This window comes from Salvelinus fontinalis, chromosome 39 (assembly GCF_029448725.1).
Source record: "Salvelinus fontinalis isolate EN_2023a chromosome 39, ASM2944872v1, whole genome shotgun sequence".
Classification (NCBI taxonomy): Eukaryota; Metazoa; Chordata; class Actinopteri; order Salmoniformes; family Salmonidae; genus Salvelinus; species Salvelinus fontinalis.
In genome coordinates this window covers 25,208,692-25,280,780 of record NC_074703.1, presented here as the reverse complement: position 1 = coordinate 25,280,780, position 72,089 = coordinate 25,208,692, and the positions used below count along the sequence as shown (strand labels likewise).

General features: G+C 45.3%; 1 protein-coding gene across 1 annotated transcript; it reads right to left on the bottom strand.

The window, feature by feature from the left end:
* Positions 1–37,665: 37,665 nt before the first annotated feature.
* On the bottom strand, positions 37,666–47,913 carry LOC129838335 (prosaposin receptor GPR37-like). Its single transcript, XM_055905265.1, has 2 exons — positions 46,004–47,913; positions 37,666–40,170 (listed from the first exon to the last, which is right to left on the bottom strand). The coding sequence occupies exons 1-2, from the start codon at positions 47,114–47,116 to the stop codon at positions 39,355–39,357; spliced, it is 1,929 nt and encodes a 642-aa protein (XP_055761240.1). The 5' UTR covers positions 47,117–47,913; the 3' UTR covers positions 37,666–39,354.
* Between the last annotated feature and the right edge of the window lie 24,176 nt (positions 47,914–72,089).

The following is a 72,089-nucleotide window of genomic DNA, read 5'->3' as shown; positions in this document are numbered from 1 at the left end:
CACACACACACACACACACACACACACACACACACACACACACACACACACACACACACACACACACACACACACACACACACACACACACACACACACACACACACACACACACACACACACACACCCAAACCTTATTAGTGAGCTCTGCTCTTGGCGCTGAGGCTTTATGGCTCACTCTATGGCTGCTAGCTCTGCTGTACTTTAGTTATTGTCTTTGTGTTGAGTTACTGTGATGTGAAACAAACGACCACCCAGTATTCAGTCAGTGTCAGTGTAGAAATGCAGCAGTCTGATGATAGAGAATAGAGATGTCTCGCAGAGATGCTGTTTCTTATAATAAAGAGGTAGATAGAGATGTGTCTCTGCTCTCAACAGATAAGAAAATAAAACACACACTCCTTCTAATGAGCTCCTTGGGCATTCTGACTACAAAAGCAGAGTGACTGCTCGTGTGTGTGTGTGTATGCGTGCGTGTATGTGTATTTCTCCTGTGTGTGTTTGTTGTAAAAAACAGCGTGTGGGTAGGTAAGAGGTTCCGCAAAGGCTACACTCTGATTCAGCCTGTTGTTTCCTATCTCTGTGATCAGCTCTGAAGATGAACTTTCCCCCTGTGAAAAGTAGAATACATTAGCTACACCGTACAACTCCCTTATGGAGCTACAGTACAGTGCATCTTGTTTGTGGAGCTGCCAGACATTTCCCTAGCAGGGCCACTGTGCACGTCTCTGTTCATGTTTAAATGTCTCTGTTCATGTTTAAATGTCTCTGTTCATGTTTAAAGCATGTACATTATGAGTACAAAACATTAGGAACACCGGCTATTTCCATCACATAGACTGACCAGGTGAATCCAGGTGAAAGCTATGATCCCTTATTGATGTCACTTGTTAAATCCACTTCAATCAGTGTAGATGAAGGGTAGGAGACCGGTTAAAGAAAGACTTTTAGGCCTTGAGACAATTGAGCCATGTGTTGTGTGTGTATACCATTCAGAGGGTGAATGGGCAAGACAAAATATTTACTTGCCTTGGAACAGGGTATGGCAGTAGGTGCCAGGCGCACCGGGTGTGTGTCAAGAACTGCTACGTTGCTGGGTTTTTCACGCTCAACAGTTTCCTGTGTGTATCAAGAATGGTCCACCACCCAAAGGACATCCAGCCAACTTGACACAACTGTTGGAAGCATTGGAGTCAACATGGGCCAGCATCCCTGTGGAATGCTTTCGAACACCTTGTAACGTCCATGCGCCGATGAATTGAGGCTGTTCTGAGGGCAAAAGGGGGTGCAACTCAATATTAGGAAGGTGTTCCTAATGTTTTGTACACTCAGTGTATATTGCATATGTATTGCCTTTGTATTCCAAGCAGCCCTGACTAAGCCAGAGGATATCTCTATTATTCTCTATCATCAGGTATAGTCTTCCTGTCAGAGGCTATAGAGGATAACAGGGAGGTCAGTCACTGTGTTAAAGGATAACTCCACCCACTGTTTTGATATTTGTTTCATTCGTCCATTGTTGTCATAGTCCCAAAATGTTTTGCATGTCAGCAATCAAGTTTTCAAGATATGCAACTTTCAAAATACAGAAATCATCCCCGTATGATGCATTTTGCATGATATGATGCTGCGCTTTGCATCGTACGCTGCAAAATGGATCATAAGGGGGATGAATTTAAGTTCTCAGGATAAGTTCTGTCGTTCTGCCCCTGAACAAGGCAGATAACCCACTGTTCCTAGGCCGTCATTGTAAAGAAGAATTTGTTCTTAACTGACTTGCCTAGTTAAATAAAGTTTTTTTTTTTTTTTAAAGACCCAGATGCAGACAGCTAGAGTCACAGATGTTAATTTACCAATCAGGGGGCAGGTAAAAGACAGGTCAAAGGCAGGCAGAGGTCTGTAATTCAGAGCAGAGTCAATAAGGTACAGAACAGCAGTCAGGCTCGGGGCCAGGACAGGCAGAGGTTTATACACTGGTCAGAGTCAGGCAGGTACAGAACGGCAGGCAGGGTCGGAGTCAGGACAGGCAGAATGGTCAGAACCGGGGTTACTAGGAAACAGAATTTGAGAAAGCAGGGAGATGGGAAAACATGCTGGTAAGACCTGATAAGACAAGATGAACTGGCAACAGACAAACAGAAAACACAGGTATAAATACACAGGGGATAATTGGGAAGATGGGCGACACCTGGAGGGGGGTGGAGACAAGCACAAAGACAGGTGAAACAGATCAGGGTGTGACACATTTCTGTATTTTGAAAGTTATATATCTTGAAAACCTGATTGCTGACAAGCAAAACATTTTGGGACTGTGTCAACTGTGGACTCATTTTAGCAATGCTTTTGTGTGGAACTTTCCTTTAAGGACATCATGACCAACTGGCTAACTGATGGTTGGGGGTGGGTAGGAGGATTATTAGTGTACTAGGTATTGAGTTACACCTTCACTGGGAATGGGATGTGATCTCCCATTAGTCATCAAACGATCCATCGGCTGTAGAGGCACTTAGAGAGAAAGACAGACAAACTGAGCAGCTGGCGAGATAAATAGTGTATTCATTTGCCAGGCACTATGTACAACTAATATTGCACCAGATTGAGCTACACAGACAATTTCCATATTCAGTCAACATGTTATTTACTTTGAGTAATGATACGATTATATGGCATCAAGGGTTCATAAATTGCACCTTCGAAAGTGAACTACATATGATCTGCTTTGAATCATAGCTTACATGCTATTGAATGTTATTGAATGAATGTACTGCAGGATTGCATCAAGAGCTGTCGAGCACACAGAAGTAGTAGGATGGAGCTCATTACTATGGAGAACACATCATAAAACTGACATCTCAGCACACTAGAGACTGGAGCATAGAGAGAAAGAGAGATAGAGAAAGAGAGGGAGAGAGAGAGGGAGAGGGAGAGAGAGAGAGAGAAAGAGAGGGAGAGAGAGAGAGGGAGAGGGAGAGAGAGAGAGAAAGGGAGGGAGAGAGAGAGGGGGAGAGGGGGAGAGAGAGAGAGAGAAAGGGAGAGAGAGAGAGAGAGAGAGAGAGAGAGAGAGAGAGAGAGAGAGAGAGAGAGAGAGAGAGAGAGAGAGAGAGAGAGAGACAAGAGCAGGGAGAGTTTCATTACATCTATGAAAATGGAACAGTCGGGCTGAGCTGACAGCCCAGAGGTGCTCCTTCCCGTCACTGTTCTCCGGTCAGGTGGAAGAGATGATACAGTAACCAGGGTTGTATTCATTAGGCGTCAAACAGACTGAAACAGTGAGTAACTACCAGGACTTGTCCAATAAGAAATCCTTGTATTTGATATGTTTGCTGTGTGCGCCTTAATGAATACAGCAGGTAATAACACGTTAACAACAGCAGTAATAGAGTAACCAGCCATAAGAGGCTGAGGTTTTCTTCATCTGATATTGAAGGTGGTAGCGTGCCAGCCTGTTACAGGGGGAAGTAGGTAGAGCTGCAGAGAGTTGCAGCCTCGGTGTGTAACCATCTATTCTATAAACCCCCACATGTCTGTTTATGCAAACTGAACTCCTGCCTCTGAAGGCTTTCTCCTTGAGACCCCGCATCACACACACAAACACATGGACGCATCACGCACGCACGAATGCACAGACACACACACACGCACGCACGCGCGCATGCACGACACACACACACACACCCTGCTGTGTTTTAAGCTCTTTCCAGCGAGGTACCAGGGGAGTGTAAGGCCAAGTGTCAGCCATTAGATCCAATCCACCATCAGACAAGCATCAGATGTCTGTCTGTCAAAGAGGAGAAAAGGACCAGTGAAGGACATCAGCTGGTATGCAGGGATGAAATGGTAAAACAGAAGATAAAACAGAATGTCTCTCCTCTGACACTGTCCTGCTTTCTCTCCTCTCTCTGAATGCAGCAAATGACCACAGCAATGTTCAAGATAAAAATAATCAAAATTGGATGAAAGCCATTAATAAACAATAAATGAGATGAATATAATGCATGCATATGTTGTGTGTGTGCCTGCGTTCGTATGTGTGTGTGTGTGTGTGTATAATCTGTGTATCAGCAGCGCTGTGAGTCTGCAGTGTTCAGTGTTCTGAGGAGAGAGTGTGAGAGATGTTTCTTTAATCCAGTGCTGCAGCCTCTGGCCTACTCTTTCTCCTCTCCTCGGTCTCATCCATAACCATCTATCAGGCCTGGTTCAAACAGCCCCAGCCTTTAAGACACGAAAAGACACAAAGCTCTCACACCCTTTCTCAACCACAACCACTAAATTATTCAGAAGTGTATTCCAATATTAGGCACTTACTCAATGATTCTTTGTCAACATCCATTCTAACAAAGAGAGTAAACTGTAGATGTGGCATAGCTGTAGAATCTACTGGCCTTGCCCCAGCCCTGCAGCCCCAGTCCCATCCTGCAGGCTGTCTGGGAGTGTGTGTTTGTCTATAATCAGTGGTGCCGTTCTAATGACTGGATTGCCATGCAGCTCAGACCCGAGCACACAGAACAGGCTGGGAGGGACACACAGACATGCAACACACACACACACACACACGCACACACGCACACACGCACACACGCACACACGCACACACGCACACACGCACACACGCACACACGCACACACGCACACACGCACACACGCACACACTCAGAGAGCAGGCACAGGATACCGTGACAGCTTTGAGGTTGATATGGTGAGCAGGGGGTGCTGGGTAATTTCACCCTGTGTGTTTGTGTGTTTGTATGGGTAGGTGTTTATGAATATGTGTGTGCGTGGGTGCGTGTGCTGGCTTGTGTGTGTGGGTGTGTGATGGGGTTACTGGGCCGAGGTGTCCACACACTGTTCTATTTTGATTAGCATAATCCTGGCTTTGATTTCCACAGGGTGCTTGGTCTCCACAGGTGACTAGAGTTAGGAAAATATTCCTTCATGTTAAAGACAGTACATCTACACTATAACGCGATTAAACAGAGCAGAACTAACAAAACATAGCCACAATAACAGAAACAGGATGAAAAGAAGAAACAATATTCATATTTTATGGCTAAAACGTCCAGAGGTGCAGCACTTGGCAAAGAACACATCTGAATACATTAAGTCATCCAAGTCATCCATTTCCCTGTGCAGTCTGGGTTAGAGAAGGTGACAGTGGTGTCTCTCTAAAATGGCTGCCGAGGTTTGACCCAGTGACACACTTCTCCCTCCATCTGTCTCTGAGACCCAGAGGAGGACTGAACCAGAGCTGCAGTCTCCCCCCAAACACACCACAAGCAGAGGCCCGTACATAACAGTGTGTGTGTGTGTGCGCGTGCGTGTGGATACATCTCTCTGCCGGTTTAATGTTTGCCCACTCCGCCAGAGCTCATTTGCTTTTCTTTAAAAACTGCTGGGTTATTGATGCTGGGTGCTAGGTTATTGGTGCTTGAGCTATGACCCAGCAGGTCAGATCAGAAGGTGTGTTTAGTAGGGGCGTGGCTTTAGGTGTAGTTTAGTAGGGGCGTGGCTTTAAGAGAGTTATTTTTAGCCATCCGTGAGAGTAAATGTAATCCAGGTCATCTGTTGTTTTTCAAAGTTACTTCAAATTAAGCTTGAAAATAAAAAAATGTGTAGGTTAATTAATAACACTTAGAGAGCTGTCTGAGTTTCCTACAAGCCTATGTAAATCCCCCTGTTGGGATACAAGAAGGTGGTATAACTTAGTATTAAAGTAATTAATCATCTTAATATTAAAGAATGTGTTAAAACAATTATTATTGAACATTGATTTTACAGTATGTCAACTTAACATGACGAACAGGAGTGACATTTACTCTCACGGATGGCTAATAAGCTTTAGCGGAAAGCCACACCTCTAATAAGCCACGCCTCCTGAGCATGACCTAAGAATTACTTAAAAAAACAAACAGATGCTAGGTCAACCCAGCACGAGAGTTAAATGTAACCATATTTGGGTATTCACGCAATTATAACCAGCTGTTTTCTGTCCCCTATTTAAAGGTGTAATATGCAGGAATAGTTCCACCATTTCCTGGTTGCTAAAATTGTGATAGTTTGCCTAATTTCAGTTTATGTGACAAAAAAGCATATGTATAGTGTAGAGAATCATTGTACCGTCTTAAACCCCTGTGGAATACGTTTTCAATAACCAAAAATATAGTATTTTCAGCTATTTGAAACTGGTGTAAAATGCAGCATCAACAGCTCACCTTAAAGAAAACAATACGTGTTTTGTGACCCAGCATTTCATAGAGTGTGATAAGGAAAGACATAAACAAATCATATAATATTAATAAAAAAACAACTTAACTTTATTGAAAGAATGAGGTTAGGGAAATACATTGTGTCATTCAAACCTGTAAAAAAAAGGGCAGGTTATCACCATCATAGCCATAACATTATATACAATATTCAGCTGAGGGATAATGTCATCAAAATGTATCTGGAACTACATAATATGATCAGAATAAGGCATATAATAACAACAATTGTCTTATAAAACTTACATTTTATCTGTACATCCATTACACTAGGCCTATAGCCTATCACGTGAAGAGTCAGAACGGGAACAATTTTAAAGGCCATCATTATTTTACAGTCTTCAGAAGGAGGGGTTGGATAGCCATTTGATTAGATGTTCAGGAGTCTTATGTCTGGGGGGGCTGGTGTCCTTGACAATTTTTAGGGCCTTCCTCTGACACCGCCTTGTAAAGAGGTCCTGGATGGCAGGCAGCTATGCCCCAGTGATGTACTGGGCCATACGCACTACCCTCTGTAGCTCCTTGCGGTCGGAGGCTGAGCAGTTGCCAGGCAATGATGCAACCAGTCGATGTTGCAGCTGTTGAACATTTTGAGGATCTGAGGACCCATGCCAAATCTTTTTAGTTTCCTGAGGGGGAATGGGCTTTGTCGTGCCCTCTTCACGACTGTCTTGGTGTGTTTGGACCATTCTAGTTTGTTGTTGATGTGGACACCAAGGAACTTGAAGCTCTCAACCTGCTCCACTACAGCCCAGTCGATAAGAATGGGGGCGTGCTCTGTCCTCCTTTTTCCTGTTGTCCACAATCATCTCCTTAGTCTTGATTACGTTGAGGGATAGGTTGTTATTCTGGCACCACACTGCCAGGTCTCTGACCTCCTCCCTATACACTGTCTCGTCGTTGTCAGTGATCAGGCCTACCACTGTTGTGTCGTCTGCATACTTAATGATGGTGCTGGAGTCATGTTTGAGTCCAAAGATCCTTAGCTTAGTGATGTGCTTTGAGGGCACTATGGTGTTGAATGCTGAGCTGTAGTCAATGAGTAGCATTCTCACATAGGTGTTCCTTTTGTCCAGGTGGGAAAGGGCAGTGTGGAGTGGAATAGAGATTGCATCATCTGTGGATCTGTTTGAGCGGTATGCAAATTGGAGTGGGTCTAGGGTTTCTGGGATAATGGTGTTAATGTGAGCCATTACCAACCTTTCAAAGCACTTCATGGCTACGGACGTGAGTGCTACGGGTCTGTAGTCATTTATGCAGGTTACCTTAGTGTTCTTGGGCACAGGGACTATGGTGGTCTGCTTGAAACATGTTGGTATTACAGACTCAATTAGGGACATGGTGAAAATGTCAGTGAAGACACCTGCCAGTTGGTCAGTACATACAGACAGTACATACGTACGTACAGTCACTGTGGGGATGACATCATTGAATCGCTTATTGATGAAGCCAGTGACTGATGTGGTGTACTCCTTAATGCCATCGGAGGAATCATGGAACATATTCCAGTCTGTGCTCGTAAAACAGTCCTGTAGCTTAGCAACTGCGTCATCTGACCACTTCTTTATTGACCGAGTCACTGGTGCTTCCTGCTTTAGTTTTAGCTTGTAAGCAGGAATCAGGAGGATGGAATTATGGTCAGATTTGCCAAATGGGGGGCGAGGGAGAGCTTTTTATGTGTCTCTGTGTGTGGAGTAAAAGTGGTATTTTTTCCCCTCTGGTTGCACATTTACCATGCTGATAGAAATGAGGTAAGACTGATTTCAGTTTTCCTTCATTAAAGTCCCCGGCCGCTAGGAGTGCCGCCTCTGGGTGGGCATTTTCCTGTTTGCTTATTTCCTTCTCCCACTGACTGAATGCGGTCTTAGTGCCAGCATCCGTCTGTGGTGGCAAATAAAGAGCCACGAAAAGTATAGATGAAAACTGATTCTCTGTCAGTATATGTCTTGTGTGTGTGTTAGTGTGTGTCCTGTAACCCTGGCTTATCATATTGTGCTCACCTGGGCTGTGAGGTTGTGTCCTGTGAGTGTGTGATTGTTCTTCAGTCTTTGCAGTCCCTGCGTGTCCTTCTACAGTGTCCTCCTCACAAAGGTCTGAGAGCCGATAGTCCACCACACTGTCCTACAGAGAGAGAAAGAAAGAGGGAGAGCGAGAGCAAGAGCTAGAGTATTTAATAAGCATATAACTAATATATATATACAGGCCTGATAGTACATAATAATAAAAGCTATTGGAAAATCTGCCAAGGCCTTCGTGGCTCCTCTTCCTCAACATCCTCATCTGCTATGAGCCTGACCTCAACAGAGCTGTCAGCAGCTTCCTCCTCTGTAGGGACTAGCGTGCCCACCTTCGTCTCCATCCATCTTTACCTATACAAAATATATAACTTCATACTGTAATTAGTTGCCTTCTTTCATAAATTCACAAGACATACTATAAAAAAAATGTAGTAACTAAAGGACTTTAAACGAACTGGAATGACATTATCTGACTTACAGCATACACTTTGACACCTTGCTTGTGTCTAGATAGGCTCATCCATCACATGGATGTGTGGTGGATGACCATGGTGCATGAGCCATCAGCTGATCAGTGACAGTAATAGTGGACCAAACACAAAGTATGCCATCCTATCTAGCTAAATTAGGATTTAGTCATTTTTGTAATCTAGCTGGCTAAATACCTTAGTACAGTAACAGTACAATATTAGAAATATACAGTACCAGTCAAACGTTTGGACACACCTACTCATTCAAGGGTTTTTCTTTATTTGTACTATTTTCTACATTGTAGAATAATCGTGAAGACATCAAAACTATGAAATAACACATATGGAATCATGTAGCAACCAAAAAAGTGTTTAACAAATCAAAATATATTTTATATTTGAGATTCTTCAAACAGCCACCCTTTGCCTTGAGGACAGCTTTGCACACTCTTGGCATTCTCTCAACCAGCTTCATGAGGAACTCTTTCCAACAGTCTTGAAGGATTTGTTGGCTACTTTTCCTTCACTCTGTGGTCCAACTCATTCCAAACCATCTCAATAGTGTTGAGGTTGGGTGATTGTGGAGGCCAGGTCATCTGATGCAGCATTACATCACTCTCCTTCTTGGTCAAATAGCCCTTACACAGCCTGGAGGTGTGTTTGGGGTCATTGTCCTGTTGAAAACAAATGATAGTCCCACTAATTGCAAACCAGATGGGATGGCCTATTGCTGCAGAATGCTGTGGTAGTCATGCTGGTTATGTGTGCCTTGAATTCTAAATAAATCACAGACAGTGTCACCAGCAAAGCGTCCCCACACCATCACACCTCCTCCTCCTCCATGCTTCACGGTGGGAACCCCACATGCGGAGATCATCCGTTCACCTACTCTGCTTCTCACGAAGACACGGCGGTTGGAACCAAAAATCTCAAATTTGTACTCATCAGACCAAAGGACAGATTTCTACTGGTCCATTGCTCGTGTTTCTTGCCTAAGCATGCCTCTTCTTCTTATTGGTGTCCTTTAGTAGTGGTTTCTTTGTAGAAATTCGAGAATGAAGGCCTGATTCACGCAGTCTCCTTTGAACAGTTGATGTTGAGATGTGTCTGTTACTTGAAGTCAGTTTCATCATAGTGCTTGATGGTTTTTGCGACAGCACTTGAAGAAACTTTCAAAGTTCTTGAAATGTTCTGCATTGACTTACCTTTATGTCTTAAAGTAATGATGAACTGTCGTTTCTCTTTGCTTATTTGAGCTGTTCTTGCCATAATATGGACTTAGTCTTTTACCAAATAGGACTGTCGTCTGTATACCACCCCTACCTTGTCACAACACAACTGATTGGCTCAAACACATTAAAAAGGAAAGAAATTCCACAAATTAACTTTTAACAAGGCACCCCAGCTATTTGAAATACATTCCAGGTGACTACCTCATGAAGCTGGTTGAGAGAATGCCAAGAGTGTGCAAAGCTGTCATCAAGGCAAAGGGTGGCTACGTCGAATAAAATATATTTAGATTTGTTTAACATTTGGTTACTAAATGAATCCATGTGTGTTATTTCATATATCTGAATATATGTATATCTGCCAGCAGTATTATTCAGAGATTAGAACACTCCGACTGGAAAGGGTTAACCAGTGCTGGGTTACCAAATAGGGTTGTTTTTAGCCCATCATTTTTGAGTGCATGCATGTGTATATACACACTCACATGCACACACACGCAAGCGCTCAAACACACACTCACACTTGTGCCTGTCCCGGCAGCACCCAGGCTGGTCTAACTCTCACTGTCAGCCTGCATTAGAAACTAACAGCTACATTACTAAAAAAAACATCCTCTCTCTCTCTCTCTCTCTCTCTCTCTCTCTCTCTCTCTCTCTCTCTCTCTCTATACATTTAAAAATGGGTATCTAGTGCAGCAGGACTATGCATAGGTAAATAATGAAGACGATAGTAAAAGTGTAAAGAGCTGCATGCCTCTGGAGGCTGAGACCAATCAAGTCTGATGGATTCACAATTCATTGGTACACGGTGAAAACACAGACACATGAAATCTTTCTCTCTCTCTCTCTCTCTCTCTCTCTCTCTCTCTCTCTCTCTCTCTCTCTCTCTCTCTCTCTCTCTCTCTCTCTCTCTCTCTCTCTCTCTCTCTCCCTCATACATTAGTAAATAAGAAGGTAGAAATCGTCTCTGCAATAACGATACATTTCTGAGCAGACCCAGAAGTGAGAAATTTAGTTATAAAGTTTAAGCTACAATACCAACACCCGCAAGTATTTTGGAAAACGACGCCTAATACACACAGGTCAATTGTAGCCTACTGCACATTGTAGAGTTGAGTACTGCAAGGAAGGGAAGGATGAAGGAGGGAAGGAAGGAATCAAGGAAGGAAGCAGGGAAGCAAGGATGGAATGAAGGAAGGAAGGATGAAAGGAAGGAAGGACACGGTGATGTGTGGTGACCTTGGGGTGCAGCCGCCAGGTGAAATGTATTCTGTCAGGGCTTAATAACAGTCATCCCCACATCACACTGCCTCTAACCTCTAACCTCTACTATACCATGTCATCAAACCAACCAAAGCCCAGTCATGTCTCCATATCCTCCTGTCATCCATTATCCACAGGACACAGTGTCACATTGGCGTTATTATAGTTCAACCCTATACTCCTCTCTCATCTCCTCTCCTGCCTTCCAACAGAACAGAATAACATTTCTCCACTTCAGATTCATTTGTACCGATACTACACCCTGAATCCAGATTCACTCGTGTATAATATAACATAGAAAAACGTTTATTTAGACAGGGTTCACCATTAAGACCAGGGTCTCATTCTCAAGGGAGCTCTGTGAACATGAACATGCAATTCAATACAACATAAAGCAACAGAACAACATCAACGCGATACAATGCATACAATAGGATCAATCAAAACAAACAGGTAATCCCCTGGCATACCACAAAGACACACAGTACAGCGGTGGACTGTAATAGTAATTGATTATTCAGCTATGCAAATCAGGTGTAATGCGATGCTGTTCAGTGGGCTTTGGCCAGAGGAATGTAGTTAATGACTGGCCTGGACACAATGTGTCTCTGGCCTATTAGACACTGACCCACTTCATTCTCTCTCGGTCTCCCCGTCTCCCCGTCTGTCTGTCTCCCCGTCTCCCCGTCTGTCTGTCTCCCCGTCTCCCCGTCTGTCTGTCTCCCCGTCTGTCTGTCTCCCCGTCTCCCCGTCGGTCTGTCTCCCCGTCTCCCCGTCTGTCTGTCTCCCCGTCTCCCCGTCTGTCTGTCTCCCCGTCTCCCCGTCTGTCTGTCTCCCCGTCTGTCTGTCTCCCCGTCTCCCCGTCTGTCTGTCTCCCCGTCTCCCCGTCTGTCTGTCTCCCCGTCTCCCCGTCTGTCTGTCTCCCCGTCTGTCTGTCTCCCCGTCTCCCCGTCTGTCTGTCTCCCCGTCTCCCCGTCTGTCTGTCTCCCCGTCTCCCCATCTGTCTGTCTCCCCGTCTCCCCGTCTGTCTGTCTCCCCGTCTCCCCGTCTGTCTGTCTCCCCGTCTCCCCGTCTGTCTGTCTCCCCGTCTGTCTGTCTCCCCGTCTCCCCGTCTGTCTGTCTCCCCGTCTCCCCGTCTGTCTGTCTCCCCGTCTCCCTGTCTGTCTGTCTCCCCGTCTGTCTGTCTCCCCGTCTGTCTGTCTCCCCGTCTCCCCGTCTGTCTGTCTCCCCGTCTCCCCGTCTTTCTGTCTGTCTCTCTCTCTCTCTCTCTCTCTCTCTCTCTCTCTCTCTCTCTCTCTCTCTCTCTCTCTCTCTCTCTCTCTCTCTCTATATATATATATATATATATATATATATATATATATATATATATATATATATATATAATATATATATATATATATATATCCATCTCTCTCTCAGACTCATTCTCTCATAGTAATAGCTGCACTCTATCATAATTTCCAATCTCTCTGTCAGGAAATAAGCTAGTCTGACTCAGCTGGGGTGACTGAGGCTGTGCAATCAGGACATGGAGTCGTGTTTGGAATGAGAAATGCAAATATAGTGAAGGTCTTGTACTGTGTGTTTGTTTGTGTGTTCTGTGTGTGTGTGTACTGTGTGTGTGTACTGTGTGTGTATGCAAACAAACACATACTGTGCACACACGTATGCAGGGGTGTAGGCTATCATTACATCTTTAGGTGGATGCAGTTTACAGTACAGGAGTCAGAGGAAAACACCCCAGTAACCATCTCTTCTACATCTCATATCTGGTATTGTTTGTTATCTGTTCTCACACCTGTGTCAGACGGAGACGACTTCCCGCTGCCCTGATCACCCTGTTGCCATGGTGAACTCCCTCTGTGTGTGTGTGTGTGTGTGTGTGTGTGTGTGAGTGTGTAGCTCCCCCAGGAACAGAGAGAGTAGGGCTCTGATGACTCACACAGTAGGAGGCTCCAGGCCTTGGTCTCCTTTAGCTGGCCCTTTGTCGTCCCGATGCTCTTTATTTCTCATCATTAACAGTCTCTTCAGTCTGAGTGGGTTTCTCCAGTCTGTGTGGGTTCGTTTACTTCTCCAGACTGACTGGGGGTGTTAGAGTGGGTGTTGGCAAGCTACAGTCTTACACAATGTATAAGAGTTACAGTACCTCTCTGTTCTGCTTCAGCCTCCACCTAGCAACAGCCAACTCCCCAGGTGAGGATTCTTTCTCTCCTACGTAGCCGGTCATCAGCCCCCCCCCCCCCAAACCATCCTTCAGTTAGCAGTCTCTCAGCATATCTGATGACGGTAGATAAGACTTTTTTCAATTTTGTTCTGAAAGATACTCAGCACAGACCCTTCGGTAACTATGGCGACGGCAGAAAAATGAATGGAGCAGGTCTTCGTAAGTGCAGCGAGATTGAAGACATTACCATGTAATTACTGAGGTGGAGGTCATTCCTAAACTACCACCCGTCGCACACTCCATCCCTAACCTCACCAGCATTCCAGAAAGCAGCGAACCCTCAATATAGACGTGTACGTTATCAACAACGTGTATTTTAGCAACATCTAATTTCATAGAAACGTCAACGCAATGAAGGATATGTCACTCCATAAAAGTAATTACAGGATTTTGCTGCTTGTGAGGTCATTACAGAGTGTTCCTGCTTGTGAGGTCATTGTTCCTGGTCTGCAAGCTCCTCTTCACCTCCAGCATCTTGTAAACACAGATTGAGGATCAGCTTAGCCTTCCGCACTACCAACATCAACCAATAGAAAGAGAACACAGAACTGACCTGAGATCTACATTTAGGGGCAGCTTCATCCCACTCAGTCCCAGGGAGACTGCCCCACAGGGATCCCTGATCACTCAGCTGTAAAATGCAATGCCAAACACATCCAACTGTAACTTCCCTGGAACAATCAGATGAATCATTATCTAACTAAGGTATAATAATAATCCGATAGTCATCTGTAATAAATAGCCTTTATAAGAGCTCATGGCTGATTCTCTCTTTCACCTAAAACAGGCCACTCACTCAGCTGAGCATAGCAATAGTCTCCAACACATGCTGTTTCACAAGCATCTTGCCTGAACAATGATTAGGAGGCATATGCTCTTAAACCTGACCCTCCCAGATACATTAACACCTAATAAACACAGCCAGTGATACAAGTCAGTATTCAACATTCATCCATATCTGAGGATGTAGGGAGATGGCGTAGAAACCGGCCACCAGGGGCAACAGTGAGCTCTGTTACCTCGGTTTCGGTTTTGCTAAGGCGTTGCGGCCGGGGATGGTGGATGGGCGTAAGCATCTGCCTCTGGTTGCATGTTCGATTCCAGCGTTTTAAGCCTATCCCAGCGTATCCCAAACCTTATCCCTTTTACCTTAAACATTTGGAGTTAATGGGGCGGCAGGTAGCCTAGCGGTTAGTGAGTTAGGCCAGTAACTGAAAGGTTGCTGGATCAAATCCCCAAGCTGACAAGGTAAAAATTTGCCGGTCTACCCCTGAGTAAGGAAGTTAACCCACTGTTCCCCGGGCGACGAAGACGTGGATGTCGATTAAGGCAGGCCCCCGCACCTCTCTGATTCAGAGGGGTTGGGTTAAATGTGGAAGAGAACATTTCAGTTGAATGCATTCCGTTGTACAACTGTCTAGGTATCCCCTTAATGCTTAAGATTTAGGAGTTAATGCCTAAACTTAACCGTTAAAAACACTTAGAAATTTGACGTTTAAGAAACATGGATGAAGGTCTAATTCTGACTTGAGTCTATGAGAGCTTGTTGAATAAACACGTAGGGCCCATATGAAGACAAGTCAACATTTGCATCATGATCTAAATACTGTAGAGAAACATTTACACATCCCAAGGATAACTACAGTCACTGACTGGAGCAGATGTGAATATCTACCATATGCCACACAGAGTAAACCCATGTATAATAAATGCCACCAAATATCCTGTCACTATCTTCAGCCAAAGCAATCTTAAAACACGTGCAACGGATCATGAGGCCAATATGTTCTTATGAATCCCTCCAAGTGCCACTGCGTTATGAGGTTCATAATGACTGTGTGGAATCTGTCCTGATGTCGTGTACAGATACAAGATCGCCATTTGATCACTCTTTCGTTACTGAGATTTTTCCTGCACCGCAGAAAATGCAGAGGAGCTTCATTATTGACATACATTCACTGAAAACCCGCACTGGCACGCGGTTATATTAACAGTATTGCACTTTTCATGTATGCCACTTTCTGCCAGCTAGTAGGCTAACCACTGGTCAAGCAACATAAACATTACAATCCTGTTGCTGCAGGATTATTTTGCTGGTGACTATACTGGTCAAATTAAGATCCGACATCTGTAACTACTGTACGATGCTGCATCACGTCTATATCCTTCAGCAGCGAGAGGGAACATATGGGGGAACATACTGTCTGTCAGCAGAGTTACATGATTCCATTGAGCATAATGCAGCTAAATGAGTATCATCAGTGAGCTAGTGGTAATCACTGTTAAAGGATGGAGAAAGGAGGGAAGCACTTCTGTGGTCTATTAGGAAATATATAACCTTGCACATGTCATATACACTGCACATAGCTCTGGCCTCTGGAGCTCCCCACAGTACCCTCATCATTATGTACTGTACTGCCAGGACAACAACCTGTCCCTCAACGTAATCAAGACTAAGGAGATGATTGTGGACTACAGGAAAAGGAGGACCGAGCACGCCCCCATTCTCATCGACTGGGCTTTAGTGGAGCAGGTTGAGAGCTTCAGGTTCCTTGGTGTCCACATCACCAACAAACTAGAATGGTCCAGACACACCAAGACAGTCGTGAAGAGGGCACGACAAAGCCCATTCCCTCTCAGGAAACTAAAAAGATTTGGCATTTGTCCTGAGATCCTCAAAATATTCAACAGCTGCAACATCGAGAGCATCCTGACTGTTTGCATCACTGCCTGGTATGGCAACTGCTTGGCAACTGCCTCCGACCGCAAGGCACTACAGAGGGTAGTGCATATGGCCCAGTACATCACTGGGGCTAAGCTGCCTGCCATCCAGGACCTCTTTACAAGGCGGTGTCAGAGGAACGCCCTAAAAATTGTCAAGGACCCCAGCCACGCCAGTCATAGACTGTCCTCTCTGCTACCGCATGGCAAGCTGTACTGGAGCACCAAGTCTAGGACCAAGAGGCTTCTAAACAGCTTTTACTCCCAAGCCGTAAAACTCCTGAACAGGTCATCAAATGGCATCACTATTTGCATTTTGTCCCGCCCCTCCCCCAGGGGTTAAATTGGAATTGTTTTAATAAATGAATGAGTCCTCTCATTAAGTTGTGTCTCTGAAAGAGCACACATTCCCACTGTAGACTAGAGTGTGCTGCCTCCCGTCTTCAGGTGGGTGAAATCAGTTTCCCTTCCCGTTCCTTCCTGATTTGATCCAACGTCGACCTTTCATTCATCACCACACGTCCATTAGACAATGGCTGTCAGGGCTGTGGGTTGAATGGAGAGAGAGAGCTGAAAGGGTTTTAAGAGAAGGTCGGGTCTGCAGTGATTGAGACAGCCTGTGCCAGTACTACCAACGTCCTTCTTGTGTGTGTGTGTGTATATGTGTGTATTTGAATGTGTGTGTGTGCCCATCACTATGCCCGCCTCTGTGCATTTGCTTGCTAGGACACAGGTCCAGCCGGCTGGTTCACTTGGACCTGTTTCCCACTCTTGTCGCCCCACTCAGGAAACACACTGCAGCTACATTGTCACACAGAAGCCATTGTTCCTTCAGGGCATGTGACTCAGAATGACGCATGTCACCGCCTTTGTCTTTCAGATCATCCAAGGTTAGATACTCTAGTGTAGTGTAGGGGCACACACTGTGACTACTGCAGAGAGCACTATGTTGTCTTTGAAACGCTGCTTGAAAACGCTGCTAATTTGCTACTAAAAGCATACAGTACGTACCGCTCAAAAGTGCATGACCTGTCGCTAAAATTGGATAGTTATGACAGTATCAGAATCATACGAAGCAGTTCAGTTATGCCTATAATCAACATGTGAATCAGATAATATTGTATCATGGTCTGAGATGTCTAAGAGTACGTTCTAAAGCTGTCCCTTCAGCTTTCTCTCTTGCCACTCGGCACTCTGTCTGTGACATAGGCCCTCCCGCAGTTCTTAGTTTGTCCCTTCAGTGCAAATGCTTCCACACACACAATGCAGGGTCTGTGTGAGGGCCTATACGGTGCGCATTGTGCTCCAGTACAGTCTCCGTCATCCATAGGGAACTATTTCCCCTGCCCTTCACTGGGTTGGAGTGGGTTTGTCTGCTCTGCTCTCAGCTGTTATCTACGGCCACATCAACCGCCTGACCAGCAACACAACATGTGACTCTGACACAGTGCACTCCTCTCATAAGAACCGCATGCGTCAAGGGCCACTTGATTTTTGTTGCCGATTCATGATCTTTCATCATTGGTTCCTTTCCTGAGCTTAATAACATTGGTAAGTATGAGGAGGTATCCATGTTTTTTTTGACTAACACAAATGGTTGATTCTTACGTCTGTGGTTCTTAGACATGGAGGGCCAATGTGCTAAGGAGGACATCTGATCCCAGTGTCACATATGGTCTGTTTCTCATCCCCACGTCGTGTCATTGGAGTCTCGATGGCATCGACCCATGCAGTCTCGATGGCATCGTCTGCTCTGATGCTCCAAATACAGTATTAGACTACATACAACATGAGCTGTTCTGATGAACTCATCTCGTGGTTCACCACACTTTCCCTTTTCATCCCTTCCTCTTCATTTCCAGTCCCTCCCATCCCTCCATTTCTTACCTGACAACAGTGACTCACATCTCCCTACTGCCTATAGGGAGGGACTGAGCCCAGTCAGGCTCGCTAGCCCAGAAGGCTTGGGGAATAAACATGTTGTTTTTTTGCTCAGGCGACAGAGTAAACACAGCTGACCTTGCTCTCTGCACGCAGGTAGTTCTAATCTACTGACCATCTACTGAACAGCGTGGGGGATTTATGTGAGGGGGGGGGGGGGTGGTGGTGGTATTGATGTGTGTGTAATTGAGAAGGGAAGATGGGATACAGAGGTCCAGGCCCATGTCATCACTCCCCCTCCGTAGACATGTATCAGTGTATCTGCCCTACAACTGAGCGAAAGAGGCTAGCCAGCGACGCCCCAGATGAGTTTATATGGTGGAGATGATGCCCCATGGAAAGGGTAATAGAAAGGGTAGCGCGAGACAGTGTGTGTGGGTGTGTGTGTGACACACCCATAGAGAGAGAGAGAGTGAGAGCAAGAGAGAGAGAGAGGAGAGAGAGAGAGAGGAAAGGGAGAGAGAGGGACCAAGAAAGAATGTGGAAGAGAAAATATTTGAGTGTGTAGGTTTGTAGGAAAGCAGGTGTGTGAGGGTGTGTGAGTTTGTGTATGCGTGTGTGTGTGTGTGCAAGGGAGCGTGCACGAATGACCCATGAATGACTCAACTTAACGGGTGTTTTGAGACCATAATCCATTTTGAATAGCCTTGTTCCTCACAACTCCTCTACAGCAATACTAGGTCAAACGGTCTGTGATAAATCCTCATTAAATATGGATAAGCAGCATTTCATTAGCTGGTGTGTGTCTGCTCTACTAGCAGCTAGACTCAGAGGGAGGCTTTCTTTCCACCTAACAGCTTGTCAAGGAGAAAACATGTCACACAGCCCCAAAATGTAATTCCTGCTGATGCAATACATAGCCAGTGAAATATTAGAATAATCCCTCCAAAGAAGGGGAGAGAGAGGGTGTGTGTATGGGGGAGTGTGTGGGTGTGTACCTGTGTGTGCGTGTGTCTGTGTGTGAGCGAGAGAGAGCTTACGGAGACAGATAATTTAAAGTGGAGGGAGGGAGGAGAAGGTGGTCTTGTTTAGTTGACAGCAGAATCCACCTGAGACACCCAGATGAGCTATCACCTAAGCAGTGAACAGAGACAGACATTAGTTCATGGAGCATGAGATTTAAACAGGTGATAGAATGGACAGCCAGCTAGCTCCCCTTCCAGCCCTGGCTATCTTAGTCTGCAGATTCACACACAGACAGACAGGGTCAGGCAGCTCTGCAGTTTGCTAAATATAAAACCAACCCAAGTTATTTAAGTGGAACGAAGCTGCTGTCTGAATGTGAGGATATGTATTAATCTCAAAGCTCAGTAAAGAGATGGTAGTGGAGTAGTTAAAGCATTTGCGCCAGTAGACTCTCAGCGTGCTTCCTAAATGGCACCATATTCCCTATATAGTGCACTACATTTGACCAGAGCCCTATGAGCCCTACGGACCCTGGTCAAAAAGTAGTGCACTACATAAAGAATATGGTGTCATTTAGACACATCCTCAGACACCTTTTGAAGATCCAGCTTCATGCATTCTCTCTCTCTCTCTGACCCTGTGAAATGTCAGACATTTACAGCTCCTCAGCTCTGCAGGCTGTCTGCTTGGTCCAAGGTGCTGACATTTTTGGATGAGAATGTGAGACATTCGCTGACATTTCCATTGGGGGAGATAGCTCCAAGAGCTGCAGTCGTTTCTGTCTGACTCAGAAACCACCAACGCTGTCAGTGGAGGAGCCGAGGGAGGATAGACAGAAAGTGACAGAGGCCAGAGGAGAGGTGGAGGAGAGATGGAGCTTTCATCAGCTACCTTTACCAAGGCGACAAGGTCAACATCCCCCATTAACAAAATGGACTGCTGATATTAAGAGACACTTTAAAGGGTTGGCCCAGGTACAGGGGAATGACCCTGAATAATTCTACTAAAAGGGTTAAAGTTGATGAAAGATCACTCATCCAAATTAAAGTGGAATATTAGCAGTATTGTGGTGTACAGTGCCTTCGGGAAAGTATTCAGACCCCTTGACTTTTTCCACATTTTGTTACATTACCAACTTATTCTAAAACACACAATACCCCATAATGACAAAGCAAAAACATTTGTTTGACATTTTTGCAAATGTATATACTTTTTTTTTAAAAATACCTTATTTACATAAGTATTCAGACCCTTTGTTACAGTATGAGACTCAAAATTTAGCTCAGGAGCATCCTGTTTCCATTGACCGTCCAAGAGATGCTTCTACAACTTGAATGGAGTCCACACGTGGTAAATTAAATTGATTGGACATGATTTGGAAAGGCACACACCTGTATATATAAGGTCCCACAGTTGACAGTGCGTGTCAGAGCAAAAACCAAGCCATGAGATCGAAGGAATGGTCCGTAGAGCTCAGAGACAGGATTGTGTCGAGGCACAGATGTGGGGAAGGGTACCAAAGCATTTCTGCAGCATTGAAGATCCCAAAGAACACAGTGGCCTCTATCATTCTTAAATGGAAGAAGTTTGGAACCACCAAGACTCTTCCTAGAGCTGGCCGTCCAGCCAAACTGAGTAATCGGTATGGGAGAGTGACCAGACGGAAGCCACTCCTCAGTAAGAGGCACATGACGGCCCTCTTGGAGTTTGCCAAAAGACTCTCAGACCATGAGAAACAATATTCTCTGGTCTGATGTAACCAAGATTGAACTATTTGGCCTGAATGCCAAGCGGAGGACACCTGGCACCATCCCTATGGTGAAGTCACTGCAGACGTACAGGACCCCCCTTCAGCAGTGAGGTAATGGGAGCAGCCACCTGACCAAAACCCCGGATAAATCTCCGGTAGTAATTGGCAAACCCTAAAAATTGCTGCACCGCCTTTACCGTGGTGGGAGCCGGCCAATTACGCACGGCTGAAATGCGGTCACTCTCCATCTCCACCCCTGACGTGGAAATGCGATACCCTAGAAAGGAGACGGCTTGCTGAAAGAACAGGCATTTCTCAGCCTTGACGTACAGGTCATGCTCCAACAGTCTTCCATGTACCTTGCGCACCAAAGACACATGCTTGGCGCGTGTAGCGGAGTATCCCAGAATATCATCGATATACACCACTACACCCTGCCCGTGCAGGTCCCTGAAAATCTCGTCAACAAAGGATTGGATAACTGATGGAGCATTCATCAACCCGTACGGCATGACAAGGTACTCATAATGCCCTTAGGTGGTACTAAACACCGTCTTCCACTCGTCTCCCTCCCGGATACGCACCAGGTGGTACGCGCTCCTGAGATCCAGTTTTGTGAAGAAGCGCGCCCCGTGCATTGACTCAATCGCCGTGGCGATAAGAGGTAGCGGGTAACTGTATCTCACAGTGATTTGATTTAGACCTCGATAATCAATGCACGGGCGCAGACCTCCATCCTTCTTCTTCACAAAAAAGAAACTTGAGGAGGCGGGTGAAGTGGATGACCAAATGTACCCCTGACGCAGGGATTTGGAGACATATGTCTCCATAGCCACCGTCTCCGCTTGCGACAGGGGATACACGTGACTCCTGGGAAGTGCAGCGTCTACCAGGAGATTTATCGCACAATCCCCCCGTCGATGGGGTGGTAATTGAGTCGCCTTCCTCTTACAGAAGAGCTAAATCGGCATATTCTGGAGGGATGAGCACTGTAGAGACGTGGTCTGGACTTTCCACTGTGGTAGCACGAACAGAAACCCCTACACACCTCCCCGGGCACTCTCGCGACCACCACATGAGAGCCCTCTGTTGCCATGAAATAGAGGGGTTATGATGAGCTAACCAGGGAAGGCCCGGTACCACGGGAAACGCAGGAGAGTTAATGAGAAAGAGGCTGATTCTCTTCTTGTGACTCCCCTGCGTCACCGTGGCCAGGGAGATAGTGGCTTCCCTGATTAGCTCGGCCCCAATGGTCGACTATCCAGAGCGTGAACTGGGAAAGGTCTAGCCACAGGGCTAATGGGGATCATAAGACTACGAGCGAGCGTTCTGTCAATAAAATTCCCAGCTGCGCCTGAATCGACTAGCGACTTATCCTGGGAATGATGGGTAAAATCAGGAAAACAAACAGGTACAAACAGTTGGACAACAGACGACTCTGGATGAGAGTGGTGCAGACTCACCTGGGGTGACGTCAGAGTGCCCTGCCTGTTGCCTCGATTCCCAGAGGGACCAATCCGGCACCGACTGGCAGTGTGTCCTCTGCGACCACAGATGGTGCACGAACTGGAACCCCCTCCGGTCTTCCTACGCACCGCCCCTCCCAGCTCCATAGGTTCAGGAGAGGGGGTGTGAGGGGATGGAACCACCAGACCCCGATCAGAACGTCCGCAGGTAGCCAGCAGGTTGTCCAGCCGGATGGACAGGTCCACCAGCTGATCCAACGTGCGGGTGGTGTCTCTGCAGGCCAACTCCCGAAGGACGTCCTCGCGCAGACTGCAACGGTAGTCCTCGCGCAGACTGCAACCCGCCGCTCTACCCTCAGTCGGGTGGTCGATGACCGCCCGGAAACGGCGGTTGAACTCGGTGAAGTCCTCCAACACCGCTTCTCCTTCTCCGCACACGGCGTTGGCCCACTCCAGAGCTCTCTCTGTGAGGCACGAGATGAGGGCGGACACCCTCTCCCTTCCAGAGGGAGCTGGGTAAACGGTGCCTAGGTATAGGTCCAGCTGTAGTAGGAAACCCTGGCACCGTGCCGCTGTCCCATCATACTCCACGGGAAGGGTGAGATGCATCCCACTGGGACCGGTTGCAGAAGGAGTGCGTACTGGAGGTTCGGCTTGCGTTGTTGAACGGGCTGGTGGACCTCCCTGTCTCTCCCATAGGTCCAGGGTCTGAATAACTTGATCCATGATGGCGCCGAGATGGTGGATTATGTTCGCTTGCTCCTGGATGCGCTCCTCGATCCCTATACCAGGGGCACCTGCTAATGCTGACTCCATCAAAAGGTTGGGAATTCTGTCAAGGGGTGCGTAACTGGTGGCATGAAGTCAAATGCAGGAGAGCAGACCTTGGTAAATAGCTGGAGCCGTTTAATGTACATAACTACCGGTATACAAAAATAACAACACACATGGGCACAAAACCCGTATCGCACCAGTCACATAAAGCACACGTACTTACAATAAACAATTCCCGACAAGGACATGGGGGAAACAGAAGGAACATATACAACATGTAATTAGGGACTGGTCAGACTGTAATTAGGGACTGGTCAGACTGTAATTAGGGACTGGTCAGACTGTAATTAGGGACTGGTCAGACTGTAATTAGGGACTGGTCAGACTGTAATTAGGGACTGGTCAGACTGTAATTAGGGACTGGTCAGACTGTAATTAGGGACTGGTCAGACTGTAATTAGGGACTGGTCAGACTGTAATTAGGGACTGGTCAGACTGTAATTAGGGACTGGTCAGACTGTAATTAGGGACTGGTCAGACTGTAATTAGGGACTGGTCAGACTGTAATTAGGGACTGGTCAGACTGTAATTAGGGACTGGTCAGACTGTAATTAGGGACTGGTCAGACACTGGTCAGACACTGGTCTGATCAAAAGTAACGCACTGTATAAGGAATACAATAGTGTCATTTGAGAGCTGTCCACACAAACAGACGGCAGTGACTAGAATATACTGTAGTGTTTGGGTCTTGTCGGTCAGTGTTACTGATACCATCCCTGCTGGCTCTGAGTCATCCATCCACCCAGCCTTACTGCCCAGGGGAAATGAATGGCAGGTGATAGTCAAAGCTCCCAGCTCTCTATATCTACAGCAGCGTGACAGTTGTGTTCTGTTAGAGCAGAGCTCCATGCCATCATCATTCAGCTCCAGAGGAGGACTCTGTTCCGCTCCACTGCGACAATCACAAAACAGCTTCTGGAAGAGAGGAATATCTCTCTCATACAAACACACACACACGCGCACGCGCACACGCACACGCACACGCACACGCACACGCACACGCACACGCACACGCACACGCACACACACACACACACACACACACACACACACACACACACACACACACACACACACACACACACACCTCAGGACCACACTGGTGAGAATGAGCGTGAGAGAACAATGCATTCTGTCATTCAGCCCGTGTGAAATCAAATCAATGTTAGCTTATCAGCCAGTGATCCTCAGTTACAGCTCTGTAAAGCTAAAATCCTCTCCAGTAGATACAGTGTGTTATGTGGCTAGGTTGGACACAACAGGAGGAGGAAGGACAGGCAGTGTGCCAGGCAGCTAATAATACACCTCAGCCCACAGAGAAAGGGGACCGGGGATCCTAACTGCCTCCTCCAAATGCAGGCTTTGTGACTTCAGCAATCACCATGGAAATCTCCAAGGCAACAGTGTTGAATTGAGTTGCCGTAGTGACAGTGCTCCATTTTGCCACAGTCACCCCATGCTTAATTGTCATGAAGGATTTCAGCAGATTGTTTGATGAAATTATAGGCATTTGGGCAGAAGGCGGAGGGCATGTTTTTTTTGTTTGATTAAGAGGTAGAAAAAATCATTTGAAATAGGAAATTGTCACCTTGATGAAATCACATTTGCTGCAGTACGACTCCTGCATACTAACAAACTCTGGTTCAAATTAAACTCTCAGAGTCACCAGATGTCTCAACCTTAATTACCAATCAATTAATACAACATCTGAATTGAAGTCATTAAGAGTAGGGTTTGAGGAAAAGGCCCAGATTACAGACTACAATCTCAGTGGATTGAATACCACTGGGTTGAGAGAGAATACAGAACCCAACATGGCAACCGTTATGGTCCAACTGACCACCAATCTGGCAACCATTGAGTTGAGCCTTCAATCATTTCTCCTTGCTTCCTCTCAAACCCCCCCCCCCCCCTCCTCCCATTAAGTAGGCAGCAGCAGGTGTCTTTTCCTCTTACACGCACACACTCCTCCCCTACGAGTCACCTCAGCTCTCAGAACCCTCTTCCGAGTTCAGAGATGAGCAGGGGCAGCTCAGTGGGGTGTATGTGTGTCTCTCTCTGTGTGTGTGTGTGTGTGCGTGTGTGCGTGCGTGTGTGTGTGCGTGCATATGCCTGTGTCCCACCGAAACTACATCACACACCTAATCCCCCTCTACCACTGCAGGACCCGGAAGACTGCCAGGCAGCGCAGGGAGGGGCAGAGCTGGGCTGCTCTCTTTAACACATCTGACAATCAGTGGGAGTCTCTGTTAATCAATGAAGAGAAACACTATGGGTAGAAGAAGAGAATTACTTGAAGGACACATGCTGTAATTGTAAAAAGTATGAAAAATAAATATTGTGCTGCTCACAATGCAAAAATGAGGAAAATACTTTAAGTGTTAATACAATTGTGTTGCCATACTCTTTCTGGCAGCAGGATACAGTCTCTGGTTCTTACTTAGAGTGGGGAAATGGAAAACATGTCAGAGACAGAATGTGATTAATGCCACACAGTTTGGAAATGACTGTAATTGTAACTCTTGGGAAATGTTGTGACATGCCAGGATTTTTTGTTTTACAGCTCTAGCTGAAGACTCAACCCTGCCCAAACCCACTTCTCTTCCCCCCCAAATGAGGTAAACCATTTGAATACATAAAATAATAATGGACTAATTACTAGGCACTTTATGCTTGGGAAATAATAGCTTGAGAGAGACGCCGGGTCTGTATGTGTGTGTGTGTGCTTGTGTGTGTGTGTGTGTATGTGTGTGTGTGGTAGTGTGTGCTTGTGTGTGTGTGTCTCCATTCCCTTACACTCACGCATCAGTGTTTGTTTGGATTTGTTCTCTAAACAGTCTTTCATCTATCTGCCTATCAACGAGAGAGAAAAGTGTTAGCACTGCTAACGCTACAATGTGCTGATGTCAGGCATAATGCTAGCAGAGGTCAATGGGAGCAATGCTAACAACACTAGCCAAGTCAAACAATAATCCCAGACAGTGATCTGCAGACGCCCATGACCCAAATCTCAGCCCTGAAGAATAGAATGGATCTTTGAAGAGAATTCATTCAACATCAGCAGTGCATTAACAAAACTGCAAAGGGCCATGGGAGAGAGAGAGAGAGAGAGAGAGAGAGAGAGAGAGAGAGAGAGAGAGAGAGAGAGAGAGAGAGAGAGAGAGAGAGAGAGAGAGAGAGAGAGAGAGAGAGAGAGAGAGAGAGAGAGAGAGAGAGAGAGAGAGAGAGAGAGAGAGAGAGAGAGAGAGAGAGAGAGAGAGAGAGAGAATAGCAGCTGAAGCATGGCACCCTTTTAGGGTAGTGAAGTGAAGGGCTCTTACAATGTCTATCGCAGCCTCTTCACCTCTCAGAGACACAGAAAGAGATTCTTCAGTGAGCACATCTTAAATGCACCCAACCATTCAGCGCTGGCTCTGACCTAGAAAGGAATGGCAGGCCAACAAAAGCCGGAAAGACAATCATAGAAAATAAATAAACACCTCAAATCAAATCAAATTGTATTGGTCACATACACATATTTAGCAGATGTTATTGTGGGTGTAGCGAAATGCTTGTGATCCTAGCTTCAACAGTGCAGTAGTGTCTTACAGTTCACAACAATACACACTAATCTAAAAGTAAAATAATGGAATTAAGAAATACATAAATATTTGATTGAGCAATGTCGGAGTGGCATTGACTAAAATGCAGTAAAATAGAAAACAGTATATACATATGAGATGAGTAAAGCAGTATGTAAACATTATTTAAACATTATTAAAGAAACTAGTGTTCCATTATTAAAGTGGCCAGTGATTCCAAGTCTATGTACATAGGCCAGCAGCCTCTAAGGTGCAGGGTTACGTAACCGGTTGAAAGCCGGCTAGCGGTGGCTATTTAACAGTCTGATGGCCTTGAGATAGAAGCAGTTTTTCAGTCTCTCGGTCCCAGCTTTGATGCACCTCTACTGACCTCGCCTTCTGGATGATAGTGGGGTGAACAGGTCATGCCTCGGGTGGTTGATGTTCTTGATGATCTTTTTGGCCTTCCTGTGACATCAAGTGCTGTAGGTTTCCTGAAGGGCAGGTAACAACCACACTCTGGAGCGCCCTGCAGTTGTGGCGATACAGCCCGAGAAGATGCTCTCAATTGTGCATCTGTAAAAGTTTGTGAGGGTTTTAGGGGCCAAGCCAAATTTCTTCCCCAAGGCTGGAGATTGCTTGGTCAGTCGGCAGTATCAGATATCTGCGATGCTCATATCAACCCTTGTAGAAAAGCTCTCACAGATTTAGGTTCTGTATTCGATCAGATCCGCTTTAGCCGACATCCGCCTAGCGGTTGTTTTGGCGGTGGAACTGCGTTAGAGCTGTACAATTCACAAGTGTCTCCTGGCAATATAGGCTACCCCTACCCAAGGTAGAACAAAAAACAATCATGTTTTCTTCACATCCCTACTGTCTCCCATATATAAAATGGGGGGTTGTGTAAACATATTTTACCGCAAAAGTTGTTACATTTGTAGATATTGTGACACACCCCCTAAACTCAAAAAGTGCAGATTAATGCCTGGCCGGAGGGAGGATGGGCCTCATAAGTTTACGTAACCCAATATTGCAAGCTCTGATATTGCTACAATGTAGAATACATGCAGTCAGTTGTCTGCCCTATATAAACAAACTAGCAACACTAGGATATCTTAATGAATCTTGGAAATATAGACCTGTAAACACAGAGATACAATAGGTGGAAATGTAAACAGTTCATATTTATGATATAATGTAAGCTTTACTTTTTGTTAGCTGATTAATAGACACTTTTGCAAGTCATATTTGCTTTCATTCAGTGCTGTATGGTCCTGCCTGACAAACATACATCCAGTTAGACATGCTTTTTATGTTGTGGTTAGTGTAATCTGCTCTAAGGAAAACAAGTGCGCTCAGACATTGGAATGAGATTTATTTGGGTCCAAGGTTCCTTGAATGATTTTGTATCTTTAGCCCCTACCTACTCTTGTAATTAAGTCAAGGGCCATCACATATTATCTTTGGGGCCACCATGGATTTAGCCTCAAATCAAATATGGTGTCCAAAATTCAATATGTCTGCCATAATACCATTTGATGTAGGGTAAATAACCTGTAAATATGAATTTTGTAGATGAGAGGCATTCTTCTTTAGAAATGTGTACAACACTCATGCCCATAAAGATTTTTTGGTGTAAATAAATTTGATTCTGAATCCAATATGGCCACCGTGGTACACTCAAACACCTTCGCCAGCGTATAAATGACCCTTGTTTATTTTGTATTGAATGTGTTATTCTGTCTTTAAAAGGATTTCATACGGCTCTTGGTATTTCTAGGACTGTGAGTGGCACTGCCATGCCTCTGTTGTGTTTTAATACCTGAAGCCAAATAGCTTTTTAATGTGTGTTCATGTTTAAATCTCATTCACCCACTTACAGCATATCAACAATGGGCAATTCCACCAAAAAATTATATAATAACCAGCCTTTCACGACACGAGCACATAGTAGCGTAACCAAGTTACAGGAAAGAAACACGTTATACAACAGTCAGCTACTCTAGCAGCCTATATGTACAGCTCTCACCTTTCCCCTCTTTTCCCCAAGAGCAAGGTTGATTGAATGCCTTTGAGATGGCAGGACATGAGTGTGTCCTACAAGGGTGAGGAGACAAATTAGCCAGTGGTGGTTGTAGTTCTGGTGCCTGACCAGCTTGCACAGCTAACTGGTCATTCTGGGCAAGCGGCAGCGACAAGGGCAGTATCCTTCCTGTATGACTGGCGGGGTATTGGGGCTGTGTGGTGATCAGTATCCAATTCTACAACAGTTGGGTGCAGACACTCAGGAGATGCAGCTTGCATGCCAACGAGACCCATTGACTAATCTCAGCCTGAATGATGCTGGGGATACTTCAGTAGTGAAATGGTTAGTTGTCTGGTCGTGAAAGAGAGTCTGTGAAAAGGCTGTCCCAAACAGATCTGCCCTGAAATCTTTCCAATGCCTAATTGACCTGTGTGAGGAGTTTTTTATGTTGAATGTGGAACAAATCCCATAGGTCAAATCCGACATATTCCTTCATATTCCTTTGTTTGTTGGGTAGAATGATCATTTTAAGCTGATATTAACTGTGGGTGATTGGCTGTGATTACAGTCTGGGGCAGGCCCAGCAGGAGATGAGGAGATGAGGAGAGTGACAGAACCGGTGAGGGCGACCTCAGGTTAACAAGAGGTTAGTTAGAGTGTATGCCATCGACTATGACTAAGGACAGTAAAGGGGGTGCAGAGGAGCTGGTCAAGCATGGAGCACAAAGGCCACTATCTCACAGTCAATCCCCAGCCACCATACATAATGACAATCATCTTTGTTTAAATTTGACCATCCAAAGGGGCCTCTTGTTTGCCACAGACGGCATATATCCTGAAAAGAATGTTGGGAATACAGCATAGTTTCCCAGACCAATTTATGAGTCACCCCAACATAAGAGGTCATTCTTTACATGCGAGTCCAGTTCAGGTATCGTATCACATGTGCTGGCCAGACATGGGTGGTAGCAAGATAGGTACATAAGATGGCAATGCACGCCAGCACTTTCCAGATGGCATTCTGACAGTCTGTCAGTGGCAGTCCAGTTCCATGGTGTCTCTGTCTGTAGTTACTGCCAGAGGGGAGGACTGAAAGTGGAGGGGTCCTATCCAGGACAGTTCTGGGAGATTCAGGATGGCATTGCCATTGGAGAGCTGCAATTCCTATGCAATGTGAAGGCCCACTAAGTTGATGGCATTTCTTGTCAATGAGTGTCAGGTTGTGTTGGCTCATTGTAGTGAACACCAGCCTTATATTCTTGTCATCATGCGTGGTTGCATTCTCCCCGTACACCATAATGTCGCCAAGTAAACAACAACTCCAGGGCAGACAGCATTGTGCCAGCTCAACCTGAACAGCCGAAGAGTGCACCGCATCACGAATGCAGTGAGCCAGCGAAAGGTGATGTTGGATTCAGGCAGTCATATTGGACTAGCTATGAATCAAAGCTCACTTCTAAATGATGAGGTGACTTAAGAGCCCAATCCTGGAGGTACAAGTTATACCACAGTGGGGGCAAGTTAGAGAGCTTGGGAGAGGGTGTCACAGTTGGATTCTCTTTCCTTTCGTTGAAGCCTCCCAGTTGCCTCATTGATCCTCGAAGAGGTACTTGGGGTTCTAGGTGTTGCCATGCCAATGTAACCGATGTGAAATGGCTAGCTAGTTAGCGGTGGTGCGCGCTAATAGCATTTCAATCGGTGACGTCACTCGCTCTGAGACCTGAAGTAGTTGTTCCCCTTGCTCTGCAAGGGCCGCGGCTTTTGTGGCACGATGGGTAATGACGCTTCGTGGGTGGCTGTTGTGTGCAGGGGGTCCCTGGTTCGAGCCCAGGTAGGGGCGAGGAAAGGGACGGAAGCTATACTGTTACACCAAGCAATCTGTTGCCTTTTATATATACATAAAAAGGTGTTTGAGTGTAATTATGGCAGGTATATTGTATTCCCAACATTGAATTGCACAAAAATTAGTCTTAAGAACAGACCATAAGAACAGTACACAAATCTGAAAGATGTCTCTCATTTAAAACATGCATATAAAATCGAATAAAATCAAATCACAGTTTATTGGTCGCATACACACATTTGCAGATGTTATCGCAGGTGCAGAGAAATGCTTGTGTTTTTATCTCCAACAGTATAGTAATATCTAGCAATACAAATAAAAATAAAAACACAATACACACATAACACAAAAATGATTAAGAAATATCAGAACGAGCAATGCTAGAGACCGGAATATAAATATATGGACGTATAAAGTATTAAATATATACTGTATACATTGCCTTCGGAAAGTATTCAGACCCCTTGACTTTTTCCACATTTTGTTACGTTACAGCCTTATTCTCAACTGGATTTTGAAAATGGAGCTCAGGTGCATCCGGTTTCCATTGATCATCCTTGGAGTCCAACTGTGGTAAATTCAATTCATTGGACATGATTTGGAAAGGCACCTGCCTATATTAGGTCCCACAGTTAACAGTGCACATCAGAGAAAAAGCTATGAGGTCGAAGGAATTGTCAGTAGAGCGCCGAGACAGGATTGTGTCAACGCACAGAACTGGGGAAGGGTACCAAAAATGTTTGCAGAATTGAAGGTCCCCAAGAACACAGTGACCTCCGTAATTTTTAAATGGAAGAAGTTTGGAACCACCAAGACATTTCCTAGAGCTGGCCACCTGACTAAACTGAGCAATTGGGGTAGAAGGGCCTTGGTCAGGGAGGTGACCAAGAACCCGATGGTCATTCTGAGAGAGCTCCAGAGTTCCTCTGTGGAGATGGGAGAACCTTCTCGAAGGACAACCATCTCTGCAGCAACACCAATCATTTCTTTATGGTAGTGGCCAGACGGAAGGCATATGAAAGCCTGCAATATTTTCTGGTCTGATGAAATCGAGATTGAGCTCTTTGGCCTGAATGCCAAGTTTCACGTCTTGAGGAAACCTGGCACAATCCCTATGGTGAAGCATGGTGGTGGCAGCATCATGCTGTGGCGATGTTTTTCAGTGGCATGGACTGGGAGACTAGTCTGGATTGAGGAAAAGATGAATGCAGTAAAGTACGGAGAGATCCTTGATGAAAACCTGCTCCAGAGTGCTCAGGACCTCAGACTGGGGCAAAGGTTCATCTTCCAACAGAACAATCACCCTAAGCACACAGCCAAGACAAGGCAGGGGTGGCTTCGGGACAAGTCTCTGAATGTCCTTGAGTGGCTCAGTCAGAGGCCGGAATTGAAACCGATCGAACATCTCTGGGGACGCCTGAAAATGCAGCGATTTTTCTCATCCAACCTGACAAAGCTTGAGAAGATCAGCAGAGAAGAATGGGATAAACTACCCAAATACAGGTGTGCCAAGCTTATAACATCATGTCCAAGAAGACTTGAGGCTGTAATCACTGCCAAAGGTGCTTCAACAAAGTACTGAGTAAAGGGTCTGAATACTTATGTAAATGTAATATTGAATTTTTATTTTTAATACATTTGCAAAAATTTCTAAAAACCTGTTTTTGCTTTATCATTATGGTGTAATGTGTGTAAATTGATGACGGAAAATAACGGTTTAATTCATTTTAGAATAAGGCTGCATACAAAGCTCTCCCTCACCCTCCATTTGGCAAATCTGACCATAACTCTATCCTCCTGATTCCTGCTTACAATCAAAAACTAAAGCAGGAAGTACCAGTGACTCGCTCAATACAGAAGTGGTCAAATGATGCGGATGCTACACTACAGGACTGTTTTTCTAGCACAGACTGGAATATGTTCAGTGATTCATCCAATGGCATTGAGGAGTTTACCACATCAGTCACCTGCTTCATCAATAAGTTCATCGATGATGTCATCCCCACAGTGACTGTACCTACATATCCCAACCAGAAGCCATGGATTACAGGCAACATCCGCACCGAGCTAAAGGCTAGAGCTGCCACTTTCAAGGAGCGGGAACACTAATCCGGACGCTTATAAGACATCCCACTATGCCCTCAGACGAACCATCAAACAGGCAAATCGTCAATACAGGACTAAGATTGAATCTTACTACACTGGCTCTGACGCTCGCCAGATTTGGCTTGCAAATTATTACGGACTACAAAGGAAAACCCAGCCGCGAGCTGCCCAGTGACATGAGCCTACCAGACGGACTAAATGCATTTTATGCTCACTTCGAGGCAAGCAACACTGAAGCATGCATGAGAGCACCAGCTGTTCTGGATGACTGTGTGATCACACTCTCCGTAGCCGCGGAGCCAGATGACTAACCTGTACCCTGCACATTGACTCAGTAATGGTACCTCCTGTATATAGCCCCATTAGTGTTACTTTTTATTTTAATTTTATTCAGTAAATATTTTCTTAACTCTGTTTCTTGAACTGCATTGTTGGTTAAGGGCTTGTAAATAAGCATTTCATAGTAAGGTCTACACCTGTTGTATAAAGCGCATGTGACAAATACAATTTGCTTTGATTTGTTTCTCAGTCTCTCTGTCCCAGCTTTGATGCACCTGTACTGTCTCTGCCTTCTAGATGGTAACGGGGTGAACATGCCGTGGCTCGGGTGGCTGAGGTCCTTGATGATCTTCTTGGCCTTTCTGTGACACTGGGTGCTGTAGATGTCCTGTAGGTCAGGCAAGGTGCCCTCAGTGATGTGTAGAGTTGACTGCACCACCCTCTGGAGAGCCCTGCGGTTGTGGATGATGCAATTGCCGTACCAGGGGGTGATACAGATCAACAGGATGTTTGTGAGGGTCTTAGGGGCCAAACTGACTTTCTTCAGCTTCCTTCTTCAACAAGCTGTTTGTATGAAGGTACACATTTATCCAATATATATACAGTACAGGTGATTAAACCACCCTTGGAATTAAACCACCTTTAGTGATTAAACCACCATTAGAAACCCCTTGTTATTGTGGCAGCCATATTGGATTTTGGACACCATATTGGATTTGGATGGGGTGGGGGTTAATGTAATTCCAAGAGTAGGAACTGAACAAATACAATCCACAGAGGAACTTTTGACTGAAAATGTTTTCAATTTTCAGTGTCTGATCCCACTTGTTTTACTTAAAGCCGATTATTTTACAGTAGCCACAACATCCAAGAACCTGTGTAACTGTAGGTAGCCTAGCGGTTAGAGCATTGTGCAAGTAACTGAATGGTTGCTGGATCGAATACCTGAGCTGACAAGGTAAAAATCTGTTGTTCTACCTCTGAACAAGGCACCCACTGTTCCCCGGTAGGCCATCATTTTAAATAAGAATTTGTTCTTATTACCTAGTTAAATAAAGGTGAAGGGTAAAAAAAACAAACATTTTTGTCAGGTAGGACGATACAGCACTTAATAAGAGCAAATTTTACTTGTCTATTATTCAGTTACCAAAAAGCCAAGCTTACATTCATCATAAATATTCATAGCTGACATTTCCTCCTCTGTGTTTCTATATTTCCAAGATGCTGACAACTGACTGCTTGTATTCTAAATTGTAGCAATATCAGAGCTTGCAATATTGGGTTACGTAAACTTATGAGGCCCGTAAACTTCTCTCCTGCCAGGCATTAATCTGCACTTTTTTGAGTTTACGGGGTGTGTCACTATATCTATAAATTAAACCACTTTTGCAGTAAAACATTTACACAACCATTTCATAAATGGGAGACATAAGAGATGTGAACTACATGTCTGTGTTTTGTTCTACCTCGAGTAGGGTTATCTCAAAAACAAAAGACCTTTTCGAGCATTGGCGAGTCGCATTAAGTGAAATCTCTTGCAGCCTTGTTTACAAGTTCCAACACCGGAATGTGAGATGAAATCTAGACCATGATTCGGCTGATAGAAATCCTCATTATGTACTTGAATGATTTTCAATTTGAGTGTCATTATTTGTATATAGCTTACACTTTCTCGTTTTGAACTTCTAACACGAATAGGAAGGATGTGACTTCATGACAATGATCAAGAGCAGCTGCTCACCAATTTGACAGCTCCAACGCAGTTACACATCCCATCAGCTAGGCGGGTGTTGGTTAACGTTTGATCTGATTGAATCTAGGCCTTATTTTCTATTTCTCTATCTCTGATCTCTAGTGTGGCAGCAACCTCGTCTCTTCCACCCTAATGCACACATAATACTGCACGGTTCAGCTTCCTGTCTACATTGCCCAAGATACATATTTCAGATTGATTGTATAGATAAGGGTTAGGAAAACCACTCAAAACCCTGATTGCGGACTCAAATCAATAGAGTATGCACAGAGCAGCATGCCGAAGCGTCTCTCTCTCTCTCTCTCTCTCACCCATGTTAACTCAAATGGCACTGACAGATTGTCTCAGAGACAGTGGGAAAGGAGGTCTCGGGCCAGTGAATCGCATCGTGACTGGCTCCGTATACATAAACATGTCTTAGCATGGTTCCCAGTTAACAACCTAGCACTCTGTCTAAAAACTAAACTCATTGACCACTTTTCCATCTCTTCTGTAGTGCATATGTATGCTGTTCTGTCCAGTTGACTGCTGGTTCATTTGCCAGGGTTGAATTATGCATTGTTCCCACTGTGCTACTGGCTGGACACATTTGAATGTGTTTGACTGGACAGATCAAAACTCACCCATTAAAATGGCTGAAGTTAGCATACTGTAGATAGGGAGAAAGAGGTTAGAAGGAGAGAGAATACACACAGAAAGACAGAATATTCCTCTACTCCTCAAGGAATATGTCAAGTTCCTTGCATGTCACGCCCTGATCTGTTTCACCTGTTCCTGTGATTGTCTCCACTCCCTGTAGGTGTCACTTTTTGTCCCCAGTGTATTTATCCTTGTGTTTCCTGTCTCTCTGTGCCAGTTCGTCTTGTATGTTTAGTCAAGTCAACCAGGGTGTTTTTCCCATACTCCTTTTGCTATTCTCATTTTTATTGTCCCCCCGGTTTTAACCCTTGCCTGTTTCTGGATTCTGTACCTGCCTGCCTTGACCATGAGCCTGTCTGCCACTCTGTACTTCCTGTTTTGACCTTTTGCCTGTCCACGACCATTCTCTTGCCTACCCCTTTGAATTATTAAACATTGTAAGACTCCAACCATCTGCTTCCTGTGTCTGCATCTGGGTCTTGCCTTGTGCCTTGATACTGCAATTGTGTGAAACACGGCCATCAAAATGAAAATCAGGTTCCTCCTAGTAGATATCTGATTCCATGCAATATATCTGCACCCAGAGAACTCATGGAAGACAGTAATGACTGTTGACAGCGGGCAACTCATATTTCTGGCAAACAGAATAAAGTGATAATATCAGGAGGAAACTCAGTGGAGAGTGGTTTGACAGTGATGTGAGGAGAAAGGAGATAGCGACTAGATCAAGTTTGCAAAAATAAATGTAAGGAGCAAGGGCTAACTAGCGTTAGTACTGGGTGGCAGTGATAGGAGGAGAAAGGGGCTAGCGACTAGCTTTAGCATAGCGTTAGCCCTGGGCTGCAGTGATGTGAGGAGAAGGGGCTAGTTAGCGTTAGCTCTGGGCTGCAATGATGTGAGTAGAAGGGGCTAGTTAGCATTAGCTCTGGGCTGCAGTGATGTGAGGAGAAAGGGGCTAGCGTTAGTGTAGCACTGGCCATAGTTAACGCTGATGTGGCGTGAGCTCGTGTCAGGGCTAACGGGTAACTGTTATAATGTCACCCAGCCCAAAATATACTCATACTGTATGTTTACTAGAATTTTGTACGCATGACTGCTGATACTGTAATACAAGCTAGGTAGCTCAATAGATGTAGCCTACCAGTTTCCCGGACCCAGATTAAGCCTATTCCTGGACTGAAAAGCATGAAACTCAATGGGAATCTTAATTTCAGGCTTTATCTGGGTGTGGCAAACTATTCCTGAGATTGAATGATAATTACAACAGCGAGTTGAATAAGACAGAGTACTCTTCATCCTGCTCCCTCAGAGGCAGACAGACGCGCAGATGGAGCTGTAGACAGTGCTGTAGCTGCTGAGGCTCTGAATGAGTGTGATTGAACCACTGTGATGTCTAGAGTCCTAATGTTTTTGGAAAATGACCAGCGTGAATGGCACAGATGCCTGTCATCCTATCTGGGACGCGATGGCGACAGCAACCCACGATGCAGCTTGAACTCAGATGGGAAGGGAAGGAAAAAGATTCAGACAATAGCCCCAATTTACCGTGTCTTTTAAAGTGCACAGAACTGTTATTTTAATCAGGATGCAAATTGGGCTTTTTGATTGGGAATCTGAGAGGTGAATGACACAGATGTCACAGTGCCGCATAAAACGCCAAGAATCAATGCCAATCCTGTTGACTGTCTGTTGCAAATGGAAAGGAAATGGATTGTTGATTGATGGTCAGTCAAACGTTACCCCTAATGACCATGTCTCGATGGACCGTCAGAAGGCATTGATTGTCAGTAGAAATTAGAATACGTGTGTCTTGTCAGTAGAATGTTAGTATGGTCTGTTCCTGCCTGTCTTTCCGAGCTGTTCTCTTACACAGACAGAAATAGCTGATCTATCTCTCTCTCTCGCTTTCACCGCGACACATCAAATAGAGGAGCGGATGTGCGGCGGTGTGAGAAAGGAAATACCACCTCCTCAGAGCAGTGGGAGTGCAGCAATATACACAGCCGATTCCTCCAGGAGTGGAAAAAGAGCTGGCTCTGCTTAGTTGTCTTATGACAGATAATTCTGTTATGGGGATGATAAACACAACATTCATCTCTCCTTATCGCCACTGACACAGACTCGCGTACATGCCAGACGCTTCTTTGCTATCGTCATCGTTGTATAAGACCGTAAAGAAGGTTATGCGGGAATGATATGCAGAGGTGTATGTTCCGCTCTGTCTGCGTAATCTGTAGGTGATGAATTTGGAAGCGTCTGTGGCGTTTCCCACCCAACGTTGCGTTTTTCTGTCCGGGTGTATGGGGAAAACATTGTGAATTCGAAGTCTAATAAACAATCATCTTTTCTGGTCAGGAATACAAGGAAAGTCATACACCACTCAAAAAAATATATTTTTACAGAGCTGCAATTCTGCAGTCAAGATCAAGTTATTTTTTTAATCAAAGGGACATTTTTTGTTGGCTATGTAAAAAGCTATTTAGAAACCAGAAACTAGACTGATGACTGTGTGCGCTTACACCTTCTGGTATCAAATACAGACAGAGTGAACAAGATACTCACAAAGTTCAATTAAACGGTTTACAACAATCACTGACTTCATCAAGAGTTTGAATCACAACACTGTACACTTGGCCATTTAGAATACGTTACTGTCCGAAAAGACACAGAGACAGTGGCCCTGACTCTGACACTAACAGAAGGGCACGACAGAGTATGAAAGCAAGGAAAGGTGTTTGGCAGTGCAGAGTTGTATGCAGAAATCAACTACGACGATTACAGTAATATTAATGCGCATTAAAAGAAAACAATTACAATATGCTTGTAATGTCCTTATATTCCTTCTGCATATCCTTCCTTCTTTCCTTTTCTAGATATATTTCCTTCACTAGAGTGATAGAGTGTGTGGTATACAGTATGTACAGCCCAGTGTGTGAGTAAGGCGTGTGTGAACTGAATCGTGAGTGCAGATTTTGAGTGAGGGATGACGTGAGTATATCCGGTCCAGCCCAGTCCACTCCAGTCAACTATTCGGAGTCCACTCCATCCCAGCCAAGTCCCGCCCAGCCACGCCTAGTCCACTGAGTCCATTTCAGCTCAACACAGTCCAGCGTAGTCTGGTCTCGAGTGTCTGGCTTTGTCCATTCATGTCTGGTCCCAGTTCAGACCACTGGGTTTGTGTACTGGGTTGAAGCACAGTATGTGTATTGGAGTTGTAGTGCAGTTGTCTCGGCAGTATGGCTGTTTAGATGTTACTTGCTCCCTGCGGTTGTATAGTGTGTAGTCCTGGCACTTTTCCCCTGCTAGTGTGTAGTTATATACAGTAGTTGTGTAATAGTGTAATAGTGTAATAGTACGCTGTACAGTAGTTGCGTGGTCCTAGCACCCAGTTTGTCAGTCGTGTAGCTAACTGTGTAGTAGCCTGCTGTGGTTTTGTACTGTTGGTGTACAGGTATGTAATCCAAGCAGTTTGATCCTGCTTGTGAAATGTTGTATAGTTCTATAGTTGCAAAGGTGTGCAGTCTTAGCAGTTTGACTCTGCAGGTGTGACGTTGTACAGTTCTGTGTACTAGTATGTTGGTAGAGTCCTGCAGGTGAGTAGCTGTGTAGTCATTTAAAGTTCCAATGCAGCTGTTTTTATCTCAATGTCATATCATTTTTGGGTAATAATGAAGTAACTTGTCAAAAAAGAAAAACAGCTTCTTAGAAAATAACAATTTCTCCAGCAAGAATTTAGCTCAGATTGTCTGGTTAATGGTCTGAGTAGGGAGGGGAGAACTGAAATCTTGCTGTTTTTGACAGAGACGTTTGTAACTCTCTTTCTTATTGGTCTAACTAATTTACCACCTGGTGATGTCACCAGGCAGGCCAAAACTCCATCCCACCAAAACAGGATGGAATTTCAGGCGGTCTTCTCAAAAGGATCATATACTAAAGGGGCATTATCATAATTTTCACAATTTCACAGTATTATATCAACCAGTGTGGAAATATACACTGAATATAAAACACTGAAAAATCATGTTTTTGACTGCAGTGGACCTTTAACAGTAGTTGTGTGGTTTTAACAGTTGGACCCTGCGGGAGTGTAAATGCTGAGCTCTCTGCGTATGGTGCTGAAGGGCGACAGCTCCAGCTCTGTGGTACACTCATGTTCATTATCATCACTAGCCGTGCCTGAGGAGTGGGCATGGTTACAGCAGCAGCAACAACAACAGTCCAGGAAGGCCCTGCCTAGTGGACGACATAATAACAGGAGCAACACAGGCGTTACTGCCGCCCGACAGAACAACAACAGCTGTGACAAGAGGTGTAAGACCGCCATGGTCCGCTCCGGCACGCCTGCCGCCATGTATGCCGATACGATGTTACAGATGTTCTCTGGGACCACGCAGGCGCCGTAGACGATGGCGAGCGCCACGACGGTACAGTTCATCTGACTTTCTAGGCGTATCTGCTTCTTGTTGCCGCGGACGCAGGCCTGCTCGGCACGGCGGATCTTGCGGGCGGTGACGAGGGAACAGCCGATGGTGAAGAGCGTAGGGAGGCAGAAGTAACAGCCGAAGCACCACCAGAGCCGCGCGCCCTCGTAGGTGAGACCCAGGATGTAGAGTGTATCTGGGAGCGATGTTGAGATGCGCACCACGCAGCGCTCCGTTGGGGGGTCATCTGGGAGGGAGGGGTTCTCGATGACCAGCTGGCGGATCAGGAGCTCAGGGAGAGCCAATAGGAGAGCTCCGATCCAGATGACGGCGAGCTTGGCTGTGGTGGAGGTGCAGTTCTCGATCATCTCGTAATACATCTGGACATTGGTGGCTGCGCGGAACCGGTCAATGCACAGAGCGCACAGGGTGAACGTGGTCACACCTAGAGATGCCACCTGGGGACAAATACAGGGAGAAATGGTTAATGGTTTATCACAAAGACAAATGGTTCATCAGAATGTTGACTCATCGGACAGTGTACACCAAATAGTCCTTTTTCATTTTACTTTCACAAAGATGACAACACAATTCATAGACATCTGACAGAGGATTGTACTGAGTCTATCCTTGAATTGAAAGAACGCATTAAACTGAAGAAATATGCCAAATTGTAAGCCTTTCAAAGCTTGGAAAACAATTCATTCAGAACCAAGTCTCTGCTATGTCTTGGTTCGAGTCTGAAAGACTGAGGCACAGCAAGGAACCTGGAACGTATCCCTCTCCATCTGGAATCACTTTGACTGAAGTTACTACAGGGAAAACTAACTGTAGCCAGACCCACACGCTTTGGTCTGTATGGTCCTGCTCTGTGATTACTGCTGCTGCAGTTTACTACATAAACAGTAAAGCTGTGGAGATTTCTCTCTCTCACCCACTCCCTCTTCTCGTTACCTCACTCTCCTCCTCTCATCTCTTTCTCTCTCTACCCTCTCTCATGCATTCTCTCTCTTGTTCTCCCTCCCCACTCCCTCTCGCTTCCTCTCTTCTTCTCCCTATCTGTTAATTAGACTAGTGTTTCCCAGATGTCGCTGGGAGGCCACAGAGGCTACAGCCTTCTAAACAGTAACATCCTGCAGAGATAGAGATAGAGAGGAGCACCACACATGAACTATGGATCTCTGCCAAAGCTGCTACTGTTCTAATGAATTAGAGCCAAAAGAGAACAACACTGGGTCAGCCATTAGAGAGAAGTATGAAAGGAAAGTAAAATACCTGCATGCTATTGTACAGTATGCTCCGGTAGACTTTAAAGAGCATAACATTATTTTTTTCTGTTAATATTAAAACAGTAAAACTGGCAAAAAAAACGAGTTGGTGAAACATTGATTTAACCAAAAACTTGGTTTATATCTTGAAAACAAGATCCCTCTTCCATGGTGACTAATGATGACCTTCAGCCTGTGCTGGTTATACAGTGTGATTGGTTGCTTTAATTACAGCTAGAGAGGGCTTCCTGCTTCCTGGACAACCATGCACCATCGCATCTGTGTGCCAGGTTACTGCCTTCGAGCCCTACTCTGCTTTGTACACTCACACAGGTGCCAACATGGTGAATATTTCATAGCCTGAACACTGGGCTGGAGACAAGTCAAACTAAACACTGTCACACAGACCGGGTGGATTCTTTGATCAGATCTCACAGAGCAGGAGAGAGAGAGGGGGCAGAATAGGACAAGCCCAGTTTTGTACAGGTATGTAGATCAAAGATATGGGCATGGGCCAATGGCCATGGTGCTGGAGCTAGTGTGGAGCTAACGTTGCTTAACTGAAAGCTGTGTGTGCGTGTTTGTGTGTGTGTGTATGCGTGATTATTCCTATCGCCTAATTATTCCTGCAACAGTCTGACATCTTTATAATGATTAACAGGCCAATTTGGCAGACCTGACCCCTGTCATGTCTGCGGCCATGCTCACAGTCTGTACAGCACCATCGTCTGTCTCAGTTACTTATTTTGTACAGCAGGTAATAGAGAAGTTTCCCCTGTTGCTGGTATAATAATGGCCCACGAATTCCCTGATTAAGCTCCTCTGAGCAGTTGCCTTCAAAACCCATGTTATTAATTGGAGTTTAATGGCGACTGAGTGACTGGTGGCCCCACGGCGGGCAGCCATGTTGGATCCTGAGCGGCTGTCATGGTAATGACTCTTATCTATTAATAAATGGTGCAATACTCACAAATGCACACACACACACACACAGAAACACACACACACACACACAGAAACACACACAGAAACACACACACACACACACACACACACACACACACACACACACACACACACACACACACACACACACACACACACACACACACACACACACACACACACACACACACACACACACACACACAGACACAGAAACACACACACACGCACACACACTGAGCGCATGAATAAGCTGAAGAAAAAAGGTATTACAGTTCAGGTCTGTTACAGGCTGACTGCGTCTGACCCTCTTCCCCAGACCATAACTCCAACAGGAGAAGCCTAGGCCCTGGCTGCCACTCTGCCACGGGGATCATCAGTCTCTCTGTACAGTCAGGGAATGGATCATCACAGAGACACGCTGGCAGATGGGGCTAAATATGGACCCGAGCACTCTTATGACTCCATGACGCAGCCTCTGAACTGTAACACCGATTTAATGTTCACTGTTTTAGCTCTAGGTGTGATACGGTTATCCTAGGTTACTGTTGAGATGAAGCTCATGGTAAATGTCTATTACCAAGTGGACATTACAGTTCTTTTCTACTCTATTCTACACTGGCTGTGCATACACATGATTCACACAGTTATAAATAAGTCAATATTTCATTTCTGCTTCTATAATAATTTTGTTTGATTCTCTCTGGGTTGGGATGTTGTTATCTATCTATGTGGTCTATCTCTCAGCAAACTACGCATCTACTCATCCTGTAGCTACAAATAGCCTGAATTGGATAATTATCACCCATCATCCATTATTTACAAATACTAATTATATACACTGAATCATTAACACATATTCCAATGAACTACCATGTATGTGCCGGTCAGACAGCATGAGTAATGAGTAAAAGAGGGACAGATAATCGGCTGTTGGGCGGAGTGTGTGTGTGTGTTGGATGAAGTGTGTATGTGGGAGTGTGTGGTGTGTATGTGGGAGTGTGTGGTGTGTATGTGGGAGTGTGTGGTGTGTATGTGGGAGTGTGTGGTGTGTATGTGTGAGTGTGTGGTGTGTATGTGGGAGTGTGTGTATGTGTGTGTGAGAGTCCTTCCCCTAACCACAGTGAGCATGTGCAGAGAGGATCACTGTGGGTAACGATCAGTGGAGGGCAGGCCATCCCACTCATCTGGAATCTCAGTACGCCTTGCTACCGTGTGTGTGTGTGTGTGAGAGAGAGTTTCTGCGCGTGTGTGTGTGTGTGTGAGAGAGAGCAAGAGAGAGAGAGTGCTTAGGTGTGTGTGAAATGTAGTGTGTGTTTGAGATTCTGTGCATGTGTGTCCATACGTGAGAGAGATTGAGCCTGTGTATGTGTGTGTGATTGATCCTGTGCAAGTGTGCACCCACATACATGTGTGTCAGGGTGATGAATGTCTAGCTATTAACACCAATACCAGCACAATGCAGTCCTCCACCTCTGACCTGAATGGCTCCCAGTTTAACACCTATTCCCTGCAGCAGACTGGGATGAGTTTATCTCCCCGCAGACAGCAGCACCTCAGCCTCCCAGTCTCTCTCTGTCTGAGAACGGACAAAGCTGCTGGAGAGAACCCCTCTATGCCTATCTGAGCCTCACTGTTCACACTGAACTTACAGAAGCAATATCTTTACTATTCACTACTGGCTGTTGATATAGGCTACGCTGCAGACATTAGCCAGGGATGTGATTCATATAACAGCACTCATGACTCACAAGGGCCTCTTCCACTCAGCTTCTCTCCTAACACCACTCCCAAACCGGACGCGCACGTGCGTGCGCCATCGTGCGCAAATTGATTTTCTGCCCCCCACACCAAACGCGACCACGACACGCTGGTTGAAATATCAAAACAAACTCTGAACCAATTATATTAACTTGGGGAAAGGTCGAAAAAGCCTTTAACATTTATGGCAATTTAGCTAGCTGAAATGCACAAGGTCCTCTGCTCCGACAATTAATACACATAAAACGGTCAACCGAATTGTTTCTAGTCATCTCTCCTTCTTCCCGGCTTTTTCTTATTTGGACTTTATATGGCGATTGGCATCCAACTTTCATAATAAGGTCTATTACCATAACTGACTGAGTGACCTCAGTTCATCTTTCAATCCTCCACGTGTGTATAACCAATGAGGAGATGGCACGTGGGTATATGCTTCTATAAACCAATGAGGAGATGGGGGAGGCAGGACTTGCATCGCGTTCAGCGGCACAAATAGAACTGACTTCTATTTTGGCGCTTGGCAACGCAGACGCTTGTTGGCGCTTGCGAGCAGTGTGGTCAGCATGTTAGAGCTCTGCACATCACTGGAGACTTGATTACATACACACACTCACACACACCACATGAGCAGGCCACAGAAGCCACGCACAGACATACACACACCACAGAGAGATCCTCCCATCAGTGTCAGAGGGACTGTTCATGTCTCAGTGGAAAACTGTAGCATCTCTCCTCCTCTCCTAGCTGTCTGTATCTAATGCATTATCGTCACCATGTTAGCTGTGTGGTCATGTACGTGCGCACGTGTGTCTTCATCTGTGAGTCTGTCTGATTGTGTCTGCACACACATCTGTGTGTGGGTGTGTGTGTCCTGAGTTAGTGGGCAATGCAGCCCGAGCCTTCCTCTCCTCCCAGTGGAGTGTTCTCTCCCACATCCTGCCTGCGGAGTGACTTTACTCCCCACTTAATCCACATACAGTCACAGTGGGTCAACTCAGCACTGCACTGGGCTGAGGACACGCACGGACACACACATGGCCGGACGACACACACGCGTGCACTGACGCACGCAGGGACTCATGGGCATGCATGCTTAAAATTTAAAAACGTGCCTGCACACACTCACCCACATGCACGGAAACCAACCACACACACACACACACACACACACACACACACACACACACACACACACACACACACACACACACACACACACACACACACACACACACACACACACACACACACACACACACACACACGGTCTACTGGCACCTTCTTCAAGCGCTCCTCACCGCACACCTAGTGCTCTACTTAGAAGTTATGTTTCTCTGCAGCAGAAACCAAATACCATTCACCAGTTTCACCACTACACTACACTGTACAATGAGATTAGGAGTTTTGGGAATAACAAACGGGTTTTAACCCAAAGTTACAAAGTAAAGGCATGACTGCACACACAGAGAGAGAGAGAGAGAGAGAGAGAGAGAGAGAGAGAGAGAGAGAGAGAGACAGAGAGACAGAGAGACAGAGAGAGAGAGAGAGAGAGAGAGAGAGAGAGAGAGAGAGGAGAGAGAGAGAGAGAGAGAGAGAGAACATGAGGGAGAGAGAGGAAGAGAGAGAGAGAGAGAGAGAGAGAGAGAGAGAGAGAGAGAGAGAGAGAGAGAGAGAGAGAGAGAGAGAGAGAGAGAGAACATGAGGGAGAGAGAGGAAGAGAGAGAGAGAGAGAGAGAGAGAGAGAGAGAGAGAGAGAGAGAGAGAGAGAGAGAGAACATGAGGGAGAGAGAGGAAGAGAGAGAGAGAGAGAGAGAGAGAGAGAGAGAGAGAGAGAGAGAGAGAGAGAGAGAGAGAGAGAGAGAGAGAGAGAGAGAGAGAGAGAGAGAGAGAGAGAGAGAGAGAGAGAGAGAGAGAGAGAGGGAAGGATTAAGTGTGTGGGTGTCATGAGGTGAGGGAGGAGGGAGGGATGCCACTTCCATCCAGCAGCCAGCAGGTGTATGTAGCAGTGTCACACTGGGTGTCATAATGAGATGAGGTGACATCTGAGTTTGGTGGGAACTCATCTTGTTGATTATTGTGCCGAGGATGGCTAATCCCCTGTTAGGGTGAAATGGATTAGTGTCATGTTCACTGTGATAGACTTTTCTATCCCAACTTGTTCTGAATATGACAATACTGTATTATAAATGTGTACTAGACAATGCAATACTACTTGAATTTGTGCCTATGCAAAGAGAAATGTGCAGATGCCCCATCAGCCACCAATATAGAAGACAATCTGTAGTAGAATATAATAAAATAGAACATAATAGAATACCTCCAAATATGGCACGATTTTACAGGTGAAATCTCCCAGTAGCCAGGACTTAGTCAACTCATGGAAAATGACGAGGGGCAGACAAAAGAAGACGACTACAAAATCCCAGATGGCCAGGTTAGCTATGAGAGAGTTGGAGATACTCTTCATGTAGTAGTTCTGACACACGATGCACAGTATGGCTATGTTCCCTGCTATCCCGGCCAGGAAAATGACCGCAGCAACGCCCGTGATAGCGTAAGCTCCAAATGTTTCACTTGTCACTGGGTAAAATGGGTTTTTGATTTCGCTTCCAAAATCTGCTGTGTTGGGAGGGGTCATTGGAGTGGCATCCCACGGGTTTTCCTCCCGGTAAGTAAACATCTCGTTTTTCCTGGTGAAGAAGTCGAGGGGTAGGTCGGTAGAGGTGAGAGCTAGGGGCTTGGGTATTGGTTCCCATGGAGAGAGAGGGGGGCCCAGCCCGCCCACTGCGCTGTGCGCCTGAGATAAAGCCATTGAGCTTTTGTTCAACACTTTTCTCCCCCTCTCCCTCTTAAACGCCTTCTTCTGCTCGTCTTTTGTGCCTCTCTTGCGTCTGTCGCTGTCCAGTTGTCCCCCGCGCTGCTGGTCCATTGCTGGGGGCTTAGTGATATTGTATCCACCTGCCGTCCCCATGGCAGCGGCTGCGCCAATCTCCCTATTCAACTTTCTCCTCTTGTGGCGGCGCACCAGGTCCCTGTGTGGGGTCGCAGAGTAATCCCCCAGTGTCAGTGTTCTGTTGGATTGGTGTTGTTTTAATCCCACATGCCTATGTTTGGTTTCATCCGCAATTACGCGCGTCCTTCTCACAGAAGTAGAATGAATCTTTTCAATCCATGTTTGAATATTCTGTTTGGAGTAGGACGTACCTGTAGCGTGTGCCCCGGAGCGAGTGCTGTTGTAAACTGTGTTTTGGGGACGCTCTCTGATGGCTGTGTGAGCGGTCCTGTGTGTTGCTGTGGCGTTAAACCCATAATAACCCCCCGCCGTTTCTGTAGTTCGTATGTCGCCATTATTTCTGAGAGATAAGACATGTGCATTCCCCAACAACACGCACAGCGTCCTCAGCATCAGAGTCCGCATGGTCCAGATCATAGCGCAGACAGAGATATCCTCCTCAGAAAGCCATCGTTATCTCGGTGAAGAGAATAAGCTCCCGTTCAGTCTACACCCATAACGACAAAAAATACACTAAACGTAAACACTCAATGTAGATCCCAAACATCTTATACTGTTTGCAAACTTTTAGCTCAGATCTAAATTCTGCGCACTGGGTTTGGTCTCCGCCGTGCTGTTGTTCTGTGCACGCCAGCCGCCACCTCATGTGAGATGTATTTTGTCAAGTAGAAAGCGCCATGCCTTACCGAACTAGATATCCCTGCAAGGTCCTCATGGCACCACATGCCGCTAGCAAACTCATATTACAGCGACAACATGGTCACATGCATTTCATCTCCATAAACAGCAGATCACCGCACTTTCCCTTGTGAGCCGAACAGGCTGCACTGGCTGTGGTTGGGTCGGGCTGAGAGTCTCACAGACTGCTGCTGCTGTGTGTTTGTAACACAGCTGCGAGAGAAGATAGGCGCGGCTCTGGCTGGCTCTCTCTGTCCGCTCCGTGGAGCACCGAGGTGAGCTGGGTGTCTCGGGGAGGACTGTGGAGGAAAATGCACTCCCCTGGCGGCTAACCCTGATCTGTCACTCCGCATCGATCAGATCCTGCCTCCTGACTACCGCCGCTGGCAGCCAACCACGCCCGATGACGCCCACTCGATAAATATATTATCATCATAATTACACATAGCAATATCAGCGTATACTGACACCACCACCTCTTTATCCATGGTTTAACATAATATTTTGGGTTGAAACTATTCTGATGTCTATTTGTTCGATATCAGTTATTGTGCAAAACATCTGCAGAAGCCTACAGGGTATGTATACACATCCCAGCTAGCACATAAAGTTCGACAACCATATGTTTCTTAGAGCTTGGTGAGAGGGTGGTTGTCCTATGGTTGTTTGGCATACAACCTTTCTGGGAATGGTGTCGAATAGTTGCTTGGCTTTGGAACATTCTCAGTACATTTAAGGAACTTGACAAAAAAATAAGATTTTCTTGGTATTTCATAACGTTAACAGAATGTTTCCTAAAAGTTCAAACATGATACTGTTCTAGGAACGTTCTCCAACTGGAATGTTCTCAAATTGTTCCAAGAACCTCAAGAAACAACGTTCTTCTGTCTAAATTTCAGTACTTCAGCATAACGTTTCATACAGATATTCAAATGGTCTTATTTAAAGTCATGTTCTCAAATTGTTCCCGAGATCTGTAAGAAAACATTCCATAAAAAACACAGGAAAACTTTAGTAACGTTCAGAGAACGTTCTAAGAATGTTATTTAAAAAGCATACATTCCATTCTCAAATGTTAAGAACACTTTCCATAAAAACCACAAGAATAATTTAGTTATGTTCAGAGAACGCTCCAAGAATGTAATTTAAAAACATATGCGTTCCGTTCTCAGCATCAACAAAACTATATTGTTAAGTGTGTCCAAGTGTGTTGGCCAAGCCCACTAATTGGCCATGCCTGATCTTAATGAGTGTGTGCTTTCTTTGAAATGGGGTCTGTTTGAATAGACCAAAATGAACAGCTTTGTATGCCTAAAAAACATTGCATGCTAGCTCCATCTTGGTGACGCAGTGGACTAATTCCATGGATAGACAACAGAAGCTTATAAGTTAACATCTCACTGATGCCGTGAGTAACAATAAAAAAACAAATGTGTTTGCATGATTAATGCCTAAGTACATACATTTCTATGTGTCTTATCTGTGCTTGGAATTCAAAACAGTTAACCTAAGCTATCAGTGTTATTAAAACATACACTGAAAGTTTTAAGAAAGTTATTCAAAAACCTCCAAATGACCGACAATTTCCGTTCTCAGAGCATTTTTAAAACCTCTCAGGAAAACTTTAAAGGAACCAGAATAAAACGTTCTCAGAACCTCCCTGCAACCTAAAAATAAACATTCCCAGAACAGGCGAAATGTTCACGTCTGTTCTCAGAATGTTTAAAGAACTTCTCATTTTACTAGTCAGGTGAAACCAAATGTGAAACCAATTTGAAACCAAAAACATATGTTCCCACAACTTCAAAGGAACCAAATGTGCTAGCTGGGACGTATACACAATTCATAGGAGACCATGATTTGTGTGCACTGCCATACCATGCATATGCATAGGCCTAATAGGATATGTATCATCCCTTAAAAATAATGCTATGAGGAAGAGTCATTCAATTATTTTGTCTGTGTTCATATTGGTAACAGTTTTTTAGCACATCCCCTAGCTGTCTTTTTTAATTAGAGAACAGACTTGTTTGACAAGAGTTCTGACTCTGGGCTGACACATTAAATGGAACCAAATTGTTTTGAGTATATGGACAAGATGGAGCATGTCCAGGCTTGCAGACACATTTCCTGCAGGAGGAGGGAAGACGGGAATGTTGTAACTGTTAAAACTGGCCATCCTTTTAACAAAAAGATAGATTTGGAGTTAGATAAACTTGGATTTTTCGGCAGCTACATATGCAGGATGCTACAGCGCGGCCTTCGCTCCAGATCAAAACTCCAAACCTACAACCTCATTTTGACCAAAATGAACTGTAGGGATTACTGCTTCCAAGGTTTTCTTTTCCAAGCTATACGGTGGGTGCTCTAGCAAACAAACAGAAGAGACCTGAGGACACTATCCAACCTGGAACTGAGTGAGTAGTGTTTGGTCTGATGCTATTTTGAAAGCCAAGAAGAAAAAAATTCAATAAAAATAAAGTTCATTACAATGATATATTTTACTTAATAGGGACTGAATGCTGAGTTAAGGCTCCCAGGCTTGCAAGTACAGAGCAGATACAAATTCAATTAGCACTAAGATGTGAAGTAAAGGGTGTCGGGGCCTTTGGTCCCAACAAGTGTCAGGAGTCTTTGAAGCATCCTTTGAAGCCCCCTCCTGCTGTTCAAAGATCATTCACTGGCATTTTCTACAAGAAATCTGCATCTAGAAATAAAAGCTTCTCCCAAGTGGGTGTGACGCCTCCTCCCGTTGCCTGCTGAACTGCTGCTTGGATTCCACCTGGCGATCTGTTCACCGTCTGCCCTGGCCTGTCTCCCCCTGTCTGGTACCCCCATCGTACACCCCTTCGCTCGCCTCCAGCACTCACTCACTGTTGGGGAGAGTGACTCTGAACTTACAACGGCTAGCCCCAGGTCTATATTGATTACATTTTTTTCTTGTTCATTTTTTCATTTTTTTTTTTCATTTTAAGCATTGTTATTTTTTCTCATGACACCTGCATACTTTGTTGACTACAAACTTTCTTTACCCAACCGTGTGACAGACTATGTTTGTTCCCACCCACGGGACTCTGACTCTACTGGTTACACAGACTTTTGGCCTCCCATCCTATTCTAACCACCTATCACTGGCTTTGTATCCATTTTACCTGATGAAATTGCTGTACAATATGATTTTGTTGCCATCTGATGCACATTCAGATGTAAAAAATCAGCACTGCAGAGCTCTCCATGTTCTCTGCCGTGCCTTGATTGTATTACTGTAGATGATATCTGGAAATGTGCATGTACACCCTGGCGCATCTAGTGTTGCTAGCCCCAATTCTGACTTGTGCTCTGATCTCTGCTTCACTGATTGCTGCTCTCGTAAAAGCTTGGGTTATGTGCACGTTAACACTAGAAGCTGATTACCTAAAATGGGTAAATTGAAAGTGTGGGTTCACAGCTCCAATCCAGATGTGTTGGTCATTACTGAGACCTGGTTAAGGAAGAGTGTTTTGAATACTGATGTTAACCTTTCTGGTTATAATGTTTTTCGGCAAGACAGATCTTCCAAAGGTGGAGGAGTGGCAATCTTTACCAAGGATCACCTTCAGTGCTCGGTTGTCTCCACCAAGTCTGTCCCCAAACAATTTCATTAGCTGGTTTTAAGCATTAAACTTTCAAATAGCTCTTTGTTGACTGTTGCTGGGTGCTATCGTCCTCCATCAGCACCGGCCTGTAGCCTACCTGCCCTAAGCTCTCTCCTGGCTCCTTACACTAAGTCTGAATGTGTCCTGCTTGGTGACGTAAACTGGGTCATGCTTAAACCACTTGACCAAGTCCTAAAGAATTGGGACTCCCTAAATCTTTCTCCGATTATTACCAATCCCACAAGGTATGACTCCAAACACCCAGAAAAGGCTACTCTCCTCTATGTTATCCTCAAAAACAATCCTGATAGGTATCAGTCTGGTGTTTTCTGTAATGACCTTAGCGATCACTGTTTTACAGCCTGTGTTCCTAATGGATGCTCAGTGAAACGACCTGTCCTGATTTGTCATAGACACTTGCTAAAAAACTAAATGATGAAGCCTTCCTTCATGAACTGGCCTCTGTAAAATGGTATAGAATAAGCTTGATCCCCTCTGTCGAAGACAATTGGACCTTCTTTTTTGATATTTTCAGTGGTATTGTTAACAAACACGACCCCATAAAGAAAATGAGAATTAAAAACAGATTCAGCCCCTGGTTCGACATTGATCATGCAAAGTTACTCCACCTCAAGAATTGCATTTGGCGAAAGGTTCGGCACACGCATACTTAGGCTGACTGGCTCTCGTTCAGGCAAATGAGAAATAAGTGCACTCAGGCTATCCGGAAGGCCAAAGTTAGTTACTTTAAGGAGCAGTTCTCTCTCTGTGGGTCTAACCCCAAGAAGTTCTGGAAAACGGTTGAAGACCTGGAGAATAAACTCTCCTCCTCACAGCTGCCCGTGTCCCTTAACGTTGATGATGTGGTTGTTACTGACAATAAGCACATGGCTGAGCTATTTAATCACCACTTCATTCAGTCAGGATTCCTATTTGACTCAGCCATGCCTCCTTGCCCGTCCAACATTTCCTAATTTCCCACCCCTTGTAATGCGACTATCCCTGATGCTTCTCCTTCTTTTTCCCCAGCCCCGCAACAAAGTTTCTCCCTGCAGGCAGTCACTGAGTCCGAGGTGCTAAAGGAGCTCCTTAAACTTGACCTCAAAAAACATCTTTGTCAGATGGTTTAGACTCTTTCTTCTTTAAGGTTGCTGCCCCTATCATCGCCAAGCCTATCACCAACCTTTTTAACCTGTCTCTCCTTTCTGGAGAGGTTCCCACTGCTTGGAAGGCAGCCATGGTTCATACTTAATTTAAAGGGGGAGATCAACTGTTATTTCTATTTTGCCCTGTTTATCAAAAGTGTTGGAAAAACTTGTCAATAATCAACTGACTGGCATTCTTGATACCTATAGTATTCTCTCGGGTATGCAATCTGGTTTCTGCTCAGGTTATGTGTCACTGCAACCCTTAAAGGTCCTCCATGATGTCACCATTGCCCTTGATTCTAAGCAATATTGTGCTGCTATTTCTTTTGACTTGGCCAAAGCTTTTTATACGGTAGACCATTCCATTCTTGTGGGCCGGCTGAAGAGTATTGGTGTCTCTGAGGGGTCTTCGGGCTGGTTTGCTAACTACCTCTCTCAGAGTGCAGTTTATTATGTCAGAAAATCTGCTGTCTTAGCCACTCCAAGGGAGTATCCCAAGGCTCAATCCTAGGCCCTCGCTCTTCTCAATTTACGTCAACAGCATAGCTCAGGCAGTAGGAAGCTCTCTCATCCATTTATATGCAGATGATACAATCTTATACTCAGCTGGCCCCTCCCAAGATGTTGTGTTAAATGCTCTACAACAAAGCTTTCTTAGTGTCCAACAAGCGTTCTCTACCCTTAACCTTATTCTGAACACCTCCAAAAAAGGTCATGTGGTTTAGTAAGAAGAATGCCCCTTCTCCCACAGGTGTTTTTACTACCTCTGAGGATTTAGAGCTTGAGGTAGTCACCTCATACAAGTACGTGGGAGTATGGCTAGACTGTGCACTTATCACAGCACATATCAAAGCTGCAGGCTAAAGTTAAATCTAGACTTGGTTTCCTCTATCGTAATCGCTCCTCTTTCAACCCACCTGCCAAACTAAACCTGATTCAGATGACCATCCTACCCATGCTAGATACAGAGACATAATTTATAGATCGGCAGGTAAGGGTGCTCTCGAGAGGCTAGATGTTCTTTACCATTCGGCCATCAGATTTGCCACCAATGCTCCTTATAGGACACATCACTGCACTCTATACTCCTCTGTAAACTGGTCATCTCTGTATACCCGTCGCAAGACTCACTGGTTATTTATAAAACCTCACTCCCCCCCATCTGAGATATCTACTGCAGTCCTCATCCTCCACATACAACACCCGTTCTGCCAGTCACATTCTCTTAAAGGTCCCCAAAGCACACACATCACTGGGTCGCTCCTCTTTTCAGTTCGCTGCAGCTAGCGACTGGAACGAGCTGCAACAAACACTCAAACTGGACAGTTTTATCTCCATCTCTTAATTCAAAGACTCAATCATGGACACTCTTACTGACAGTTGTGGCTGCCTTGTGAGATGTATTGTTGCCTCTACCTTCTTGCCCTTTGTGCTGTTGTCTGTATCTAATAATATTTGTACCATGTTTTGTGCTGCTACCATGTTGCATTGCTACCATGTTGTTGGTATGTTGTGTTGCTACCATGCTGTGTTGTCATGTGTTGCTGCCTTGCTATGTTGTTGTCTTAGGTCTCTCTTTATGTAGTGTTGTGTTGTCTCTCTTGTTGTGATGTGTGTTTTGTCCTAAATTTATATTCTATTTTTTTCTTTTTTTTTTTTTATCCCAGGCTTGCGTCCCCGCAGGAGTCCTTTTGCCTTTTTACCATATAACACATTTCCCATTCCTGGGAAATGTCCTTGTTACTTACAACATCATGCTAATCACATTAGAGCACGTTAGCTCAACCGTCCCGCTGGGGGGACACCGATCCCGTAGAGGCTATTAGCTGATACAAAGCTGTTCATTTTATTCTATTCAAACAGACCCCATTTCAAAGGAAACAAGTAATCATTAAGATGAGGTGTGGCCAATAGACCTGAACACTCTTAACAAGATAGGGGATAGAGAGAGTTTTGTTTCCACTGAGAACGGAATGTATATGTTATTAATTAAATATCTGAGAACATTCTTTGAAAGTTACTAATGTTTTCTTGTGGTTTTTGTGGAGTCTTTTTAATGTTCAGAGAACGTGCCATTAAATAGAACCACGAGGAAACCTGCAGAAAATTCACAAAGAACACCGTTATTTCTTAACGTTCTCGGAACAATTTCAGAACATTACTTTGAATAGAACCACGAGAAAACCTGTAGGAAACGTTATGCTGAAGTACTGAAATTCCTACCTGAGAAACATATGGTTCTCAGAACGTTACGTGCTAGCTGGGTATCCTGCACCATTCCCAGAACTTTGTGGGAAGATTGCATGCAAAATGATCATAGGGCAACCAAACTCTCACCAAACTCTAAGAACATGGTTCTAAGGAGGTTATGTGTTATCTTGGTAGCTACTGTGTCATCATTTGTAATACTCAAGGTTAGATTATATTTTACCAAATTGACCTTCAGCATTTCTGCACGGCCATTGGCCAGTAGATCAATGACTCAATAGGCTCTCTCTCTGATAATGAAATTATCCTATTAGTTAGGCAGCTACTGTATCTGATCACATTAGTGTTAAGTACTGTGTTTATAGACCATACACTTGATGGCCCTCTTACTGTAGCTCGATAAAGACGTAAATTACAACCAGGGAGACTTACTGCTGTCGACTTGTGTGTGTGTGCCCGCGTGTGTGTGTGAGTGAGCGTGTGTGTGTGCATGTATGCGTGTGTGTGTGTGACAGGAACCATATGCAAGAGCTGAGGCATCACTGTGGGAGCTGGCAGGGGAAGTAGCCTCATACTGTATCGTTGACCTTCAGGATCAAGGTGGGAGACTGGAGCACTGGAGCCATGTCCTACTGTAGCCACCTGGGGAGGCTGGACGGAGGAGATAGGCAGGACTGATGTAGGGAGGGAAAGAGAGGGGCGGTGGGTTGGAAATAGAGAGAGGAGGGGGGATGGAAGGAGAGAGAGGAGGGGGATTGGAAGGAGAGGAGGGAAGTAGAGACAGAGCGAGGTAGAGACAGTGAGAGAGACAGCGAGAAGAGAGAGAGAGAGAGACAGATGACTCCACGACTTTCCATCTTCTATCTGACCTTGAGAAGTTATACTGTACTAAGCAGGCAGTGAAGCTGCCAGGTTTAAATCCAATGAACATGTCTATCATATGTAGAGTCCTTGGAGAGTCTCTCTCCCAGCAACCTTGGCATGTGTGTGTGTGGTAGGAGAGATACTGTGTGGCAGGAGACATACACCCTACTACTTGCACGCATAAAGGAACACACACACTGTAAATACAACTTAATGATGAGAGAGAGAGAGAGAGAGAGAGAGAGAGAGAGAGAGAGAGAGAGATACGAAGATTTCATGTGTCTGTGTTTTCACCGTGTACCAATGAATTATGAATCCATCAGACTTGATTGGTCTCAGCCTCCAGAGGCATGCAGCTCTTTACACTTTTACTATCATCTTCATTATTTACCCATGCATAGTCCTGCTGCACTAGATACCCATTTTTAAATGTATATAAATTCCGGTGAGATGGAGTTTGTAAGCTTCAACGCAATCCCTTGTATTAAAAATAAAGGTACAGTAACACTTTACTTAATACCGACAGGTACAATGCATTATGAAATCAAATCAAAGTTTATTTGTTGCATACACAGATTAGCAGATGTTATTAAAGCAGGTAAAGTGAAATGCTTGTGTTTCTAGCTCCAGCAGTGCAGTAAATGTCTAAGGCCTAAATTCAATCAGATCATTCGTTAACTGCTGATAGCCGACACCCACATAGCTGATGTTTTGGCGTTGTCGGAGGTGGGACTGCAGTGGAGCTGTCATATCGGGGAGCAGCTGCTCTTGTGATCGGTGTCACGAAGCCACGCCCGTCCCACTTGCGTTAGAAGCTCAGAACGAGAAAGGGTAGGCTATATAGAAGTGATGACGCTCAAATTAAAAATAGTTAAACGAAATAATGAAGAATTGTATCAGCCTAATTGAGGTATAGATTACATCTCACATTGCTGTGTTGGAAATTGTAAACAAGGTTGCATTGGATTTCTCTCAATGTGACTGTGCCGCCAATGGCAATGTTCGTTATAGGTAGAGTTGAAGTCGGAAGTTTACATACAATTAGGTTGGAGTCATTAAAACTCATTTTTCAATCACTCCACAAATTTCTTGTTAACAAACTATAGTTCTGGCAAGTCGGTTAGGACATCGACTTTGTGCATGACACGAGTAATTTTTCCAATAATTGTTCACAGACAGATTATTTCACTTAGAATTCACTGTATCACAATTCCAGTGTGTCAGAAGTTTACATAGACTAAGTTGACTGTGCCTTTAAACAGCTTGAAAAATTGCAGAAAAGGATGTCATGGCTTTAGAAGCTTCTGATAGGCTAATTGACATAATTTGAGTCAATTGGAGGTGTACCTGTGGATGTATTTCAAGGCCTACCTTCAAACTCAGTGCCTCTTTGCTTGACACCATGGGAAAATCAAAAGAAATCAGCCAAGACCTCAGAAAAAAATTGTAGACCTCCACAAGTCTGGTTCCTCCTTGCGAGCAAGTACCACGTTCATCTGTATAAACAATAGTATGCAAGTATAAACACCATGGGACCACGCAGCCATCATACCGCTCAGGAAGGAGACACGTTCTGTCTCCTAGAAATGAACGTACTTTGGTGCGAAAAGTGCAAATCAATCCCAGAACACCAGCAAAGGACCTTGTGAAGATGCTGGAGGAAACAGTTACAAAAGTATTTATATCCACAGTAAAATGAGTCCTATATCGACATAACCTGAATGGCCGCTCAGCAAGGAAGAAGACACTGCTCCAAAACCGCCATAAAAAAGCCAGACTACGGTTTGCAACTGCACATGGGGACAAAGATCGTACTATTTGGAGAAATTTCCTCTGGTCTGATGAAACAAAAATAGACCTGTTTGGCCATATTGACCATCGTTATGTTTGGAGTAAAAAAGGGGAGGCTTGCAAGCCGAAGAACACCATCCCAACCGTGAAGCACGGGGGTGGCAGTATCATGTTGTGGGGGTGCTTTGCTACAGAAGGGACTGGTGCACTTCACAAAATAGATGGCATCATGTGGAAGGAAAATTATGTGGATACATTGAAGCAACATCACAAGACATCAGTCAGGAAGTAAAAGCTTGGTCGCAAACGGGTCTTCCAAATGGACAATGACCCCAAGCATACTTCCAAAGTTGTGGCTAAATGGCTCAAGGACAACAAAGTCAAGGTATTGGAGTGGCTATCAGAAAGCCCTGACCTCAATCCCATAGAAAATTTGTGGGCAGAACTGAAAAAGAGTGTGCGAGCAAGGAGGCCTACAAACCTGACTCAGTTACACCAGCTCTGTCAGGAGGAATGGGCCAAAATGTCACGTTCCTGACCTTGTTTTCCTTTTGTATAGTTGTGTTTAGTGGGTCAGGACGTGAGCTGGGTGGGCAGTCTGTGTTGTTTGTTCTATGTTAAGTGTCAGGTTTAATTGACCTTGTATGGCTCTCAGAGGCAGGTGTTTTAGGTTTTCCTCTGATTGAGAACCATATATAGGGAGGTTGTTTCACATTGTTTGTTGTGGGTGGTTGTCTCCTGTGTCCGTATAATTTACCACACGGGACTGTATCGTTTGTTTGTAGTCGTGTACCTGTTCGTGCGTTCTTTGTTATATGTTAGTTCACATGTTTTAGGTCAGTTTACGTTCGTTTGTTGTTTTGTAATTTTCCAAGTGTTTTTCGTGTTCGTCTTTGACTTCAGTTAATAAATCATTATGTCAAATTACCACGCTGCATATTGGTCCTCTGATCCTTCTCGCCTCTCCTCGTCTGAGGAGGAGGACGAAGTAGACAATCGTGACACAAAATTCACCCAACTTATTGTGGGAAGCTTGTGGAAGGCTACCCCTAAAAGTTTGACCCAAGTGAAACAATTTCAAGGCAATGCTACCAAATACTAATTGAGTGTATGTAAACCTCTGACCCACTGGGAATGTGATGAAAGAAATAAAAGCTGAATAAATCATTCTCTCTACTTTTATTCTGACATTTCACATTCTTAAAATAAAGTGGTGGTCCTAACTAACCTAAAACAGGGAATTTTTACTAGGATTAAATCTCAGGAATTGTGAAAAACTGAGTTTAAATGTATTTGGCTAAAGTGTATGTAAACTTCAGACTTCAACTGTATATAGGATGAGCTGTGTGGAGAATACAGTATGTACAGCAGTAGTTATATAGGATGAGCTATGTGGAGAATACTGTATGTACAGCAGTAGTTATACAGGATGAGCTGTGTGGAGAATACAATATGTACAGCAGTAGATATATAGGATGAGCTATGTGGAGAATACAGTATGTACAGCAGTAGTTACACAGGATGAGCTATGTGAAGAATACAGTTTGTACAGCAGTAGTTATACAGGATGAGCTATGTGGAGAATACAGTATGTAGAGCAGTAGTTATACAGGATGAGCTATGTGGAGAATACAGTATGTAGAGCAGTAGTTATACAGGATGAGCTATGTGAAGAATACAGTTTGTACAGCAGTAGTTATACAGGATGAGCTATGTGGAGAATACAGTATGTAGAGCAGTAGTTATACAGGATGAGCTATGTGGAGAATACAGTATGTAGAGCAGTAGTTATACAGGATGTGCTATGTGAAGAATACAGTATGTACAGCAGTAGTTATACAGGATGAGCTATGTGGAGAATCTGTATGTACAGCAGTAGTTATACAGGATGAGCTGTGTGGAGAATACAATATGTACAGCAGTAGTTATATAGGATGAGCTATGTGGAGAATACAGTATGTAGAGCAGTAGTTACACAGGATGTGCTATGTGAAGAATACAGTATGTACAGCAGTAGTTATACAGGATGAGCTATGTGGAGAATCTGTATGTACAGCAGTAGTTATACAGGATGAGCTGTGTGGAGAATACAATATGTACAGCAGTAGTTATATAGGATGAGCTATGTGGAGAATACAGTATGTACAGCAGTAGTTACACAGGATGAGCTATGTGAAGAATACAGTTTGTACAGCAGTAGTTATACAGGATGAGCTATGTGGAGAATACAGTATGTAGAGCAGTAGTTATACAGGATGAGCTGTGTGGAGAATACAATATGTACAGCAGTAGATATATAGGATGAGCTATGTGGAGAATACAGTATGTACAGCAGTAGTTACACAGGATGAGCTATGTGAAGAATACAGTATGTACATCAGTATTTATACAGGATGAGCTATGTGGAGAATACAGTTTGTACATTAGTAGTTATATAGGATGAGCTATGTGGAGAATACAGTTTGTACATTAGTAGTTATATAGGATGAGCTATATGGAGAATACAGTATGTACAGCAGTAGTTATACAGGATGAGCTGTGTGGAGAATACTGTATGTACAGCAGTAGTTACACAGGATGTGCTATGTGAAGAATACAGTATGTACAGCAGTAGTTATACAGGATGAGCTATGTGGAGAATCTGTATGTACAGCAGTAGTTATACAGGATGAGCTATGTGGAGAATACAGTATGTAGAGCAGTAGTTATACAGGATGAGCTGTTTGGAGAATACAATATGTACAGCAGTAGTTATACAGGATGAGCTGTGTGGAGAATACAGTATGTACAGCAGTAGTTATATAGGATGAGCTGTGTGGAGAATACAGTTTGTACATTAGTAGTTATATAGGATGAGCTTTGTGGAGAATACAGTATGTACAGCAGTATTTATACAGGATGAGCTATGTGGAGAATACAGTATGTACAGCAGTAGTTATACAGGATGAGCTATGTGGAGAATACAGTTTGTACATTAGTAGTTATATAGGATGAGCTATGTGGAGAATACAGTTTGTACATTAGTAGTTATATAGGATGAGCTATATGGAGAATACAGTATGTACAGCAGTAGTTATATTGGATGAGCTATGTGGAGAATACTGTATGTATGGCAGTAGTTATATAGAATGAGCTATGTGGAGAATACTGTATGTACAGCAGTAGTTATATAGGATGAGCTTCCTGTGAACACATTGGACAATAGGTCTGCCGAAACCTTTTAGGCCTACTTGGATATACCTGGGCACCATTCTCTGCACTGGGGCATTATCTGAGCAGACACCTGTCTACTCCTGCTTTCATCCTTCCACTTGACATTGTGTCTTGGATGTTTTTGAACTACTGCCGAACTACAGCTTACATGGATTTACTCTTTTGGACTCTCCCACGGCAGGTCTAGTGCTTGCCTCCCTCCCGGCTTCCACCGGCCTGTACCGCAAACTACATCCCTTCCAAGATGCTCTCTCCTGGCCAACATACTGGTAACACAGCCTTCGTTGTGTTGCGTTCCTGTTTAAAAAGGGCCCCAGCATGAGTGAGTCACCGCTCTCTCCTTGCTGTTGTTATGCTGTAGTGATGGGTCGTTTGCGAAAAGCCGGCTCTTGTAGGTGAACGTTGGGAGCCGCCTCGGGGTTATGTGGAGAATTCTGTATGAAGAAGAGCCGAATCTTTTTATAAAAAAATTAAAAATAACATAAAAAATATAGGCCTAAATGCTCAAGCGCACACACATTCGTTCTGACTGTCTGCTCAGACTAACAGCCTCACAAGTTGTTCCTGTCAATCAGACACACGGTGTCAACCAATGAACCAAAGATGCGTGAGGGAGGGCCAAGCCAACTCACACAGTCACACACTTAGCAGCCGAAAAGACAGACAGCTGTGAAAACAACAGCTGGAAAATGAGTTGGAAGCACAGTAGCATTTGGATGCATTTTAATAATGTAGACAATGTTAGAGCACAGTGTAGAATTTGCCAAAACAAAATCTCATATAAAGCCGGTTCTACGCACAACCTACACCGGCATATGTGAACTGTGCACCCAACTGTGAAGCTAGCTGTAGCGGAGCTTCGAGAAACTATCGGGCCTGCTAGTGATAGTGGTGGAGCCAGCAACTCCACACGTGGAGATGTATCCACTCAGTCAAGTAGGCCTACTCCACGACCCACAGCAACACAGTCTTCTATGGACCAGTTAATGCCAAAGTCTATGTCTGTAGCAAAACAAGGCCAAATTGATATTGCATTGGCTAAAATGATTGCCACCGATTTCCAGCCATTTTCAATCGTGGAGGACAGAGGTTTTAGAAATTATAGCAATAGTCTAAATCCAATGTACACAATACCAAAAAGGAAAACCCTTTCAAAATCACTTATTCCACAACTGTACGAGAGCAGACAGGATTCAGTGCGGGAAAGAGTCCAAAAAGCTACTGCAGTTTGCCTTCCCACTGACTGCTGGACATCAATGGTAACCACTTCTTACATGTCGGTTACATGTCACCTCATTGAAGATTTTTCAATGTCTAGCTGTCTTCTGGACTGCTTTGAGTTCAGCGACAGATACACCTCAGAGAACTTGGCAGACTAACTGTTGAGAGTGGCCAGAGAATGGCAAGTAGATGGAAAAGTGGTTTGTTGTGTTAGAGTCAATGCAGCTAACAACCAAAGCCATAAAATTTTTCAAATTGACCCATCATCTATGTCTGCCCGCACAATCAACCTGATTGTAAGAGATGCTCTGAAGTTGATTAAGCCCACTGTGGACAAAGTGAAAGCAGCTGTGGAATACTTCCACAGGAGCACAGTAGGTGCTGAAAAACTAAAGTCTACACAACAGCAGATGGGGATGCCTGAGCTGAGGCCTAAACAAGACTGCACTGCAAGGTGGAATTCAACATTTTATATGTTGAAGCAGTTTCTTGAGTCAAAGGATGCCATCATCTCTACCCTGGCCATTGTCAATGCACCTGTTGATGCTCTGACCCAAGATGAATGGGAGGTGGTGGATGAGGTGTGCAGAGTCCTGGAACCCTTTGAGCAGGTCACTGTGGAGATCAATGGAGAGAGGTACAGTAAGCAGTTATTACTACATCATTATTTAATCCAGTATTTCATATGTATATGAGTAGAAGATGATCATGTAGTATCAGTAGACAAAACATGAACATGAACTATTAAGTTACTGTCCTCTCTTTTCAGCAATGTGACATCCTCAAAAATGATACTCCTGTGTAAAGGTCTGCAGCGAATCACAGCCAGCTGCCAGAGAGAAGCAAATGTAACCACAGGACATGTGACAGAGTTGACCCTATGTTCATCAATGGACAGAAAGTTCCACAGAATGGAATATAATCACGTGCTATCAGAAACAGCTGCACTTGACCCCAGGTTTAAGAAGTTAGCCTTCAGTGATGCCAGAGCAATTGATGAGGCTCTTCAAAGAATAACCTCAGCAGCAGGGAGGGACAGCTCCAGCAGTCAGCTGGCTCAGGCACCAGGGCAACAGGAAGAAGAGGGATCAGATGGAGCAGAAGCACCAGCAGTAGTGCCACAAACGTCTGCTGTTTGGATGCTGTTTGACGAGAGAACAACTGGGGATGCAGCACGAAGGAATCCCTCAGCAGATGCCATAATGGAGGTCCGATCCTATTTGGAGGAGCACCTCCAAAGATCTGCAGATCCTCTGAGCTGGTGGAAGATCAAGGCCTCTGTCTACCCACAGCTTACTAAAGTCATGACAGGGAGACTCTGCATAGTGGCCACATCAGTTCTCTCTGAGAGGATCTTCTCGAAAACGGGACAAATCATTATTGAGAGAAGAAACCGCATCAGCCCCTCAAGTGAGGCAGCTTGCATTTCTGAATGAAAATCTCTCATAAAAGCAAAATTTGGTCAGCATTGCTATGTGCTGCTGGTTATAACATGGCAATAAAGAAGAGAGAGAAAAGAGGGACCCGTTTAATGTTTTAAGTGGGATGCTGCAGTCAAATCACGTAGAGGGCTTGCACGATAGCAACCAAAGCCCAAGTTTATAACATTTCATCATTAGTTACTGTCACGCCCTGGCCTTAGTATTCTTTGTTTTCTTTATTATTTTAGTTAGGTCAGGGTGTGACATGGGGAATGTTTATGTTTTGTTGGTGTTGGGTGTTTATATGGTAAAGGGGTTATGGGGTGTAGTATATGGTTTTGTGTTGAGTGTAGATTTCTAGCGTTGTCTATGTTAAACGTTTGTAGCCTGTGTGTGCATGACGTTAGTAGCTTCACGGTCGTTTTCTTGTTTTGTATAGTGTGTCAGTGTTTTGTTTCGTTTCTTGCCTTCTTCATAATAAAAGGAAGATGGCTTATTTTCCAACTGCTGCGTTTTGGTCCGTTAATCCGCCACACGATCGTGACAGAATTACCCACCATAGGACCAAGCGGCATGGAAAGCGGCAACAGGACCTACCTACACAGGATTCATGGACATGGGAGGAGATACTGGATGGTAAGGGGCCGTGGGTTCAACCGGGAGAATATCGCCTTCCTCGTGAAGAGCTGGAGGCAGCTAAAGCCGAGAGGAGGCGATATGAGGAGGCAGCACGGAGACAAGGCTGGAAACCCGTGAGTACAACCCAAAAATTTCTTGGGGGGGGCCTTAAAGGGAGTGTGGCGAAGTCAGGTAGGAAACCTGCGCCTACTCCCTGTACTTACCGTGGAGAGCGAGAGTACGGGCAGACACCGTGTTACGCAGTAGAGCGCACAGTGTCTCCTGTACGCGTGCATAGCCCGGTTCGGTACATTTCAGCTCCACGTATCGGCCGGGCTAGACTGAGCGTTGAGCCGTATGTCATGAAGCCGGCCCAACGCATCTGGTCACCAGTGCGTCTCCTCGGGCCGGCGTACATGGCACCAGCCTTACGCATGGTGTCCCCGGTTCGCCTACATAGGCCGGTGCGGGTTATTCCACCTCCCCGCACTGGTCAGGCGACGGGGAGCATAGAACCAGGTAAGGTTGGGCAGGCTCGGCGTTCAAGGGAGCCAGTACGCCTGCACGGTCCGGTATTTCCGGCGCCACCTCCCCGCCCCAACCCAGTACCACCAGTGCCTCCTCCACGCACTAGCTATATGGTGCGTGTCTCCAGCCCTTTACCACCAGTGTCTAAACCACGCACCAAGCCTCCTGTGTGTCCCCAGAGTCCTGTGCGTCCTGTTGCTGCTCCCCGCACTAGCCCTGAGATGCGTGTCCCCAGCCCGGTGCCACCAGTCCCGGCACCACGCACCAGGCCTACAGTGCGCCTCAGCCGGCAGGAGTCTGCCGTCTGCACAGCAATGACTGAACTGCCCGTCTGCCAAGCGCCATCTGAGCCATCCGTCTCCCCAGCGCCATCTGAGCCATCCGTCTCCCCAGCGCCATCTGAGCCATCCGTCTGCAATGAGCCTGCAAAGCCGCCCGTCTGCCATGAGCCTGCAAAGCCGCCCGTCTGCCATGAGCCCACTGAGCCGTCCGCCAGACAGGAGCCGCTAGAGCCGCCAGCCAGACAGGAGCCGCTAGAGCCGTCCGTCAGAGAGGATCTGCCAGAGCCGCCAACCAGACAGGATCTGCCGGAGCCGCCAACCAGACAGGATCTGCCAGAGCCGCCAACCAGACAGGAGCAGCCAGATCAGTCAGCCAGCCATAAGCAGCCAGATCCGTCAGCCAGCCATGAGCAGCCAGATCCGTCAGCTAGCTATGAGCAGCCAGATCCGTCAGCTAGCCATGAGCAGCCAGATCCGTCAGCTAGCCATGAGCAGCCAGATCCGTCAGCTAGCCATGAGCAGCCAGATCCGTCAGCTAGCCATGAGCAGCCAGATCCGTCAGCTAGCCATGAGCAGCCATGGGCCGTCCCTCAGTCCGGAGCTGCAGTCCCTCAGTCCGGAGCTGCAGTCCCTCAGTCCGGAGCTGCCATTCATCAGTCCGGAGCTGCCCCTTACCCTGGAGCTGTCCCTTACCCTGGTGCTGCCCCTTACCCTGGTGCTGCCCCTTACCCTGGTGCTGCCCCTTACCCTGGTGCTGCCCCTTACCCTGGTACTGCCCCTTACCCTGGTACTGCCCCTGATCCTTGTACTGCCCCTTACTCTGGTACTGGACCTTAGTCCGGAGCGGTCCCTTAGTCCGGAACTGCCCCTTAATACAATGGGGTTAATGTGGAGGGGGGTCGTTTGGAGGAAGCCTAGGAGGTGGTTAGGTACTGTGGTGACGTGGGGACCGCGACCAGAGCCGGAGCCGCCACCGTGGAGGGAAGCCCACCCAGACCCTCCCCTAGACTGTGTATGGTGCGCCCGGAGTTCGCGCCTCAAGGGGGGGGTTATGTCACGCCCTGGCCTTAGTATTCTTTGTTTTCTTTATTATTTTAGTTAGGTCAGGGTGTGACATGGGGAATGTTTATGTTTTGTTGGTGTTGGGTGTTTATATGGTAAAGGGGTTATGGGGTGTAGTATATGGTTTTGTGTTGAGTGTAGATTTCTAGCGTTGTCTATGTTAAACGTTTGTAGCCTGTGTGTGCATGACGTTAGTAGCTTCACGGTCGTTTTCTTGTTTTGTATAGTGTGTCAGTGTTTTGTTTCGTTTCTTGCCTTCTTCATAATAAAAGGAAGATGGCTTATTTTCCAACTGCTGCGTTTTGGTCCGTTAATCCGCCACACGATCGTGACAGTTACTCTGGGAGTTCCCAATTTTGACATAGGTTGCAGCCTCAGACCCTATGGTCCTTACCTTGGAAAAGGAAATTAAAATGTCTACTCCTTGCTCTATTACTAAAAGGGATAGACAAAATGGTTCAGTTCTATGAAATCTTATAGCCATACCAACTATATTAATATCAACCACCAGACAGGGCCTGTGACTAACCGCTTATTGAACATAGCTTGTTTGAGTTGGAGACTCCATGTGACTTTAAAAATCGTAAATGATCTGAACATTAGGAGCTTACTTCCTGAGCTGGATTACATCAAGACCAGGGCTATGCAGATGAATCCGGACATTCTGGATCTCTGGGGACATTCTGGACTCTGGTATTAACATTGAGTGTTATAATGTGTTCAGAGCTGGCAGACAGGATAGAGGTGGTAGAGTGGCCATTCCTGTTAAAAATAATTTCTCTGTGTCTTTACTGAACTTCATTTCCCTTGCCATTTTTTTTAGCTGCTATCTTTAAGCCTTTGTCTGGGGAAAAATGTATTCATAACTGTTATAGGGGTCTACCGTCCTCCGTCGGCTAACCTTTGTGCACTCGGAGTTAACTAGCTTTTTGTCTTCTTTCATTAAATCTGTAACGGCAGTCTAAGTCGTCCTCCTCCTCAGACGAGGAGAGGCGAGAAGGATCAGAGGACCAATACGCAGCGTGGTAATTTTCCATAATGAATTTAATCAACACAAAACAATACACTATACAAAATAACGAAAGAACATACCGTCACAGTCCTAGCTGGTGCAGAACACAAACACAGAGACAGGAAACAACCACCCACAATCCCGAACACAAAACAAGCCACCTATATATGATTCTCAATCAGGGACAACGATTGACAGCTGTCTCTGATTGAGAACCATATTAAGCTGAACACAGAAACAGACGAACTAGAAACACAACATTGAATACCCACCCCAACTCACGCCCTGACCAACTAAACACATACAAAACAACAGAAAACAGGTCAGGAACGTGACAAAATCAGAATTTATTATCCTGGGTGACCTAAATTATGATTGTGAAATGCAGGCTTCAGACAATCTAAAATACATGTGTAACCTGATTTAGCTTTGAGCCTTTTTGTAGATGTCTTCTATATTGTGGATAATCATGCTCTCTTCAAAAATGAATGGTTAAAGGTAGATTGAATGCCTGGTATACTCCGGTAGGATCAGATGTCATTCATAAAAGATCAGGGTCAGGAACACAGGCTTATGCCCAGACCGGCAAGCTTTTAAGCAACCGAGGAATCATTGCGTAAGACAAATCAGAAAGGCTAAATCTGATTATAATATAACCACTCTTTTGGATTGTAATGGGAACCCGGCTAAATCCTCCTCTCTGCCCCAACAAATTAATTCAGACACTGGCCTCATTTCGGAAAAAAATTCCATCACTGATGCATTTATTTCCCCATATTATTTCAGCTGGCTATCTTTTTGAAATGACTTTTAAGCCTATTCACGATGATATTGGGCTAGATGCTGATAAGGGAAACTTGCTGAGTGATCAAAGAAATGATAGTCAAAGCTTTTCTTTTCGGCTATTTACAGAAAAAGAAGTTCTGCATGCTTTTCTAGCAATAAACTACAAGAAATCAAGATGGCGTAGCAGTCAGGCGTCTTTTGTCTTCGTCTTGTCGTGTCCCGTGTATATATCTTTATGTATATATATTTTATATATTCTTTCTTCGCATATCATTTTTTATATTTTTCTTATCCCCAACTTCAACATACTCTCCTGCAACCCGCCTCATCCAATGTGGTACGGATCTGCTATTTTCTCTACTTTAGAACCGGAACCCCCAACAGAAGTGAGCCAGCTAACTAGCTACTAGCTAGTAGTCAGCTAGCCACTGCTAGCAGTCATCAGCTAACCTTTATCCCGGACAACTCCTGCCAGTCTGCACAACGCAATTCAACCCAGAGCTTTTCAGACTTCTTTTTCTCCATATCCCCGGATTCCTACCACAAGCTCTGAACCTCTTCACCTGGATCATCGCAGCTAGCTAGCTGCTATCCGACTGGCTTCTCCTGGCTAACGTCTCTGTTAGCCTATGCTAGGCCCATGCTAGGGCCTATGCTAGGCCATCTCCCGGCTAGCTGAAGTGGTCCATCAGCCACTCCTTGGGCTACAATACCTATTTTTCCAATTGGCCTGGACCCCTTTTATTGCCGATACGGTGCCCCGCCAATCCATCACGACTGGACTACCGACGTAATCCGCCCGAGGGGATTTTTCAACAGGCTCCTCCATCGCGACGTCCCCTGAATGCACATCTGATGCCCATATGCCCATCTGCGGCACGCTAGCTGTCTAGAGAATACAGGACTGTTAGCTGAAGAGGTTTGTTGGGCTACTATAACCTATTTTGCCAATTGGTCTGGACCCTTTTACTACTCAAACCTCTAGAGATCCATCACGACTGCTGTTTTGGTTAGTGATTATTGTCTTGTTTCACTGTAGAGCCTCCAGCCCTGCTCAATATGCCTCAGCTAACCCTCTTGTCCCACCTCCCACACATGCATTGACCTCACCTGGTTTAATTGATGTCTCTAGAGACAATACCTCTCTCATCGTCACTCAATGACTAGATTAACCTCCACTGTAGTCACATCCTACCATACCTTTGTCTGTACATTATGCATTGAATCTATTCTACCGCACCCAGAAACCTGCTCCTTTTACTCTCTGTTTCGAACGTACTAGACGACCAGTTCTTATAGCCTTTAGCCGTACCCTCATCCTACTCCTCCTCTGTTCCTCTGGTGATGTAGAGGTTAATCCAGACCCTGCAGTGCCTAGCTCCACTCCCATTCACCAGGCGCTCTCATTTGTTGACTTCTGTAACCGTAAAAGCCTTGGTTTCATGCATGTTAACATTAGAAGCCTGCTCCCTACGTTTGTTTTATTCACTGTTTTAGCACACTCTGCCAACCCGGATGTCCTAGTTGTGTCTGAATCCTGGCTTAGGAAGGCCACCAAAAACCCTGAAATTTCCATCCCTAACTATAACATTTTCCAACAAGATAGAACTGCCAAAGGGGGCGGAGTTGCAATCTACTGCAGAGATAGCCTGTAGAGTTCTGTCTTACTATCCAGGTCTGTGCCCAAACAATTTGAGCTTCTACTTTTAAAAATCCACCTTTCCAGAAACAAGTCTCTCACCGTTGCCGCTTTCTATAGACCACCTTCGGCCCCCAGCTGTGCCCTGGACACCATATGTGAATTGATCGCCCCCCATCTAGCTTCAGAGCTTGTGGTGTTAGCTGACCTAAACTGGGACATGCTTAACACCCTGGCCATCCTACAATCTAAGCTTGATGCCCTCAATTTCACACAAATCATCAAGGAACCTACCAGGTACAACCCCAAATCCGTAAACACAGGCACCCTTATAGATATCATCCTAAACAACCTGCCCTCCAAATACACCTCTACTGTCTTCAACCGGGATCTCAGCAATCACTGCCTCATTTCTTGCGTCCGTAATGGGTCTGCGGTCAAACGACCACCCCTCATCACTGTCTAATGGTTTACTCCAGACCTGACTGCCCTTGACCAGCAAAAAAACATCCTGTGGCGTACGGCATTAGCATCAAATAGCCCCCGCGATATGCAACTTTTCAGGGAAGTTAGGAACCAATATACACAGGCAGTTAGGAAAGCAAAGGCTAGCTTTTTCAAACAGAAATTTGCATCCTGCAGCAGAAACTCCAAAAAGTTCTGGGACACTGTTAAGTCCATGGAGAATAAGAAAACCTCCTCCCAGCTTTCCACTGCACTGAGGCTAGGAAACACTGTCACCACCGATAAATCCACAATAATTGAGCATTTTTCTATGGCTGGCCATGCGTTCCACCTGGCCACCCCTACCCTGGTCAACAGCTCTGCACCCCCCACCCCACAGCAACTTGCCCAAGCTTCCCCATTTCTCCTTCACCCAAATCCAGATAGCTGATGTTCTGAAAGAACTGCAAAATCTGGACCCCAACAAATCAGCAGGACTTGACCATCTGGACCCTCTCTTTCTAAAATTATCAGCTGAAATTGTTGCAACTCCTATTACTAGCCTGTTCAACCTCTCTTTCGTATCGTCTGAGATCCCCAAAGATTTGAAAGCTGCCATGGTCATCAAAGTGGGAGACACTGTAGACCCAAACTGCTACAGACCTATGTCTATCCTATCATGCCTTTCTAAAGTCTTCGAAAGCCAAGCTAACAAACAGATCACCGACCATTTCGAATCCCACCGTACCTTCTCCGCTATGCAATCTGGTTTCCGAGCTGGTCATGGGTGCACCTCAGCCACGCTCAAGGTCCTAAACGATATCATAACCACCATCGATAAGAGACATTACTGTGCAGCTGTATTCATCGACCTTGGCAAGGCTTTCGACTCTGTCAATCGCCACATTCTTATTGGCAGACTCAACAGCCTTGGTTTTTTCAAATGACTGCCTCGCCTGGTTCACCAACCACTTCTCAGACAGAGTTCAGTGTGTCAAATCGGAGGGCCTGTTGTCCGGACCTCTGGCAGTCTCTACGGGGGTGCCACAGGGTTCAATTCTCGGTCCGACTCTTTTCTCTGTATACATCAATGATGTCGCTCTTGCTGCTGGTGATTCTCTGATCCACCTCTACGCAGACGATACCATTCTGTATACTTCTGGCCCTTCTTTGGACAATGTGTTAACTAACCTCCAGACGAGTTTCAATGCCATACAACTCTCCGTCCGTGGCCTCCAACTTCCCTTAAATGCAAGTAAAACTAAATGCATGCTCTTCAACCGATCGCTGTCCGCACCTGCCCGCCCGTCCAGCATCACTACTCTGGACGGTTCTGCCTTAGAATATGTGGACAACTACAAATACCTAGGTGTCTGGTTAGACTGTAAACTCTCCTTCCAGACTCACATTAAGCATCTCCAATCCAAAATTATATCTAGAATTGGATTCCTATTTCTCAACAAAGCATCCTTCACTTATGCTGCTAAACATACCCTCGTAAAACTGACTATTCTAACGATCCTTGACTTCGGCGGTGTCATTTATAAAATAGCCTCCAACACTCTACTCAGCAAATTGGATGCAGTCTATCACAGTGCCATCCGTTTAATCACCAAAGCCCCATATACTGCCCACCACTGCGACCTGTATGCTCTCGTTGGCTGGCCCTCGCTTCATATTCGTAGCCAAACCCACTGGCTCCAGGTCTTCTATAAGTCTTTGCTAGGTAAAGCCCCGCCTTGTCTCAGCTCACTGGTCACCATAGCAGCACCCACCCGTAGCACGAATTGCAAAAATCACTGAAGCTGGAGACTCATTAATCCAAGATGGCGTAGCAGTGTAGACGTCTTTGTCCTGTCGTGTCCCGTGTCCCTTGTATATATCTTTTTACATCTTTTTCTTCGCATATCTTTTAAAAATACTTTCTTAAACCTCAACTTCTAAATACTCTCCTGCAACCCGCCTCACCCAATGTGGCGTGGATCTGCTTTTTTCTAAAGTATTTCTATTTACTTCTGATCTGGAATCCATCTACTGAAGATAGCCAGCTAACTGCCTACCAGCTATCAGTTAGCAAACCATTGCTAGCGGTCATCAGCTAACCTTTAGCTCGGAAAGCTCTCGCTAGTTCGAACAACGTGACTAAAACCAGAGCATAACGGACCTATTTCTCTCCATATCCCCGGATTCCTACCGCAAACTCTGAACATTTTCATCTGGATCTTCGCAACTAGCTAACCACAATCCCGGGTGACCACTCCTGGCAAGCGTTTCCATCCCGGAGCAAGCACCAATTAGCCTGAAGCTAGCCCGGCTACGGCTCCTGTGCTACCACTGAAGCCCACTCCTGGGCTACAATATCCGGACCCCTTTACTGCCGGTATGGAGCACGGAACCCCGCCGATCCTCTACGACTGGAATACCGACATAATCTGCCCGAGGACTCCAACAGGCCCCTCAGGCGTGACGCCCGCTGAAGGCCCATTCTGCTAACCTACTAGGCCTGTTAGCTACCTAGAGCTACCTGGAACCCTACTAATTCCACGACTGGTCTATCGACGTCACCGCACGAAGAGGCAAAAACAGACTTCCCCCCCCATCGCGACGTCCCCCAAAGGCTAACTTGCCTGCCCCGGTCTGCTAACTGCTGGCTTATCTTGCAGCTAGCGCAGCCAGGAAGCTAGCACCAGTTAGCAAACACAATTCTGCAATTCACAACCTCTCTTTCGCCATCGCTATCCGGCTTGGATTCTCTGTCGACACGACCACGTCTGGTCTGCAGACGTGCCCTCAACCGGTGCCCTCAACCGGCCTCCGTCTGAGCAGACCACCCCCCCGGGC

Excerpts from the sequence above, each read along its gene's own strand:
- LOC129838335 (XM_055905265.1), bottom strand. The coding sequence starts at position 47,116 with ATGATCTGGACCATGCGGACTCTGATGCTGAGGACGCTGTGCGTGTTG. Across the intron at positions 40,171-46,003 it reads AAATCGTGCCATATTTGGAG|GTGGCATCTCTAGGTGTGAC; the intron begins GTATTCTATTAT and ends ATTTGTCCCCAG.